Genomic DNA, 72,089 nt, shown 5'->3' with positions numbered 1-72,089 from the left:
CATTGGATCTATGAAAGAGCAACTATCCTCTATAGGAATAGTAGTTCTCTTAGCTAGAGTAGAAATCCCCACTTCTACCTTGGGCACCATCTGCTACGAAAGGGAAAAAGGAATCCCTGGCCTCTCCCATTCCTGATAAATAATTTATAAATAAATAGCCCGGTCTGGCACAGGAAACAACTCCACCAAGGAGGGAACATCGAAGTATCTAATTAATTTACTAGATTTCATCGGGTTGACAACGACAGGAGTATCGGAGTGGTCCAAGGTAGCTAGAACCTCCTTTAATAGTACACTGAGTTGTTCAAGCTTAAACCTGAAGGATACAATTTCAGTATCAGAAGAATGAATTATACCGTCCGAATCTGAGATTTCACCAGCAGAGGCTACCGACGTATCCTCCTCTTCAGATTTATGTGAAAGAGTAACTTGGTTAGCCGGTACTGAATCAGAAACCTTACAATCTGATTCTTTAATTTTCCTCTTGCGTCTTCCCTGAAGCATGGGAATGGCAGCTAACACCTCAGATACCGCAGAGGATACCTGGGTGACAATTTCTGCAGGCAAAAAAACTCCTTCAGGAGATTGAGAGGAACTGCAGGGCACAGCATCGGATGCCGATAAGGCTTGGGGCATTTGTGGAGGAGGCTGCGGCATTGCCTGAGCAGCATCAACCTGAGACAGTGGTGGATCAGCATCAAAAAGTCTGTCTTTAAACATTAATGTTCTCTCTATACAAGATGAACAGAAAGGCAGATATGGTTCAACCTGGGTACTTATACAAAGTTTGCATGCAACAGAAGGTTCCATCATTGACAAAAAAACCTAGGAAATTAAAAAAATATATATATATTTTTAAACTGTACCTTTAAGATAATGGTTCCCACAGGAAAAAAGGATAGTTAATAAACCCTTTCAAAAACGTTATGCTTTTTGCTTATTTCAATGAAATGTACAGACTGAGATAAAATGACAAACCTCCTATACAATGGAGTATTATTAAAAGGAACCTCTACACCTCAGCATTATTACTGAGGTGCCTACCTGCCCCCTCTGCGCTCCAAAGAAACAAGCGGTCACAATCTTAGCTCTCTTGATTGAAGCGCAACTGCCGTAGGAGTTCTAGAAGCTCTAGGGTAGCCAGTCCTACTGTCCTTTATAAGATGCGTCCCTCATATAGAAAAGGCTCTATTTGTAGAACTGAACACTGCCGCAATCAAAGGGAACCACCCGCTTTCCTATCAGAGATGGCCCTGATGGCCATTAGTGTAGCGTATATCGGAACTTACTCCAACTTACCAGAGAGGCAATCTGCCTCCGACCAAGCACACAAGTATGCATGAAATAAAAACTGAGCCTCTTTAACACTCTGTTATCCCATATACAGCACTTGCACCCTGCCATAACATACCTGTTTGTTCAAATACAGGAATTAACCTCTTAGTGCAGTCTCCATTTTAGTGCCATCGTTCTTTTTTTTAAAAAAATTGCCACTTACCTGCACCACAGTCTGTCCGGCAGGAGGACAGTTCACCCAGCATGAGAGGAAGCCACTCCTTACAGAGACCTGTGAAAAAACAAAGAAAGGACAGAGTAAGCCTACTCTGGCTTTCTACATAAGGGCAGCAATCTTTTAAGAAAACACAGTGAGGCCCAACTTACAAGTTCCTAACTGCTTGAAAGCTACCACTGCCCTACTGAAGAGTCTAACTTGCAGTATAGCTTAACCTAATCAAAGAAGAAAAGATCAGAGCAAACCTACTCTGGCTTTCAAAATAATAAACTCTTGATTGAAGCAAATCTATTCAGACACCAAAACTTCACCTCTTCCTTGCACCAAAGGCAAAGAGAATGACTGGGGATTGTGGAAAAAGAGTGATACTTAACAGCCTTGCTGTGGTGCTCTTTGCCTCCTCCTGTTGGCCAGGAGTGGTATTTCCAATGGTAATTGAGGACTCTGTGAACTCACCATATCTTAGGAAAGAAAAGTGTTACTGGCAATCATGTGGGTGTTAAATCACCACTCTGTGTGAGCTTCTGGCAGTCTTGATGGTACAATCAATCCTGTGTACCAGTGTTACTTGCAGCCAAAGAGGAATAATTACTAGCAGACAAATAGATAAAATGACTGCTCAGCAGTGGAAAATATACATGGGAGGGGATCAAAGGTAGAGCTCTTGTGGGAAGCTATTGTGTGACCCACCTATGCCCACTCACCTACAGGTTGTCCAGTAGCTGGCAACCCTAACTGTTATCATCATTAAACACTGTAAAAAAAGGATAAATCAACATGCAGAACCTACAAGTTGTGATGTAAACACTTACAGCTAGATTATGAGTTTGGCGTTAGCCTTAAAAAGCAGCAGGTACAGGTGTACCGCTCACTTTTCTTCCACGACTCGAGCATACCGGCGAAAAATCCCCTTACGTCAATTGCGTATCCTATCTTTTCAATGGGATTTGCCTAACGCCGGTATTACGAGTCTTGGAAGAAGTGAGCGGTAGACCCTCTCCTATAAAGACTCCTACCGCATTTAAAAGTCAGTAGTTAAGAGTTTTATGAGCTAACGCCGGAACATAAAACTCCTAACTAAAGTGCTAAAAAGTACACTAACACCCATAAACTACCTATTAACCCCTAAACCGAGGCCCCCCACATTGCAAACACTATAATAAAATTATTTAACCCCTAAATCTGCCGACCCGACATCGCCGCCACTGTAAAAAATATATTAACCCCTAAATCGCCGTACTCCCGCCTCGCAAACACTAGTTACATTTTATTAACACCTAATCTGCCGTCCCTAACATTGCCGACACCTACCTACATTTATTAACCCCTAATCTGCCACCCCCAACGTCGCCGCTACTATATTAAAGGTATTAACCCCTAAACCTAAGTCTAAACCTAACCCTAACCCCCCTAACTTAAATATAATTTTAAATAAGCTAAATAAAATTACTAAAATTAAATAAATTAATCCTATTTAAAACCAAATACTTACCTATAAAATAAACCTTAAGATAGCTACAATATAACTAATAGTTACATTGTAGCTAGCTTAGGGTTTATATTTATTTTACAGGCAACTTTGTATATATTTTAACTAGGTACAATAGTTATTAAATAGTTATTAACTATTTAATAACTACCTAGATAAAATAAAGACAAATATACCTGTAAAATAAATTCTAACCTAAGTTACAATTACACTTAACACTACACTATCATTAAATAAATTACCTAAACTACCTACAATTAATTACAATTAAATTAAATAAACTAAATTACGAGAAAAAACAAACACTAAATTACAGGGAAAAAAAAGAATTACAAGAATTTTAAACTAATTACACCTAATCTAATCCCCATAATAAAATAAAAAAGCCCACCAAAATAATAAAATTCCCTACCCTATACTAAATTACAAATAGCCCTTAAAAAGGCCTTTTGCGGGGCATTGCCCCAAAGTAATCAGCTCTTTCACCTGTAAAAAAAATACAATACCCCCCCAACATTAAAACCCACCAACCACACACCCAATCGTACTCTAAAACCCACCCAATCCCCCCTTAAAAAACCTAACACTATCCCCCTGAAGATCTCCCTACCTTGAGCCATCTTCACCCAGCCGGGCACAAGTGGACCTCCAGAGGGGCAGAAGTGTTCATCCGATCCGGGCAGAAGAGGTCCTCCAAGCGGCAGAAGTCTTCATCCAGGCGGCATCTTCAATCTTCATCCATTCGGAGCGGAGGGTCCATCTTCAAGCCAGCCGACGCGGAGCCATCCTCTTCAAACGACGTCCTAACACTGAATGAAGGTTCCTTTAAATGACGTCATCCAAGATGGCGTCCCTTGAATTCCGATTGGCTGATAGGATTCTATCAGCCAATCAGAATTAAGGTAGGAAAAATCCTATTGGCTGATCCAATCAGCCAATAGGATTGAAGTTCCGGCTGGGTGATGTGCACGGCTGGTTGAAGACGGCTCAAGGTAGGGAGATCTTCAGGGGGGTAATGTTAGATTTTTTTAATGGGGGATTGGGTGGGTTTTAGAGTAGGGTTGGGTGTGTGGGTGGTGGGTTTTAATGTTGGGGGGGTATTGTATTTTTTTTACAGGTGAAAGAGCTGATTACTTTAGGGCAATGACCCGAAAAAGGCCCTTTTATGGGCTATTGTAATTTAGTATAGGGTAGGGAATTTTATTATTTTGGTGGGCTTTTTTATTTTATTAGGGGGATTAGATTAGGTGTAATTAGTTTAAAATTCTTGTAATTCTTTTTTTTTTTTCTCTGTAAATTAGTGTTTGTTTTTTTGGTAATTTAGTTTATTTAATTTAATTGTAATTAACTGTAGGTAGTTTAGGTAATTTATTTAATGATAGTAGTGTTAGGTGTAATTGTAACTTAGGTAAGGGTTTATTTTACAGGTACTTTTGTACTTATTTTAACTAGGAAGTTTTTAAATAGTTAATAACTATTTAATAACTATTGTACCTAGTTAAAATAAATACAAAGTTGCCTGTAAAATAAATGTAAATCCTAAGATAGCTACAATGTAACTATTAGTTATATTGAGCTAGCTTAGGATTTATTTTACAGGTAAGTATTTAGTTTTAAATAGGAATAATTTATTTAATTGTAGTAAATTTATTTAGATGTATTTGCATTATATTTCAGTTAGGGGGGTGTTAGGGTTAGACTTAGGTTTAGGGGTTAATAAATTTATAATAGTGGCGGCGACATTGGCGGCGGCAGATTAGGGGTTAATAAATTTAATATAGTTGCGGCGACGTTGGGGGGGCAGATTAGGGGTTAATAAATATAATGTAGGTGTCGCGATGTTGGGGGCAGTAGATTAGGGGTTCATTAGTATAATGTAGGTGGCGGCGGTGTCCGGAGCGGCAGATTAGAGGTTAATAATATAATTTAGTTGTCAGCGATAGCGGGGACGGCAAATTAGGGATTAATAAGTGTAAGATTAGGGGTGTTTAGATTCGGGGTTCATGTTAGGGTGTTAGGTGCAGACATAAAATTAATTTCCCCATAGGAAACAATGGGGCTGCGTTAGGAGCTGAACACTGCTTTTTTGCAGGTGTTAGGTTTTTTTCTGCCAGCTCAGCCCCATTGTTTCCTATGGGGAAATTGTGCACGAGCACGTTTACCCATCTTACCGCTGACTTAAGCAACGCTGGTATTGAAGTGAGATGTGGAGCTAAATTCTGCTCTACGATCACCTTTTTGCGGCTTAAAAAAACCTGTAATACCAGCGTTGTCTTAAGGGAGCGGTGGGAAAAAAGGCTCGTTAGCACCGCACCCCTGTTACCACAAAACTCGTAATCTAGGCCTAAAATTGGGAAATGTGTTTGGTGACATTGCTTCCTGATGTCATATAATATGGCAGAGGGTAATGTCAGTGTGTTTTGCCCATGTGTAAAGCAAAACTTTTTGGAATCGTTGAGTGTAATAAGTGGAAAAATGTAGTGAGATTTTATTGAGTCCTTTTAACTGGGGAATTTGATAAATGAAAAATGGCCCTGTAAATGCATCATTTAGGGGCCACTTTTAATAATGCATAAAATGCTTCATTATTAAAAGTATAACACTATCACAATATACATTTTTTATTTATTTTGCTAATTTTCGCTGTAAAATATGTGAAAATGTTTCTTTATCCACTTTCTCCCAGACAAGCTTGGGTTAAAGTACTTTCTGCAAACTTACGGCTAGATTTAGAGTTTTGTCAGTAAAGACCCGCGTAGCTAACGCTGCTTTTTTCCCAACGCACCTTTCCAACAACGCTGGTATTTAGAGTTGTCTGAAGGGCTGCGTTAGGCTCAAAAAAGCGTGCATTGAGCCTAACTTAGCTCCACTTTAACTCTCAATACCAGCGTTGCTTACGGTAGCGGTAAGCTGGGAAAACGTGCTCGTGCACGATATCCCCATAGGTAACAATGGGGCTGAGCTGGCTGAAAAAAAACCTAACACCTGCAAAAAAGCAGCGTTCAGTTCCTAACGCAGCCCCATTGTTTCCTATGGGGAAACACTTTCTAAGTCTGCCCCTAACGCCCTAACATGAACCCCAAGTCTAAACACCCCTAACCTTACACTTATTAACCCCTAATCTGCCACTCCCGACATTGCTTACCCCTGCATATTATTATTAACCCCTAATCTTCCACTCCAGACACCGCCACAACCTACATTATCCCTATGAACCCCTAATCTGCTGCTCCTAACATCGCCAACCCCTATATTATATTTAGTAACCCCTAATCTGCTCCCCCCAACGTCGCCGCAACCTTACCTACACTTGTAACCCCTAATCTGCCGACCAGACATCGCCGCCACTATAATAAATGTATTAACCCCTAAACCGCCACACTCCCGCCTCACAAACACTAGAATAAATTTGATCAACCCCTAATCTGCCCTCCCTAACATCGCCGCCACCTACCTACAATTATTAACCCCTAATCTCCCGCCCGCACCATCGCCGTTACTATAATAAAGATATTAACCCCTAAACATAACTCTAACCCTAACCCTAACACCCCTCTAACATAAATATAATTTATATTAATGGAAATAATATTACTATAATTAACTAAAATAATCCTATTTAAAACTAAATACTTACCTATAAAATAAATCCTAATATAGCTACAATATAATTAATAATTACATTGTAGCTATTTTAGGATTTATATTTATTTTACAGGCAAATTTGTATTTATTTTAACTAGGTACAATAGCTATTAAATAGTTAATATCTATTTAATAGCTACCTAGTTAAAATAAATACAAAATTACCTGTAAAATAAATCCTAACCTAAGTTACAATTAAACCTAACACTACACTATCATTAAATTAATTAAATAAATTACCTACAATTAAATAAACTATTCTATAATACAAGAATAAACAAACACTAAATTACAAAAAATAAAAAAGAATTACAAGCAGTTTAAACTAATTACACCTAATTTGATCAGCCAATCAGATTTTTCCTACCTTAATTCCGAATGGCTGATAGAATCCTATCAGCAAATCGGAATTTGAGGGACGCCATCTTGGATAACGTCATTTAAAGGAACCTTCATTCGGCAAGTAGGGGTCGGTTGAAGAGGATGGATCAGCGTCGGCTGGGAAGAAGATGGCTCCGCTCCGGATGGATGAAGATAGAAGATGCCGCTTGGATGAAGATGTCTGCCGGTCCGGATGTCCTCTTCTGCCAGGATAGGATGAAGACTTCTGCCGGTCTGGATGTCCTCTTCTGCCCCATTGGATGAAGACTTCGGCCCGGCTGGGTGAAGACGACTCAAGGTAGGGAGATCTTCAGGGGGGTAGTGTTAGGTTTATTTAAGGGGGGTTTGGGTGGGTTAGAGTAGGGGTATGTGGGTGGTGGGTTGTGCGGGGTTGTGCAGGGGTTTAGGGGTTAATACATTTATTATAGTGGCGGCGAGGTCCGGTCGGCAGATTAGGGGTTAATAAGTGTAGTTAGGTAGCTGCGACATTTGGGGGGGGCAGATTAGGGGTTAATAAATATAATATAGGGGTCAGCGATGTTAGGGGCAGCAGATTAGGGGTTCATAAGCATAACGTAGGTGGCGGCGATGTCCGGTCGGCAGATTAGGGGTTAAAAAAATGTATTAGAGTGGCGGCGATGTGGGGGGGCCTCGTTTTAGGGGTACATAGGTAGTTTATGGGTGTTAGTGTACTTTATAGCACAGTAGTTAAGAGCTTTATATTCACGCGTCAGCCCATAAATCTCTTAACTACTGACTTTTTTCTGCGGCTGGAGTCTTGTCGGTAGAGGGTCTACCGCTCACTTCTCCCAAGACTCCAAATACCAGCGTTAGGCAGATCCCATTGAAAAGATAGGATACGCAATTGGCGTAAGGGGATCTGCGGTAGCCTGGAATCGCGGTAGGGAAGTGAGCGTTAGACCCTTTCCAGCCTGTCTCTAAATACCAGCGGGCGGCCAAAAGCAGCGTTAGGACCCCTTAACGCTGCTTTTGACGGCTAATGCAGAACTCTAAATCTAGCCTCTCTACTCTCCCTCACCTTTTCTATCTAGTCATTTGCTCTTTTATTGTGGATTATCAGTTTTCCTTAACGATCATGATAGGTAAAGCATTCTTTGCAAAGCTGAAGGCATAATAGGTAGTTGAGGTGTATTATTTTGTATATATAAATACATATTCATATTTAGCTATTGTAGATTAGAAAGGAATATCTGTGAAATACCTGTACAGTATAATAAATATTATTAAATAGCTATGCTTAATCAGTGTATTACTACTCATATTACAAGTTAAAAGTAAATGCTTGAGCGCAATTGCGATTTACTCTAGAATGTTTACTGCGACTTCAGATCTCTGGTTAATTGTTTTGCAAAACTAAAAAGGGACTCAAAACACATTAAAGATACATTAGAAATTGTAGTTACACTCATTATAACACTTTCTAATAAAAATGATTAAAAAAAATATTGCCCACAAAAGTTATAAGAGCTCAAAAAGAAGGCAAGCAAATGGCTTTAACATTGAGATACATACATATACACCTATCAAGATGGATGTGTGTGTATATATATATGTGTGTGTGCGTACATATATATTTATGTATTTATATGTGTATATACATTTACAGACATATATACACATATAAACACATAAATACATATGTATACATACTTGTATATAGACATTGGAGCTCTTTGCAGTTAAGTAGATGAAAACATGAAAAAAATACCATCAGATAGAGGTAGAAATATGTATTTATTCTTTGCTTGTGAACAACTTTGTAATGTAAAATATTTATATTTTCATGTCGGGTTAGCACATATGAGAATATGTGATCAGTTTTGCCCACTTTTTTTTCTATTGACTTCTATGGGGGAATGTGTTTTGCCCTTGTCGAGTTAGCGCGTGAGCAAAAACAGTTTACTTTTAACTCATAATACGATAGCAACCAGACGAGCGCAGAAATCTTACTTCTAGTGCAATTAATGCTTAAGTGGAAGCTTTAAAGGGACACTGAACCCAAATTTATTTCTTACGTGATTCAGATAGAGCATGGCATTTTAAGCAACTTTCTAATTTAGTCCTATTATCAATTTTTCTTCATTCTTTTTGCATCTTTATTTTAAATGCAAGAATGTAAGTTTAGATGCCGGTTTATTTTTGGTGAACAACCTGGGTTGTTCTTGTTGATTAGTGGATACATTCATCCACCAATAAAAAAGTGCTGTCCAGAGTTCTTAACCAAAAAAAGTAAGTTTAGATGCCTTCTTTTTCAAATAAAGATAGCAAGAGAACAAAGAAAAATTGATAATAGGAGTAAATTAGAAAGTTGCTTAAAATTGCATGCTCTATCTGAATCACTAAAAAAAAATTGGGTTCAGTGTCCCTTTAATTAGCTCTCCACTTCTAATCTGGCCTTATGTGTTTAACCTCTGCAAAGGGGGGTAATAAGTGCTGACGATACACAATGAAAATAGATTATTGTAATCACATCAACAATAAAAAGAGCTCATCTGCAGGGCATTAACATGAAGATAATTGTCATGCGATAGACTGTAACCAACCCTACAATTAGCTAGGATCAGTATTCAAAACAGCATGTTCTAATTAAAGAGACAGTAAAGTCAACATTAAATATTCATGATTCAGATACAGCATGCAGTCTTAAACAACTTTTCACTTTACTTCTATTGTAAATGTTGCTTTGCTATCATTAGTTGAACAGCAATGTACTGCTGGGAGAAGCTGCTAATTAGGGTTACCAGCTGTCATCCACACAAATACTGGACAAACTGTAGCTGAACGGGCACAGGCGGTAGGTGGGGTTATACAGTGGCCTCTCCCCAAAGCTCTACCTCAGACCACACCCCTGACCTTAATATATATTTTTTCACAGCTGAGCAGTAATTTAATCCCCCTTTCTTCAAGTAACATGCAAATCAATAATGTTACCTCTACGACTGTCAGCAACACAGCAGTGATTTTACCTACCCTTGACAGAGAGCACTAGTACCCCATTGGCTGCAAATCACACACAGAATGGTGTTTTAATATCCCAATAACTGCCAAAATTGCACACGTGAATTTTTGTTTAACCCTCCTCGGCTGTCAGTAAGTTCAGGCATAGGAGGCCATTACAATATAGCTGACACTCAGGGGACTGTAACAGTTCTGGGCATTTAAGTGTCCAGTTGTATAGATTTTACTTGACAGCCTGATAAAATACTTGTTGAATACTAGAGACCTGGCAACCCTACTGCTGATTGGTGGCTGCACAAATGTGCCTCTTGTCTTTGACTCACCTGATGTGTTCAGCTAGCTCGCAAAAATAGATACAAAGTCAACTAAGAAATATTGATATTAAAACTAAATTGGAAATCTGTTTAAAATTGCATGATCTGTCTGAATCATGAAAGACACAGTTGAGTTTCATGTCCCTTTAACTTACAAACCGAAATATCTAACTTTGTTCCCGAAAGCTTTATGTTTTTTAGATTTTAATCAGAGCAATGCTATTATAGATTTAAACAGAATTAGGTGACATGAAAGGGAAATACAACCCAAAATGTTTCTTTTATGATTCAGAAACTTTCCATTTGACTTATTTAATTTGCTTCATTTTCTTGGTATCCTTAGTTAAAAAGCATACATAGATAGGCATCTATTTATCAAGCCGACAACTTACTTGCATTCAACAGCACCAATATGCTTGCTTAAGATCGCCTAAGATCGCCTAACATCGCTGCCGTGGACCTGAATACGTTCTCCAAAATTATCAAAAAAGCTGTGAAAAAGCCGCGCACCAAGTACGTGCGATGAGCAGTGGACTGTTGTTAACTAACAGTCATTGATCTCGCTGCTCTTCGGCTTTTTCACAGCTTTATTGGTACCCTATCACTAAACACCCACACTATACTATACTGTTTACCCCCTATACCGCCGCTCCCGGAGCCCACCGCAACTAAATAAAGTGTTTAACGCCTAAACCGCCGCACCTACATTATACTTATTAACCCCCTAATCTTCCGCACCCCACACCGCCGCCACCTACATTATATTTATTAACCACTAATCTGCCCCCCCATACACCACCGCCACCTACATTATATTTATTAACCCCTAATCTGCCCCCCTACACCGCCGCCACCTACCTACATTTATTAACCCCTAATCTGCCCCCAACGTTGCCGCCAACCCCTAAACCTAAGTCTAACCCTAACCCTAAAACCCCCTAACTTAAATATAATTTAAATGAATCTAAATAAATATTCCTATCATTAAATAAATTATTCCTTTTTAAAACTAAATGCTTACCTGTAAAATAAACCCTAAGATAGCTACAATATAACTAATAGTTACATTGTAGCTAGCTTAGGGTTTATTTTTATTTTACAGGCAAGTTTGTATTTATTTTAACTAGGTACAACAGTTATTAAATAGTTATTAACTATTTAATAACTTCCTAGTTAAAATAAATACAAATATACCTGTAAAATTAAACCTAACCTAAGTTACAATTACACCTAACACTACACTATAATTTAATTAATTCCCTAAACTAAATACAATTAAATACAATTAAATAAAATTATCTAAAGTACAAAAAACACTAAATTACAGAAAATAATAAACAAATTACAAGATTTTTAAACTAATTACACCTAATCTAACCCCCCTAACAAAATAAAAAAGCCCCCCCCCAAAATAAAAAAAGCCCTACCCTACACTAAATTACAAATAGCCCTTAAAAGGGCCTTTTGCTGGGCATTGCCCCAAAGTAATCAGCTCTTTTACCTGTAAAAAACAATTACAAACCCCTCAACATTAAAACCCACCACCCACACAACCAACCCTACTCTAAAACCCACCCAATCCCTCCTTAAAAAACCTAACACTAACCCCTTGAAGATCACCCTACCATGAGAAGTCTTCAATCCTATTGGCTGATTGCATCAGCCAATAGGATTTTTCCTACCTTAATTACTATTGGCTGATAGAATTCTATCAGCCAATCGGAATTGAAGGGACGCCATCTTGGGTGATGTCACTTAAAGGAACCGTCATTGTTCAAGAAGACGTCGGATGAACAGGATGCTCCGCGTCGGATGTCTTGAAGATGGAGCCGCTCCGCGCCGGATGGATGAAGATAGAAGATGCCGTCTGGATGAAGACTTCTGTACATCTGGAGGACCACTTCTGCCCATTTGGAGGACCACTTCTGCTGACTTCATTGAGAAACTTCAGCCCGGTTGGGTGAAGACTTCTCACATAGGGTGATCTTCAAGGGGTTAGTGTTAGGTTTTTTTAAGGGGGGATTGGGTGGATTTTAGAGTAGGGTTGGTTGTGTGGGTGGTGGGTTTTAATGTTGGGGGGTTTGTAATTGTTTTTTACAGGTAAAAGAGCTGATTACTTTGGGGCAATGCCCCGCAAAAGGCCATTTTAAGGGGTATTTATAATTTAGTGTAGGGTAGGGCTTTTTTATTTTGGGGGGGCTTTTTTATTTTGTTAGGGGGATTAGATTAGGTTTAATTAGTTTAAAAATCTTGTAATTTGTTTATTATTTTCTGTAATTTAGTGTTGTTTATTTTGTACTTTAGATAATTGTATTTAATTGTATTTAATTGTATTTAGTTTAGGGAATTAATTTAATTATAGTGTAGTGTTAGGTGTAATTGTAACTTAGGTTAGGTTTTATTTTACAGGTTTATTTGTATTTATTTTAACTAGGAAGTTATTAAATAGTTAATAACTATTTAATAACTATTGTACCTAGTTAAAATAAATACAAACTTGCCTGTAAAATAAAAATAAACCCTAAGCTAGCTACAATGTAACTATTAATTATACTGTAGCTATCTTAGGGTTTATTTTACGGGTAAGTATTTAGTTTTAAATAGGAATATTTATTTAGATTTATTTAAATTATATTTAAGTTAGGGGTGTTAGGGTTAGGGTTAGACTTAGGTTTAGGGGTTAATAAATTTAATATATTGGCGGCAACGTTGGGGGCAGCAGATTAGGGGTTAATAAATGTAGGTAGGTGGCGGCTGTGTAGGGAGGCAGATTAGGGGTTAATAAGTATAATTTAGGTGGCGGTGGTGTAAGGGGGGCATATTAGGGGTTAATAAGTATAATGTAGGTGGCGGCGGTGTAGGGGGGGCATATTAGGTGTTAATAAGTATAATGTAGGGGGCGGCGGTGTAGGGGGGCAGATTAGGGGTTAATAAGTATAATGTAGGTGGCGGCGGTGGCGGGGGGGCAGAGTAGGGGTGTTTAGACTCGGGGTACATGTTAGGGTGTTAGATGTAAACGTTACCATAGGAATCAATGGGATATCGGGCAGCAGCGAACAGGAGCTTTCGCTGCTTTCAGACTTCCATTGATTCCTATGGTATCCGCCGCCTCCAGGGTGGTGGATTGAAAACCAGGTACGCTGGGCCAGAATAGTGGCGAGCGCACCTGTTAGATATTTGATAACTAGCAAAAGTAGTCAGATTGTCCCGAATTTGCGTTCTGAACATCTATAATGACGTAAGCATCGATCTGTGTCGGACTGAGTCCGGCGGATCGTATGTTACATCACAAAATTCTACTTTTGCCAGTCTGTAGGGTTTGATAACTAAGGGGAATCAGGCTCGCCACAAATACGCGGCTGAATTCCAGCGTATTTGCGGTTGACGGCTTGATAAATAGATGCCATGGGCTCAAGAGCAACATTGCATTACTGGGAGCTAGCTGCTGCTTGGTGGCTGCACATAAATGTCTTTTTTCATTGGTTCTCCAATGTATTCAGCTATCTCTCTGTAGACTGCAATGCTCCTTCAAAAAAGTATATAAAGAGAATGAAGCAAAGTTGATAATAGAAGTAAAATACAAAGTTGTTTAAAATCAAATGCTCTGTTTTAATCTTGAAAAAAGTTTTTTGGGTTTCATGTCCCTTTAATGTTTTTAATACTGACTTTACTTTCCTTTACATTTTTTTGCTTTTGAATGTCCCTTGGGCGGGGAGTCATAGCACAATCTTAAATTACAATTTACTTTATATTTTATTTTTTAAGCTGAGCATATTGTTTAAATGACATAATATTTACTGTTTTGCTTCATTTTGTAGTAACTATGATCTATGTAGCAAAGATATCTCAATGCCGTCTTTTCACACAAAATGCTCACGTATTTCCAATAAAAGCAATTTTGCTCGACTCAGCTGTGATTCTATATTGGGGTCAACATGTTCTTTCTGATAAGCTCTTTTCTGCAGAAATGGCCTGCAGCAAGCTTCATTGCAATGGCAAACTGTAACATGCTATACACACAATACGCTCAGGCATTTTACCTTGGGGCTATACATTTTACACATATAAAATTTCCCTTGCAGAAAACTGCTAATGACCTTTTACTTTGGAAGAAAGAAAAGATTTGCAGAAAAGATTAGATTACATATGCAATAACCAGAGGGGAGAAACAACATTCCTACTAGAGATAATGCGAGATAAGACGGGTTATATTTATCAACCATTTCAATGTTCTATTACAAATCTTGTATGCTCTTTGTGAATTATTTAAATTTGACTTTACCTTTAAAATGTTACTTTGAAATAATATCTTCATATTAGCAAAATTAGCACCTTAAATGAGCTCTTAAAGGGACAATAAATTCAAAATGAAACATTCATGATTCAAATAGAGCATGTCATTTTTAGCAGCTTTCCAATTTACTAATATGATCAAAATTGCTTTGTTCTCCTTTATTGAAAAGCATAACTAGGTAGACTCAGGATTAGTGACACACTGGTGATTGGTGTTTGTACACATACCCTTCTTGTCATTGGCTCAACCACCTAAGTGCCCACCTAGCTCCCACTACCGCACTGCTGCTCCTAGGTTTACTCTTCAGCAAAGAATATCAAGAGAATTAAGCAAATTTGAAAGTTGTTTAAAATTGCATGCTTTATTTGAATAATAAAAGTTTAAATTTGTATTTACTAACACTATATATAATTTATAGATAAGTGCAAATATTATATATAAATGTGTGTATGTGTGCTAATAGCTATGGGGATGGATATCTATAATCTCTATATCAGCTGAAATAAACAATTATATCATATCTATGGTCTCTATACCAGCTAGAATAAAGATGAAAATGAAAATAAAAATGATACAATATCTGCTAAAAATGCAAACATTTATTAGAATACACACAATATTTCTTAAAATGCATATATATGACCGGTCATAAAAAATATGAAGCTTAAATTACGCTAATACAGCTCTAAAAATATTTAAGAGAAAATGTAAATTAAGTAAAAGGCAATACCTATGTATTGCTCAATGAACTCATAGTCTATGCATACTTGAACGGGCAGTATTGACTGGATAAGGCAGTATCCTATTGTTACGTGGTTATCTCCTTATGTCGCTTGACAACTAGAGTTAATTCCTATTAACCAGTCATATGTACCTGTCGTGTATCCCTTGATTTGTATAACGGTAGCTACTCCGTATCTAATAATGTCAATCAGGTGTAAACTTGTCTTTACTAGATATACGGGTTCCAATGTGTATCACAGATGCCTCAGTGCTAGGTAGTCGCCAGTAGTTCTAGCATTTTTGAAAAAGGGAGAACCGAGTACGCCTACCGCACTACAGGGCTGCTACACCTCTCCGTGCCTACCTGCTCTGTAGTACGTTCACTCCCGGAAAGGCACAGGTGTCCATACAGCTCTCGTGTAGTGGGTGACGTCACATGCAACGTTTGTTGTCTCAGGAAGTAGATCCGTCCTGTGCAATGATCTTTAACTCTGCGCAGAGTATGATAAATATGATGTGAAAGTAGTTCCACTTAGAATCCTTTGTAATCCTTGGGTTCCTTAGTGTGATTCAGTCGGAAAAACATCTGTGTGTCTTTAGTAGATAACCATCAACTCGTTTCACCACTTCTCGTGGCTTTATCAAGACCTTTTTTTTTTATCTTCTTTTTTTTCTATATTTTTCTATTTATCCCCTGATCCCTCTTCTTCATCGTCACAGTTTGTCTGTTATCTCCCCTACTGAAATATTTTCCCTTCATACTTTATTTATAATCTTTTTTTCCCACACTCCTCTGCCATTGTCATGAACGGGCAACTATTTTAGCACAGTCACTAAAAATAAAAATGTTGACTGCATTTGTTACTTCTTTATAAAGGCTCAATGTTGAATTTTACCTTTTATTGACTGTGACATTGAAAATTACATTTTGAATAGTGCCTCATATACTTCAATGTATGTCTAGGGACATTTGATTATTGAATTGTTACATAAAATTTTTTAAATATAATAATTCGCTCCATAGAAATATTTAAGTGGCAGAAACAAGGCAACATTTGTTCTGCCATTTGCTATGTCAAAATACAGAACATCGCCCATTTCTAGGGGCCGAATTATAAAGCGGCGGACGGACATGATTCGCTGTGGTGAGTCATGTCCGTCTGACAGCGCTGTCTGCATTTAACATTGCACACGCATTTCTGCCCCCTGCACATTCGCGGCCAAGAGCAGGGGGTGTCAATCATCCCGATCGTATCTGATCGGGATGATTGCTGTTCACCACCTCAGAGGTGGCAGATGAGTTAAGGAGTAGCAGTATAACCGCTGCTTCTTAAGTTTCGGGAGTAGATTGCAGCATCCCCTGCTTGGTAAATCTACCCCTTAGACTTAAAATACTAATGATTCTCTATTTGGCATTGTACAATTGCATAGAAAACCATCTGCTCTATAATCCTCAGCTCCTCTGCATTATATAGTGCCTAGGACATGGGGAGACTAGAGACAAACCGTGCCAATAAAGAGAATGTGGTGGTTAGAACCACAGTGCAAGGCCACTATGGATGTATACCATTTTATTACACCAGTGACATATCTTGCTACAAAACATGTCTGTGTTCAATACCCATATGGCAACAGTCAATCCTATTGCTCTCCAGCTAACAAGTCATGTGTTTATTTAAGTACATCCTAATTATGATTCAATGTCTATTTAAATATCAAAATTGTATCTGGCAGGAAAAATAAAATCATTGAAGCCTCAACTCGAAACTTGCAGAATGCAGAAAGGTTTGTTCCCTCCCCTTGTAAAACCGCATTAGTCTTGCTGCCATTCACTTGTTGACTCATACAATAAGGTCCACTGGCATCACATAAATGTATTTAAAACATTACATAATGATGGCTAGATTACAAGTGAAGTGCAGTCGATAGTATTGTGAACTTTTTTAGTGTGCCCTATACTTTGAATGAAGAACGCAGCGCAGTATTAGTGCACTTATTGTGGTTGTGTTACAAGTGGTCGCTCAGGCACCATCCAATATTCCACTCTACTTTAGGCTTCAAAAGGCGCTACATTTTAAACAATTAGCGTGTGCTAGTTTGCATTACAAAACCCATTAACATGCTATGGAAATAAATGATTTAAGTTAAATTAAGTTAAATTTAGACTTAATACATAAGAAACAAAGGTTTAATCATAAAAAGGTTTTGTGACAGGATTATCAAGATAGGGTATATCACAAGGACAGGATTGGGAAGGGGTCAAAGAAACTTGATTTTTTTCTTGGGTGATAAAAAGTAAAACAAAATGAGTGCAATGTTAATTAATTTTACTGCTTCCATTTTAACAGGCTACTTGTAATTTAGCCCTAAATTAATTAAAAAAGCTTCCTTCAGAAATCAGTCTTCAAAACATATACAAAAAGAAAATATGAAAAAAGATAAAAACCCAACTACACCTCTAAAATGTTTTATAAAGCTCCTGGTTAGACCTGCAGATACCTTTTACTCGACCCAGTGGGACTATTTTACTGTAACACAGCAGACATGAACATATTACAGTGACAAACGTTTGCATAAACTGTTTGCAAGTGGAGTTCCTAGAGGCTGTGTGTTGCAATTGTGTTTTTTCAATGTTGCTAGTGGTTCTCATGTGGAAATCTTACTCAACTATAGATAATGCTAATGGAAGGAACGTCTGCTAACTAAATGCTGGAAAATATAGATGTACTGATACTCAATGAATTTCCAGCATATTCTTGCCTTTACATGAGCATGTGTGAATCTAGACCAGTATATATTGTTGTTAAAGGGACAGTCAACACCAGAATTTTTGTTGTTTAAAAAGATAGATAATCCCTTTATTATCCATTCCCCAGTTTTGCATAACCAACACAGTTATAATAATATATGTTTTACCTCTGTAATTACCTTGTATCTAAGCCTAGGCAAACTGCCCCCTTATTTCAGTTCTTTTGACAGACTTGCATTTTAGCCAATCAGTGCGTGAGCTCAATGTTATCTATATGAAACACATAAACTAACGCCCTCTAGTGGTGAAAAACTATCAAATGCTTTCAGATTAGAGGCGGCCTTCAAGGTTTAAGAAATTAGCATATGAACCTCCTAGGTTTAGCTTTCAACTAAAATTACCAAGAGAACAAAGCAAAATTGGTTATAAAAGTAAATTGGAAAGTTGTTTAAAATTACATGCCCTATTAAAATCATGAAAGTTGTTTTTTACTTGACTGTCCCTTTAAACATCATAGTCAGTAGCTAGTAGTTCATTATGGTTATTATTTATACAAGGATCTTAGAATGATAATAGTGGGGTTGTTCAGGGATTGTTCATATACATATAGTATTGCTACAAAATGGCAGCTTAAAGTGATAATAAATCCAAGCGTATAACAAACACTAGGATTTACCATCAATAAAAATAAAAATTAGTTTATCTCATCGTTTTGTAAAAAATTATGTTAAACTCACCTTATCTGTAAAGAAAGCATATCGCTAACATAGTTCCTCAAGCCACCCACGGCACAGCGCACTTTTCCAATGAGGTGACATTTTCTGCTAGGAAGTCAGTTAACATACATGGATATTAGTCTAGAGGTGGAAACATCACCTAATTAAAGAAAGTGCTTTGTCATGGGTGATGAGTTAGTGATATGCTTTCCTAACAGGGTGAGTTTAACATCGTTTTTTACAAAACGATTATAGAAACTAATGTTTATTTTTAGTGATGGTAAATCCTAGTGTTTGTTATATGCTTGAGTTTACCATCACTTTAACCCCTACAGAAACAGTTCTCGTCTAGCGGACACAAATTTAATTTACCATACATGTTCTCTCATAGCTAGGGTAGTTTTTCAGCTGTAGTTAATTTTACATATAATAATACTGACTATTGATTCCATTGACCAGAGAGGTGAAACTGAACTTTGCTTGCCACACTCTGGATCCACCATTCAAAGAATAGATGCACATAACATTACCCAGCCTTAACACACAAAACCAGCTAAGTGTTAATGCAGAAATGTGGTACTTAGGTATCAACCTAAAACTAGCCAGAATTTATTTTATTTTTTATTTTTTATCTTGAGTCAATCACGTCAACCCCATCTGTGTGGTCACAAATGAATCACCGCAATTCACTATATCTATGAAATACAGAAACATACTAAATGGTATAGATTAAAGTATCCAGGTTACCAAATGACCAGATCTGACTGATCACAGGATTCTCAGTCTGTTTTTCAAGGTGACATTTATTGCCATATAATTAGTGTCACAAGTAACTCTTAACCTCTTGACCACCACAACTGTCAGTGCTGCTTGACTGTTTTCTACACAACAAAAGGTGCAGGTTCATTTAAAGGGGCATAAATGTCCCTAAGCAGGTTATACTGCATTGTAAACCTTAATGATAAGGCTTTTAGCAAAAATACTTTAACATTATGGATCTCTCTTTTTCAGAATCACTGAGAAGCTAAATAATATATTAATTTATTAACCAGTCTATATATTTCCAAAATAAATGATCTATGACAAATCTAAATTGGTTTTATTTATCTTTTTATTGAAGCACACCTGGAAAGTTCCATTCTAAAGGTGATGCACCATACATATTTTAGAAAGTAAAATTAATATTTATAAACCTATACAGTGTATATGTGTTTCACTTTGATTATGTAACAATATAAAAACTAGAATTTACTGCCTATAATTATGAAAAATAAATATTTAGAACGATTTAATGTATTTTTTTATACACTGGTAAATTTAAAAGATCTTTCAAGATGAGTATAACCTACCAAATAGATTTCAGTTTTTGTGTTTTAAAAAAATATATCAGGTTTTATATAAACATCATGCTACATATTAGTTTATGTAAGGCAGGTTGCTTTGGATTTGTTTCTAAGAATATAAAGAATAAAAAATGAGAAGGATATACAGTTAGAAGAGCTGTGTCACAAAATAGTTTTCCTAGAATTCAGATCTTTATTTTTATGGAATGTCAGAGAAAAAAATACAGTAGAAATGTATTTATCCCAAGGCAAAAATAGAGCTTTGAGTAATAATTAAAGTTAGAAAAAAACATATACATAATTATCTGGCTCAAAGGCATTTGCCACTGACCAATGAGACCTTGACTGATGGTTCTGATACGTGGAATTTTCCTTAGGGGTAAAAAAAAAATACAGAAAACAGGATTGCTTTGAGAAAGATCCACCCTTCAAGCAGGGTATAAAAGAAAGTAAGTCAAGGTGAGATACACACCTGACTCCTTGGTCCAGTTGTACTAACCACTTGCCTGTGTCCTCTTGTTATATCGCCAACTCCATTACAATGAGTTACAGCTTTAGCAGCTCCTCCAGGGTTGGCAGTGGTGTCTCCTCCAGGTTGTCTGATGGAATCTACAGGGCTGCCAGTGTTCATGGTGGTGGTTATGGGGGATCCAGCATCTCCATGTCTAGTGCTAAGTTAGTGTCATCTGGACAAGGCTTTAGCTCTGGATATGGAGGTGGAGCATCCTATGGTGCAGGGTCTTTTGGCGGTGGATCATTTGGTGGTGCTGGAGGATCTAGCTTTGGTGCAAACTTCTCCTCCGGTGGTGGAGATGGATTGCTGTCTGGCAATGAAAAATATACTATGCAAAACCTGAATGACCGTCTGGCCAATTACCTGGATAAGGTGCGATTACTGGAAGAAGCCAACAGTGACCTGGAGACAAAGATCCGTGAATGGTATGCAAAACAAGGGTCAGTCGCAGTACGTGAGCAGAGCTACAGTGGCTACTACACTACCATTGATGAACTGCGTGATAAGGTATGATTGACAAGATAGTTAAAATGACATGCTAGCTCCCAATTGTGCATTGATGTTCCTGAGCCTATCTAGCTATGCTTATGAACCAAGAATACCAAGAGAACATAGCAAATTAGGTAATGGAAATAAATTGTAAAGTTTGTAAAGTTATACGCTCTATCTGAATCATCAAGTTTAAGATTGACTTTATTGTCTTATTAAATGTAATTTTTGCTATAAGTATTATTGAATATCTAATTATTCAAATATTATGGCAGATTGTAGAGATATATCAAAATAACATAGAGTGACATGTCCTTTCATGACTGGTGTTTTGCAACCAAATTAGTGTTGCTGTTTGAGAGACTGATGTCCATTGTTCTGGTTTATTATATAATGCCCTTGTTTATAATTTGACTGCAGATTGCTATGGTTCTTTTGTTATAGACTGATATTTGTTTCCTAGAGGGATGCAGTAATATTTATACATAGGTGCTGCCATTACCAAAGATTGATAATCAAATATTTAACAATGGGCATTTATCTAAAAGTTAAATTCAGGGTTCTGCAGTCATAAGATCCAAAATACAAGAGGTGCATGAAAATGTTTGAAAGGAAATAAAGATAGATGCTAGTTTAAACGAGAAACGCTACATATTAGACGTATTCAAACATTCTAGCTCTAATGAAGTATGTAGTTAAAGTCTACAATAAAAGCAAATCTTAAAGAAAGGACATAATATCTATTGTCTATCTATGTATCTATATATCCATCTATCTATCTATCTATCTATCTATCTATCTATCTATCTACAGGGAGTGCAGAATTATTAGGCAAGTTGTATTTTTGAGGATTAATTTTATTATTGAACAACAACCATGTTCTCAATGAACCCAAAAAACTCATTAATATCAAAGCTGAATAGTTTTGGAAGTAGTTTTTAGTTTGTTTTTAGTTATAGCTATTTTAGGGGGATATCTGTGTGTGCAGGTGAATATTACTGTGCATAATTATTAGGCAACTTAACCAAAAACAAATATATACCCATTTCAATTATTTATTTTTACCAGTGAAACCAATATAATATCTCAACATTCACAAATATACATTTCTGACATTCAAAAACAAAACAAAAACAAATAAGTGACCAATATAGCCACCTTTCTTTGCAAGGACACTCAAAAGCCTGCCATCCATGGATTCTGTCAGTGTTTTGATCTGTTCACCATCAACATTGCGTGCAGCAGCAACCACAGCCTCCCAGACACTGTTCAGAGAGGTGTACTGTTTTCCCTCCTTGTAAATCTCACATTTGATGATGGACCACAGGTTCTCAATGGGGTTCAGATCAGGTGAACAAGGAGGCCATGTCATTAGATTTTCTTCTTTTATACCCTTTCTTGCCAGCCACGCTGTGGAGTACTTGGACGCGTGTGATAGAGCATTGTCCTGCATGAAAAATCATGTTTTTCTTGAAGGATGCAGACTTCTTCCTGTACCACTGCTTGAAGAAGGTGTCTTCCAGAAACTGGCAGTAGGACTGGGAGTTGAGCTTGACTCCATCCTCAACCCGAAAAGGCCCCACAAGCTCATCTTTGATGATACCAGCCCAAACCAGTACTCCACCTCCACCTTGCTGGCGTCTGAGTCGGACTGGAGCTCTCTGCCCTTTACCAATCCAGCCACGGGCCCATCCATCTGGCCCATCAAGACTCACTCTCATTTCATCAGTCCATAAAACCTTAGAAAAATCAGTCTTGAGATATTTCTTGGCCCAGTCTTGACGTTTCAGCTTGTGTGTCTTGTTCAGTGGTGGTCGTCTTTCAGCCTTTCTTACCTTGGCCATGTCTCTGAGTATTGCACACCTTGTGCTTTTGGGCACTCCAGTGATGTTGCAGCTCTGAAATATGGCCAAACTGGTGGCAAGTGGCATCTTGGCAGCTGCACGCTTGACTTTTCTCAGTTCATGGGCAGTTATTTTGTGCCTTGGTTTTTCCACACGCTTCTTGCGACCCTGTTGACTATTTTGAATGAAACGCTTGATTGTTCGATGATCACGCTTCAGAAGCTTTGCAATTTTAAGAGTGCTGCATCCCTCTGCAAGATATCTCACTATTTTTGACTTTTCTGAGCCTGTCAAGTCCTTCTTTTGACCCATTTTGCCAAAGGAAAGGAAGTTGCCTAATAATTATGCACACCTGATATAGGGTGTTGATGTCATTAGACCACACCCCTTCTCATTACAGAGATGCACATCACCTAATATGCTTAATTGGTAGTAGGCTTTCGAGCCTATACAGCTTGGAGTAAGACAACATGCATAAAGAGGATGATGTGGTCAAAATACTCATTTGCCTAATAATTCTGCACTCCCTGTATATCTATCAATCTATCTATCTATCTATCTATCTATCTATCTATCTATCTATCTATCTATCTATCTATCTATCATCTATCTATCTATATATCTATCATCTATCTATCTATCTATCTATCATCTATCATTTATCTATCTATTTATCTATCTATCTATCTATCTATCTATCATATATCTATCATCTATCTATCAATCAATAACTCTATCTATCTATCTATCTATCTCTATCTATCTATCTATCTATATCTATCTATCTATCTATCTATCTATCATCTATCTATCTATCTATCTATCTATCATCTATCTATCTATCTATCTATCTATTTTCTATCTATCTATCTATCTATCTATCATCTACTTAACCCTATATCTATCTATCTATCTATCTATCTATCTATCATCTATCTATATATCCCTATATCTATCTATCTATCTATCTATCTATCTATCTATCTATCTATCTATCTATCTATCTATCTATCTATCTATCTAACATATATTTATCATATATCTATCTATCATCACTTTCTTTGTGTGTCTTATCTATTTATTATTGAACACCTTTAAATCAGGGCTTTTATGTAAATATCCGCCCTTAAAGATATAATTGTGTTAAAATGATACCATAATCTCAATTATCTATTGAATAAAGCAGCATACCAATATGTTCACCTGTTTTTAGCATAATGCTAATTTATGTTGTTCTCTATAGATATTTGCTGCAACAATTAACAACTCTAAACTTGTTCTGGAGATTGATAATGCCAGATTAGCAGCTGATGACTTCAGAATCAAGTAAGTATTTCATTGTGTAACTGCTGCTTGGATAGTAACATAACAGTCAATTATTATAGTAACAATACATATTGTAAGCACTAACTCAAAACATATTTGGTTGAGGTTAATTACGGCTGGTAAAATACAAAATGCAAATACTGTGAAATGAATAGAAAAGCTTATTTTCATTAAAGTAAAGGTAAAGAAAATATTTTTGAAACAATGCTATTCAATCTAAATGCTACTGAGTTTGAGAACAATATAATTTTTCTTAAAAAAAAAAAAGCTCAATAGATTTCTTTTTATCCTACGGCCACTTTATCTTCCTTGCACCCCTCCTTGCTTAAACTTTTTGTAGTTTAGTGACAAATAGACGAGTCCCGCCCATGCTATACCTTGCATACAATGCGCAAACCAGGCTACTGACAAAGAGGAAGAAGAACTGTGCATGTTCAGTTCATCTGCAGCCCCAAATTAATGGGTTCCCCAGCTGCAACTGGAAGTGCACCTTCATTATCACTTGTGGCCATTGTAATGTCAACAAAGAAGCAGGGTCAATACAATGTTATACATTTTATCAAAATTAGAATACTTCTAAGTAAAATTAAAAACAAATAAAAGCACCTCTTAGTAATATGATTTAACTATAATCAACATCTACATTGCAAACACTTTTTGTTTACTATTACCCTAATGACTGGATGGTTAAAACAATAAATTACTTCTACATATTGTGATTGTAAAGTATGTATGGTAATGTTAACTCATCTGTTATGGTAACTCATTTGTTACCTACTACAGGTACGAGAATGAACTATCCCTGCGCCAGAGTGTTGATAATGATATCAATGGTCTCCGACGTGTGCTTGATGAATTGACCATGAGCAGGTCAGATCTGGAGCTTCAAATTGAAGGCCTTAAGGAAGAACTGGTTTACCTCAAGAAGAACCATGAGGAGGTAGGATACATACATTTACCACCTGGAGATGACAACTTATATACACTTTAATAGTTAATAATCAAAATTAGTTGGTACGCCACTAACATAAATACTCTCTATTTCCACATCAAACAAATATATCTGCTTACGAAAAACAGTTATATCATCCAGTCCAGTTTCTGATTGTTCTTCATGGATAGAAAGGTGTACAGCATTCAAAATATTATTATTATTATTATTAATATAATTATTATTATTATTATTATTATTAACATCAGTAACTTTTAGAGACCCAACAGATTCTGAAGTGCTAGATAAAGGCAAAGGGGATTGCATTTTAATATTTTATAACTTGACAGACTATGAAAGTGGAAATGTGAGAGCAAATGCATTGGCCTGTTTTGACTAAAATAGCCCTGGTTAAAGCACTAATTTAGGGCTAGATTACAAGTGGAGAGCTAATTTAAGCGATAAATAACCAGCCATTACAAGTGGCTGATTATTGATACGGTGAGCTCGCGGTAGCAATTAGCGTTTCGAAAAGTAACCAGTGATCAGATCTCATGGCATGAGAATGAGGTTTCCATTGAGGGCTTATGGAAGCGTGCTCTCATGAGCACAAAGTTTCGGTGCAATGCAAACGCGAGGTTGTGTGCATATTGCACTTAACTGTAATACCAGCACACATTTGTCTGTGCTGAAATTACTAAGTGGAGCGGAAATATTGCTCTTGCGAAAGCGATATTTTGCGCTCCATTTGTAATCTGGCCCTAATGTTTACTATCAATGTTAAAAACATATCATATAAATATATTATTAAACTCTAGCACATACATGTCATATTTATTATCATTTTAGACATGTTTTGCATACTCAATTGACATTTAGTTCTTGATCCCAATATTTAAAAAAGAAAAAAAAAGGGTATCTAATGATTTTTCAACAAAATTCACGATTTAAGTCTATGGGGATTTTTGTAGATAATACATTGTCCTGCTTTTGCTATAGCTTTGTAAAGCTTTTATAGTACAGCTATAGGTTGATTGATGTGTTCTGACATTTGCAGGAAGTCGGTGAGAAGCAACAGCATGCAACTGGCACTGTGAACGTGGAATTAGATGCTACCCCAGGAGTTGATTTAACCAGAATTTTGAATGAACTCCGAGAGCAGTATGAACACATTGCAGAGAAAAACAGAAGGGAAGCTGAGGCCTGGTATCTTGGTCAGGTAGGAAAGTTAATTCCATATTACCTCAAACCTCTGCAGTACGATCATGTTACAAGGGGGCTCAAACTGAACACAAACACAACTTGGTGTACAAAGAAAGCAAAAAAAGGGAAGTTACAACTTCAAGAAGGGCAAACGACTGCAGATTGGAAGACTAAAAACGTCTAAAGAGAAAAGTTTCTATAAACAGTAATCAATATGGAGAAAATGTTTAAGAATATATGATTTTGAAAGGGGGGCTATAGGTCATTTAGGTAATACGTAGATTGTGCTTTTAGGAGATTGAAGATAATTTGTAAGATATTCTGGATCCCTCACTTCAGGAAACTAAGAAATCAGATCCAGTGCTTTTGGATCTATGATGGAGTAAATTAATTAGATTGGCTTTTAAAATAGCTATTATATTATCCATCCACGTGTCAGTTATCACCATTTAGCATTTTTCACTGCTGTAAGTAACATTTGAGTAATTAAACTTATATTTTTTTTTTAATGAGAGTTTAAATTTATATATATAAGTTAAAATATATTATAGAAGGGTTGGTTTCGTCCAAGTCCTTTGGTGGATAAAGGGAATCTGTAAAGTTGCTTCCTGCATATTAAAATCTGTATTAAATCAAGAATAAAAAAAATACCCCAGGTTCATATTGACTTGCATTATTATTAAAATAATTTATTTATATGGTGTCACAACATTCTGTATCACTTTAATAAGAGGAGTGGCATCTGCAGTAGATGCATTGATATTATTCTATCACGGTATAATAATGAAAAAAATAATGGGTATTGTATCTAACAGGTTATCTCTCAATATTTCAGGTTGAATCTTTGCAAAATGAAGTTGTTGCCAGCACACAAGAAGTACAAACCACTAAGTCCGAGATTACGGATCAGAGACGTAACTACCAGGGCTTGGAAATTGAGCTGCAGTCCTTGTTAAGTGCTGTAAGTGCATAGTGTTCCTAGAAAACACATCACATGGTATTTATTTATTTGTTTGTTTATTTTTTGCATTGTTTTGAGCAGAGACATAATATGTTTTTCCCCAACCCCCTGCTATGTTTGGCTTATAATAATAATTCATGTGATTAGGGATAGTAGCATTCACAATACTATACTCTCTGCATTCAAATTGGATATGTAACATAAATAGCATTATAAAAAGACCTTTAATGTTTTGCTAAAAATAATGAAAAATCTGTGTCAAAATTATTCTACAACTACTCTCATTGACACACTTTTTAAAGTGGATAGTGTTAGATAGTAGATATCACTGAAAGACATGTCGAAATAGAGATAGTTATGTACTGAAAATCCCCCACATATAAATTAGACTTCTTCAACATTGAGTGGACCTGCAATATTTTCTCTCTTCAGTAGTAAGTTTTATTGTGATTTTAAGTATTTTTAGTAGATGGTGACATTAATTTAACTGTAGCTTTGCCCATGGAGTAAAAACCGCATGAATTTCCCCTCAATGCCATTTACAATACTAACTATTACATTGAAATGAACTAAAATCTTATTTCTACTGCTGTGTATTTTAGAAAGCTGGTCTGGAAGCCAACTTAGCAAGCGCAGAGGGACGCTATTCAGCACAGCTATACCAGATGCAATCTATCATCGGTGGCATTGAGGGTCAGCTGTCAGAGCTCCGCTCAGACCAAGAACGCCAGAATCAGGAGTACAGAGCCCTGCTAGACATCAAGAGTAGACTGGAACAGGAGATCGGCACATACCATCAACTCATAGATGCAGACAGCAGCAAGTGAGTAAAACCTTCAAACTTGTATTATATATATTCAGACTATGTTGTGTTATTTTACATATATCTGTAGATACAATCACTTGGTTTCCTTCTGTTTAAGCTAATATATGCATTATATATTTTATATACCTTTTAATATGATATATATATATATATATATAAACTTTTAAGATAGATAGGATCTTCTTATTGTGCCAATATGCCAATAGCAATAACTCTGTCCAATCCCTTCATTTTGTACTTCCATTATACACACTGGTACTATGTGATTAAGAAGTAGATTTCATTTCTCTGGAAACCAGCAATGGTCTTAAAAATATTAGATTCTTAAAGAAAAATGTTTGTTATAAATGACACACCATAAATATCAGATTATAATTTGAATCTTGTTCTGATAAAAAGAGAAACCCATAGGGTGTCTAGATACTATTCAAATAAAATAAACAGAGCGAGTGTGAGGAAAAGGTGGATAGGTAACGGTGAGTGAGATAAATAAACGAGAGGGGAGAGAGATAAAAAGAAACATGACTGAGAAAGAAAAAAACTAAGAAGTAACTAAAGGTAATTTACTATCAAAGTGTTTAGTACTTGGTTGCATGCATAGCACCATTTTATGAAACATTAGTAGTGATTATTATTAGAACTTCATTATTTTTGTGCTGATTTGCAATGTATTAAATTTGTAATATGTATGTTTTCCCACAGAATCGGTATCGGAGGTGGAAGTGCAACATCAGGTAAGAAATATTTTATGGTAAATAAAGATTATCACATTGAGATACTGAAAATGCTGATAGATATTTGGAATAATATTGTTATAATTGTGTCTTTTAGCAACCTCCACTACAACCAAAGTACAAGCCATCATAAAGGAGGAAATTGGCGGAAAGGTTATTTCTTCAACATCTTACAAGAAGTATTAAGGTTCCACTGCCAACCAAAGAACAGTTCTCTATCTTCTGGCTAACAAACAGTAGATACTAATGAATTAAAGGGCACACGTGTATGTTATCAATCAAGCAGAAAAACCTCTTAAAGAACACAACAAAAGCACACAGAAGATAATTCATTAAACCTTCAATCAGATACTAATGCAGCATAATTGTTTTTTAATAGAGATTTCTACTGTATATGGCTATATCAGAATGTGAAACTTTATTAAATACATTCAAACTGATTTATACTAGCGTTAGTCTAGATTCAAAGAACGTGTTCACTATGATAAAACTCTTCTATGGCCCAGTTGGCTCTTCATAGAGAATGTGATGGTTGTCAATTATTCAATAAACTCTTTTTTATGGGTTGTGCAAGAAAGAATCTTGTTTTGTTTATGTTCTGTCAATTTGGATAAATATTAGGCTGCAGCTTTACTAATATCTCCTTTCTAATGTTGGCTTTCCTGAGCTACACAGAGGTTAATTTCTTTAATTAAAAACAAGCAGTCGATGATGATGCCAAGATAAAACATCATATTTGGGTTATTTTTATTTTGCTCAACAGCAACAACAAAAAACAGCCTTATCCACTATTGTGAGCATGCCCAGATGTTTTTTTTTTTAATACTAGATAGATAAAACATGAATAGCAGACAGTTCTCACGACAACCACAACATATCTTGTAGTAAATTAAAGTTTTGCAAGATTTTTCAGTATAGTATTCATGGCAACCATCCATAGATGCATAAAAAAACAGTAATTTGGAGATAAATAGAATAAGATAACACAGAGCAAAATGCCGATATTTGGTTATGAGATACTTAGTGAAAAGCAAATTATGCAAAAACAAATAAAAAGGTCATCCATAGTGTTACAGATAATAGAAGTAGTAGCTAAGATGATATTAAATTAGCATCTGAGTAAATAAGTTTTTTCAAGCTATAAGATGATGTAATCTCAAATACGCATACTAAAACTATATGTGTTGGTATGGTCCAGCTACTGTAGGTATGTAGTAATATTACTAGCATACCGTTAGATAACTGTTCAATTTAAAGTGTCAGTTTCATATAGTTTACATATCCATGTCTTAATTAAATTAAGCAACAGCAAGTTTCAAGAAATATTTACAGATTCATAAAAGAGTGGGCATATCATACTCCAAAAAGTAGCTGTGAAATAGAATCAATTTGTATAGTAGTATCCATCTATTCAAACATTATTAATACTGGGTAAACAGATTTTAGCAAGAGCCTGTTACTTTAAAGGAACATATTATTAATATTATCATTATTATTATTTATAATAATGTATCAAAAGTAAACACTTTGAAAAAAAATAAGAGGACATTGCAAAATTATTAGTTTTTTGGTTTTATTATTTTCTGGTATGTGTTTGAATAGAATGGACATTTTTATTTTTATTCTATAAATTACTGACATTTACGCAAAATTCAAAATAAAAAATATTGTCATTTAGACCTTATTTTTTATAATATATTATATAAACCACTGCTGTGGTCATCACTATCTTCTTGCAATAGGACCAGCTGGATGGCAAAAACATTGCTAGTAGTGCCTCAAAAGTAATTGGGGGAAAAAAAACAACTATTGGCCATGCCAAAAGAGTTGAAAAGAAAAGCTTTGAGTAAGGAAAAGAAAGGTTCAATTCAGGCTTTTACTGGCAGAGGGATACAGTGAGCATCAGGTTGTTTCCATCCTTAAAATGTCAAAGACATCTGATCAGTTGGAGCATATGTAATACGACTCCTAGATGGCAAGATGTGGAGAGAACTTTGATACCGGTGGGTCTGCAACTTACAGACTTACCCTGGATACCCCCATATTACAGAAAATAATTTGACATAGATCAACCAGTTATGATAGGCACCCTAACATTTCGGAACTCATTAATATTCGGCTAGATTACGAGTCTTGCGTTATGAGTAAAAAAGCAGCGTTAAGCCTCATAACGCTGCTTTTTTACTACCGCTGGTATTACGAGTCTTGCAGATTTAGGGGCACCGCACATTTTTTTGGCCTTACCACAAATCAACTTACACAAATTGTGTATAGTCTTTTTTCTATGGGACTTCCATAGCGCCGGTATTACGAGCTTGTCCTGGGAGGCCAAAAAGTGAGCGGTACACCCTATCCCGTCAAGATTCTAAACTCAGTAGTTATGAGTTTTACACTACAGCTGTAGCATAAAACTCATAACTAAAGTGCTAAAAAGTACACTAACACCCATAAACTACCTATTAACCCCTAAACCGAGGCCCTCCCACATCGCAAACACTAAAATAAAATTATTAACCCCTAATCTGCCACTCCGGACATCGCCGCCACTAGAATAAACATATTAACCCCTAAACTGCCACACTCCCGCCTCGCAAACATTAGTTAAATATTATTAACCCCTAATCTGCTGTTCCTAACATCGCCGCCACCTATCTACATTTATAAACCCCTAATCTGCCGCCCCCAACGTTGCCACCACTATACTATATTTATTAACCCCGTAAACCTAAGTCTAACCCTAACCCTAACACCCCCTAACTTAAATATAATTTAAATAAATCTAAATAAAATTGCTATCATTACCTAAATAATTCCTATTTAAAACTAAATACTTACCTGTAAAATGAACCCTAAGCTAGCTACAATATAACTAATAGTTACATTGTATCTAGCTTAGGGTTTATTTTTATTTCACAGGCAAGTTTGTATTTATTTTAACTAGGTAGAATAGTTACTGATTGGAACAGCCAATAGAATGCAAGCTCAATCCTATTGGCTGATTGGATCAGTCAATAGGATTTTTTCAATCTTAATTCCGATTGACTGATAGAATTCTATCAGCCAATCGGAATCTAAGGGACGCCATCTTGGATGATGTGATTTAGAGGAACCTTCATTCATCCTTAGTTGTCGGAAAGAAGAGGATGCTCCGCATCGGATGTCTTGAAGATGGAGCCGCTCCGCGCCGGATGGATGAAGATAGAAGATGCCTTCTGGGTGAATACTTCTGCCCGTCTGGAGGACCACTTCTCCCGGCTTGGATGAAGACTTCTCCCAGCTTCGTTGAGGACTTCTTGCTGCTTTGTTGAGGACTTCTCCCGGCTTCAATGAGGATGGATGTCGGATCTTCAAAACTGTAAGTGGATCTTCAGGGGTTAGTGTTAGGTTTTTTTTAAGGGTTTATTGGGTGGGTTTTATTTTTAGGTTAGGGCTTTGGGCCGCAATAGAGCTAAATGCCCTTTTAAGGGCAATCCCATCCAAATGCCCCTTTCAGGGCAATGGGGAGCTTAGGTTTTTTTAGTTAGGGTTTTATTTTGGGGGTTGGTTGTGTGGGTGGTGGGTTTTACTGTTGGGGGGGTTGTTTGTATTTTTTTTTCAGGTAAAAGAGCTGATTTATTTGGGGCAATGACCCGCAAAAGGCCCCTTTAAGGGCTATTGGTAGTTTAGTTTAGGCTAGGTTTTTTTTTATTTTGGGGGGGCTTTTTTATTTTGATAGGGCTATTAGAGTAGGTGTAATTAGTTAAAATATCTTGTAATTTGTTTTTTATTTTCTGTAATTTAGTGGGGTTTTTTGTAATTTAGATAATTGTATTTAATTTATTTAATTTGTATTTATTTTAGCTAGGTAGTTAGTAAATAGTTAATAACTATTTAGTAACTATTCTACCTAGTTAAAATGAATACAAACTTGCCTCTGAAATAAAAATAAACCCCAAGCTAGATACAATGTAACTATTAGTTATATTGTAGCTATCTTAGGGTTTATTTTACAGGTAAGTATTTAGTTTTAAATAGGAATTATTTTATTATTATTATCAGGTATTTATAGAGCGCCAACAGATTCCGCAGCGCTGTAAACATAGTCGGTGTACAGGATAGCTTTTGTAGGGGTCAAGTGGGTAGAGTGCCCTGCCGAGAGTTTCACTGTTGTAGTCTGCTCTTATGAAGCGATCTGTAAACAGCTGGGCCCATAGGCTTACATTCTAAGGGGTTCAAGGGGAAAGCAATGGAGTTAGGAAAGGTTAGTGTTGGTTGTATGCATCCCTGAATAGTAGAGTTTTTAGGGAGTGCTTGAAGCTGTTAAAATTAGGGGACAGTCTTATGGAGCGAGGCAGGGAATTCCACAAGATGGGGGCCAGTCTGGAGAAGTCCTGTAAACGGGAATGTGAGGAAGTAACAAGAGAGGAGGAGAGGAGGAGATCCTGAGCTGATCGAAGGGGACGAGAGGGAGAGTATCTAGAGACAAGTTCTGAGACGTAAGGGGGAGCAGTACAGATGAGAGCTTTATATGTCAGAGTGAGGATGTTGTGTTTAATCCTAGAGGCAAGAGGAAGCCAGTGAAGGGATTGGCAGAGAGGTGCAGCAGATGAAGAGCGACGAGTAAGGAAGATAAGCCTAGCAGAGGCATTCATAATGGATTGTAAAGGAGCTATGCGGCAGCTAGGTAGACCAGAGAGGCCGGAGTTGCAGTAGTCGAGGCGGGAAAGGATGAGAGAGTGGATTAAAATCTTGGTTGTATCTTGTGTAAGGAAATGTCTAATTTTAGCGATGTTTTTAAGGTGGAAGCGGCAGGCATTAGCCAAGGACTGAATGTGAGGAGTGAAGAAAAGATCTGAGTCAAGTGTGACCCCAAGACATGGAATTATCAACAGTTATAGAAATTTTAGGGGTGGAGACATTGGAAGAAGGGGGAAAAATAAGGAGTTCAGTTTTGGAGAGATTTAGCTTACGGTAGTGAGAGGACATCCAAGATGAGATGTGAGAAAGACAGTTAGTGACACGGGTTAGTAAGGAAGGAGGTAGGTCTGGTGCAGAGAGGTAGATTTGGGTGTCATCGGCATACAAATGGTATTGAAACCCATGGGACTTTATTAAGGAACCTAGTGATGACGTGTAGATTGAAAAGATAAGGGGACCAAGGACAGAGCCTTGAGGTACCCCAACAGAAAGTGGTAACGGGGCAGAGGATGCTCCGGAGAAAGTAAGAAAAAAACAGAAAAAAACAGATAAAAACCCAACCACAGCTCTAAAATGTTTTGTAAAGCTCCTGGTTAGACCTGCAGATACCTTTTACTCGACCCAGTGGGACTATTTTACTGTAACAAAGCAGACATGAACATATTACAGTGACAAACGTTTGCATAAACAGTTTGCAAGTGGAGTTGCTAGAGGTTCCTAGAGGTACCTAGAGCTTGTGTGTTACAATTGTGTTTTTTCAATGTTGCTAGTGGTTCTCATGTGGAAAACATCTTAATCAACTATAGATAATGCTAATGGCAGGAACGTCCGCTAACTAAATGCTGGAAAATATAGATGTACTGATATTCAATGAATTTCCAGCATATTCTTGCCTTTATATGAGCATGTGTGAATCTAGACCAGTATATATTGTTGTTAAAGGGACAGTCAACACCAGAATTTGTGTTGTTAAAAATGGTAGATAATCCTTTTATTACCCATTCCCCAGTTTTGCATAACCAACACAGTTATAATAATATATGTTTTACCTCTGTAATCACCTTGTATCTAAGCCACTGCAAACTGCCCCCTTATTTCAGTTCTTTTGACAGACTTGCATTTTAGCCAATTAGTACTCACTCCTAGGAGCTTCATGTGCGTGAACTCAATAGTATCTATATGAAAAACATGAACTAACGTCCTCTAGTGGTTAAAAACTATCAAAATACTTTCAGATTAGAGGCGGCCTTCAAGGTCTATTAAATTAGCTTATGAACCTCCTAGGTTTAGCTTTCAACTAAGATTACCAAGAGAACAAAGCAAAATTGGTTATAAAAGTAAATTGGAAAGTTGTTTAAAATTACATGCCCTATTTAAATCATGAAAGTTTTTTTTTACTTGACTGTCCCTTTAATCATCATAGTCAGTAGCTAGTAGTTCATTATGGTCATTATTAATACGACAATGATCTCAGAATGATAATAGTGGGGTTGTTCAGGGATTGTTCATATAGTATTGCTACAAAATGGCAGCTTAAAGTGATAGTAAATTCAAGCATATAACAAACGCTAGAATTTACCATCACTAAAAATAAACATTAGTTTAGCTCATTGTAAAAAACAATGTTAAACTCACCCTATCTGTAAAGAAAGCATATCGCTAACATAGTTCCTCAAACCACCCACGGCACAGCGCACTTTTCCAATGAGGTGACATTTTCTGCTAGGATGTCAGTTAACATGAACGGATATTAGTCTAGAGGTGGAAACATCACCTAATTAAAGAAAGTGCTGTGTCATGGGTGATGAGTTAGCGATATGCTTTCCTAACAGGGTGAGTTTAACATTGTTTTTTACAAAACGATTATAGAAACTAATGTTTATTTTTAGTGATGGTAAATCCTAGTGTTTGTTATACGCTTGGGTTTACCATCACTTTAACACCTACAGAAACAGTTCTCGTCTAGCGGACACAAATTTAATTTACCATACATGTTCTCTCATAGCTACGGTAGTTTTTCAGCTGTAGTTAATTTTACAAATAATAATACTGACTATTGATTCTATTGACCAGAGAGGTGAAACTGAACTTTGCTTGCCACACTCTGGATCCACCATTCAAAGAATAGATGCACATAACATTACCCAGCCTTAACACACAAAACCAGCTAAGTGTTAATGCAGAAATGTGGTACTTAGGTATCAACCTAAAACTAGCCAGAATGTAGAATCACTACAATTCACTATATCTATGAAATACAGAAACATACTAAATGGTATAGATTAAAGTATCCAGGTTACCAAATGACCAGATCTGACTGATCACAGGATTATCAGTCTGTTTTTCAAGGTGACATTTATTGCCATATAATTAGTGTCACAAGTAACTCTTAACCTCTTGACCACCACAACTGTCAGTGCTGCTTGACTGTTTTCTACACAACAAAAGGTGCAGGTTCATTTAAAGGGGCATAAATGTCCCTAAGCAGGTTATACTGCATTGTAAACCTTAATGATAAGGCTTTTAGCAAAAATACTTTAACATTATGGATCTCTCTTTTTCAGAATCACTGAGAAGCTAAATAATATATTAATTTATTAACCAGTCTATATATTTCCAAAATACATGAACTATGACAAATCTAAATTGGTTTTATTTATCTTTTTATTGAAGCACACCTGGAAAGTTCCATTCTAAAGGTGATGCACCATACATATTTTAGAAAGTAAAATTAATATTTATAAACCTATACAGTGTATGATATGCCTATAATTATGAAAAATAAACATTTAGAACGATTTAAGGTATTTTTTTATACACTGGTAAATGTAAAAGATCTTTCAGGATGAGTACAACCTACCAAATAGATTTCTGTCTTTGTGTTTTAAAAAAATATATCAGGTTTTATATAAAAATCATGCTACATATTAGTTTATGTACGGCAGGTTGCTTTGGATTTCTTTGATAAGAATATAAAGAATAAAAAATGAGAAGAATATACAGTTAGAAGAGCTGTGTCACAAAATAGTTTTCCTAGAATTCAGATCTTTATTTTTATGGAATGTCAGAGAAAAAAATACAGTAGAAATGTATTTATCCCAAGGCAAAAATAGAGCTTTGAGTAATAATTAAAGTAAGAAAAAAAACATATACATAATTATCTGGCTCAAAGGCATCTGCCACTGACCAATGAGACCTTGACTGATGGTTCTGATACGTGGAATTTTCCTTAGGGGTGAAAAAAATACAGAAAAGAGGATAGTTTTGAGAAAGATCCAGCCTTCAAGCAGGGTATAAAAGAAAGTAAGTCAGAGATACACACCTGACTCCTTTGTCCAGTTGTACTAGCCACTTACCTGTGTCCTTTTGTTATATCGCCAACTCCGTTACAATGAGTTACAGCTTTAGCAGCTCCTCCAGGGTTGGCAGTGGTGTCTCCTCCAGGTTGTCTGATGGAATCTACAGGGCTGCCAGTGTTCATGGTGGTGGTTATGGAGGATCCAGCATCTCCATGTCCAGTGCTAAGTTAGTGTCATCTGGACAAGGCTTTAGCTCTGGATATGGAGGTGGAGCATCCTATGGTGCAGGGTCTTTTGGCGGTGGATCATTTGGTGGTGCTGGAGGATCTAGCTTTGGTGCAAACTTCTCCTCCGGTGGTGGAGATGGATTGCTGTCTGGCAATGAAAAATATACTATGCAAAACCTGAATGACCGTCTGGCCAATTACCTGGATAAGGTGCGATTACTGGAAGAAGCCAACAGTGACCTGGAGACAAAGATCCGTGAATGGTATGCAAAACAAGGGTCAGTCGCAGTACGTGAGCAGAGCTACAGTGGCTACTACACTACCATTGATGAACTGCGTGATAAGGTATGATTGACAAGATAGTTAAAATGACATGCTAGCTCCCAATTGCGCATTGATGTTTCTGAGCCTATCTAGCTATGCTTATCAACCAAGAATACCAAGAGAACATAGCGAATTAGGTAATGGAAATAAATTGGAAAGTTTTTAAAGTTATACGCTCTATCTGAATCATCAAGTTTAAGATTGACTTTATAGTCTTTTTAAATTAATTTTTTTTCTATAAGTATTATTGAAGTTCTAATTATTCAAATATTATGGCAGATTGTAGAGATGTATCAAAATAACATAGAGTGACATGTCCTTTCATGACTGGTGTTTTGCAACCAAAATAGTGTTGCTGTTTTAGACACTGATGTCCATTGTCCATTATACAATGCCCTTGTTTATAATTTTGACTAGAGATTGTTATGGTTCTTTTGTTATAGACTCATATTTGTTTCCTAGAGGGATGCAGTAATATTTATACATAGGTGCTGCCATTACCAAAGATTGATAATCAAATATTTAACAATGGGCATTTATCTAAAAGTTAAATTCAGGGTTCTGCAGTCATAAGATCCAAAATACAAGAGGTGCATGAAAATGTATGAAAGGAAATAAAGATAGATGCTAGTTTAAATGAGGAATGCTACATATTAGACGTATTCAAACATTCTAGCTCTAATGAAGTATGTAGTTATAGTCTACAATAAAAGTAAGTCTTAAAGAAAGGACATAATATCTATCGTCTATCTATGTATCTATATATCCATTTATCTATCTATCTATCTATCTATCTATCTATCTATCTATTATCTATCTATCTATCTATCTATCATCTATCTATCTATCTATCATATATCTATCTATCAATCAATAACTCTATCTATCTATCTATCTATCTATCTATCTATCATCTATCTATTATCTATCTATCTATCATCTATCTATCTATCTATCTATCTATCATCTATCTATCATCTATCTATCTATCATCTATCTATCTATTTACCTATCATCAATCTATCTATCTATCTATCTATCATCTACCTAACCCTATATCTATCTATCTTTCTATCTATATATCTATCTATCATATATCTATAAATCTCTATATCTATCTATCTATCTATCTATCTATCTAACATATATTTATCATATATCTATCTATCATCACTTTCATTGTGTGTCTTATCTATTTATTATTGAACACCTTTAAATCAGGGCTTTTATGTAAATATCCGTCCTTAAAGATATAATTGTGTTAAAATGATACCATGATCTCAATTATCTATTGAATAAAGCAGCATACCAATATGTTCACCTGTTTTTAGCTTAATGCTAATTTATGCTGTTCTCTATAGATATTTGCTGCAACAATTAACAACTCTAAACTTGTTCTGGAGATTGATAATGCCAGATTAGCAGCTGATGACTTTAGAATCAAGTAAGTATTTTATTGTGTAACTGCTGCTTGGATAGTAACATAACAGTCAATTATTATAGTAACAATACATATTGTAAGCACTAACTGAAAACATATTTGGTTGAGGTTAATTACGGCTGGTACAATACAAAATGCAAATACTGTGAAATGAATAGAAAAGCTTATTTTCATTAAAGTAAAGGTAAAGAAAATATTTTTGAAACAATGCTATTCAATCTAAATGCTACTGAGTTTGAGAACAATATAATTTTTCTTAAAAAAAAAAAGCTCAATAGATTTCTTTTTATCCTACGGCCACTTTATCTTCCTTGCACCCCTCCTTGCTTAAACTTTTTGTAGTTTAGTGACAGAGCAGTCCCGCCTATGCTATACCTTGCATACAATGCGCAAACCAGGCTACTGACAAAGAGGAAGAACTGTGCATGTGCAGTTCATCTGCAGCCCCAAATTAATGGGACAGTTCACCCAAAAACTTTCTCCCCTTTAAATTATTCCCAATTATCCTTTTTACCTGCTAGAGTGTATTAAATTGGTTGCAAGTAGCTCCTTTACTCATATTTCAGCATTTGAAATAGCTGATTTAGCTTGTGGTTTCCCAACCTATACTGAAAGTTTTGATACTGGCGTATACGCTATTGACAAGCCTAAGTAAACACAGCCAGCAGAAGAGATTAAACCCTCAGTGGGGGGCATGAAAGTTAAGTAATAAAATGATAATTTGCCATTGTTCTCTCTGTGTATTGAGCTTTGGTGTTCCAGACAAATATAAGATAAGGAAGCAAGTCTGTGTACATAAAAGTGATAACATAATGAGATCTGATATTACATGAAGCTCAACCCATTGTAATAGGCTGTGGTTTCAAAGCACAAAACTTGCTACTTCAGATACACAAATAAACCCGAAAATGCAATTTCTCAAATATTTTATACTCTGCAGTTGGTATAACAAGTCATTTAAAATACATTTATGGAAAAACAATTTTACAGTGTACTGTCCCTTTAATGGGTTCCCCAGCTGCAACTGGAAATTCACCTTCCTTACCCCTTGTGGGCCATGTGGTGCAGCTTTACATTGGCTGTGGCCATTGTAATGTCAACAAAGATGCAGGGCAAGCAGCAGAGCCAATAAAATGTTATACATTTTATAAAAATTAGAATACTTCTAAGCAAAATTTTAAAAAATAAAAACACCTCTTAGTAATATGATTTAATCAACATCTACATTGCAAACCCTTTTTGTTTACTATTACCTTAAAGGGACACTGAACCCAAATTTTTTCTTTTGTAATTCAGATAGAGCATGCGATTTTAAGCAACTTTCTAATTTGCTCCTATTATCAATTTTTCTTCGTTCTCTTGCTATCATTATTTGAAAAAGAAGGCATCTAAGCTTTTTTTTTGTTTCAGTACTCTGGATAGAACTTTTTTATTGGTGGATGAATTTATCCACCAATCAGCAAGGACAACTCAGGTTGTTCACCAAAAATGGGCCGACATCTAAACTTACATTCTTGCATTTCAAATAAAGATACCAAGAGAATGAAGAAAATTTGATAATAGGAGTAAATTAGAAAGTTGCTTAAAATTTCATGCTCACTCTGAATGACGAAAGAAAATTTTTAGGTACAGTATCCCTTTAATGACTGGATGGTTAAAACAATAAATTACATCTACATATTGTGATAGTAAAGTAAGTATGGTAATGTTAACGCACTTGTTATGGTAACTCATTTGTTACCTACTACAGGTACGAGAATGAACTATCCCTGCGCCAGAGTGTTGATAATGATATCAATGGTCTCCGACGTGTGCTTGATGAATTGACCATGAGCAGGTCAGATCTGGAGCTTCAAATTGAAGGCCTTAAGGAAGAACTGGTTTACCTCAAGAAGAACCATGAGGAGGTAGGATACATACATTTACCACCTGGAGATGACAACTTATATACACTTTAATAGTTAATAATCAAAATTAGTTGGTACGCCACTAACATAAATACTCTCTATTTCCACATCAAACAAATATATCTGCTTACGAAAAACAGTTATATCATGCAGTCCAGTTTCTGATTGTTCTTCATGGATAGGAACGCGTACAGCATTCAAAATATTATTATTATTATTATTATTAATATTATTATTATTATTATTATTATTATTAACATCAGTAACTTTTAGAGACTTAACAGATTCTGAAGTGCTAGATAAAGACAAAGGGGATTGCATTTTAATATTTTATAACTTGACAGACTATGAAAATGGAAATGTGAGAGCAAATGCATTGGCCTGTTTTGACTAAAATAGCCCTGGTTAAAGCACTAATTTAGGGCTAGATTTACGCGATAAATAACCAGCCATTACAAGTGGCTGATTATTGATACGGGGAGCTCGCGGTAGCAATTAGCGCTCCGAAAATTAACCAGAGATCAGAGCTCATGACATGAGAATGAGGTTTCCATTGAGGGCTTATGGAAGCGCACTCTCATGAGCACAAAGCTTCGGTGCAATGCAAACGCGAGGTCGTGCGCACATTGCACTTAACTAAAATACCAGCACACATTTGTGTGTGCTGAAATTACTAAATGGAGGGCAAATATCGCCCTTGCGCAAGCGATATTTTGCGCTCCATTTGTAATCTGGCCCTAATGTTTACTATCAATGTTAAAAACATATCATATAAATATATTATTAAACTCTAGCACATAAATGTCATAAGAGTTAAAATACTGGTCTTTGTAAAGATCATTTTTGACATGTGTTGCATACTCATGATAATTCAATATGACATTTAGTTCTTGATCCAAATATTTAAAAAAAGAAAAAAAAGGTATCTAATGATTTTTGTAGATAATACATTGTCCTGCTTTTGCTATAGCTTTGTAAAGCTTTTATAGTACAGCTATAGGTTGATTGATGTGTTCTGACATTTGCAGGAAGTGGGTGAGAAGCAACAGCATGCAACTGGCACTGTGAACGTGGAATTAGATGCTACCCCAGGAGTTGATTTAACCAGAATTTTGAATGAACTCCGAGAGCAGTATGAACACATTGCAGAGAAAAACAGAAGGGAAGCTGAGGCCTGGTATCTTGGTCAGGTAGGAAAGTTAATTCCATATTACTCCAAATCTCTGCAGTACGATCATGTTACAAGGGGGCTCAAACTGAACACAAACACAACTTGGTGTACAAAGAAAGCAAAAAAAGGGAAGTTACAACTTCAAGAAGGGCAAACGACTGCAGTTTGGAAGACTAAAAACGTCTAAAGATAAAAGTTTCTATAAACAGTAATCAATATGGAGAAAATGTTTAAGAATATATGATTTTGCAAGGGGGGCTATAGGTCATTTAGGTAATACGTGAATTGTGCTTTTAGGAGATTGAAGATAATTTGTAAGATATTCTGGATCCCTCACTTCAGGAAGCTAAGAAATCAGATCCAGTGCTTTTGGATCTATGATGTAATGAATTAATTAGATTGGCTTTTAAAATAGCTATTATAATATCCATCCACGTGTCAGTTATCACCATTGAGCATTTTTCACTGCTGTAAGTAACATTTGAGTAATTAAACTTATATTTTTTTTTAATGAGAGTTTAAATTTATATATATAAGTTAAAATATATTATAGAAGGGTTGGTTTCGTCCAAGTCCTTTGGTGGATAAAGGGAATCTGTAAAGTTGCTTCCTGCATATTAAAATCTTTATTAAATCAAGAATAAAAAAAATGCCCCAGGTTCATATTGATTTGCATTATTATTAAAATTATTTATTTATATGGTGTCACAACATTCTGTATTACTTTAATAAGAGGAGTGGCATCTGCAGTAGATGCATTGACATTATTCTATCACAGTACAGTATAATAATAAAAAAAAAAAATGGGTATTGTATCTAACAGGTTATCTCTCAATATTTCAGGTTGAATCTTTGCAAAATGAAGTTGTTGCCAGCACACAAGAAGTACAAACCACTAAGTCTGAGATTACGGATCAGAGACGTAACTACCAGGGCTTGGAAATTGAGCTGCAGTCCTTGTTAAGTGCTGTAAGTGCATAGTATTCCTAGAAAACCCATCTCATGGTATTTATTTCTTTGTTTGTTTATTTATTTTTTTTTTTTTTTCATTTTTAAGTAAGCTTTATTAAATGAACACATATAAGGTTACATCTCTTACATTCAAAATGATAAATAACACCATAGTGATCAAGATATTCTTATCTGATAAACATAAACAAGCTCTTATAAAAGACTGATAAAGAATTATAATATTACATTTGGTATGTTCATTGTTATACATTCTATTTTTTCAAAATGCCAATAATAAACACAAATCCCTGTGGCCAACAGCACCGGACCCAAAAGTCGGATGACCATAATTCAGAGAAACTGCTATTATGATGCAAGATGTAGGTAGGTCCAGTAGTGCCAGCCCAATGCAGTCTTTGAAGATTGCAGTGTAAGAAGAAGGTAATAGAAAGAGTAGGAACAGGAGAGAAAGAAAAAAACAGAAAGAAAAAAGGAAGGGAATATAAGGGTGAGGTAGCCTAGAAGTAAGGAGGGAGGGAATAAAGATGGGTTGAGTGGGGGAAGGTAAGAGAGGAAGAAAAAAAAAAAAAAAAGGGGGGGGGGGGAGGGGAAGATAAATCCAAATGGTCATAATAATTTTAATCCAAGTAAACTAGATGCTTCATAGGTTTCACCACAGCTGCCCACCCAAACTCCAAGTTTTACCTTGGTATTCATAAACCCCTACCCTCCCAAATCAGAGTCATATATTCATGAGTTTCAAGTCTCCCAGTCTTTAGGTAATGGAACCTCTCCAGGCTCAAAAGATCCCAGACCCTGGCCCTCCACTCCTCTAAGTTTGGTGTGTGTATAGATTTCCAATGCCTTGGTATGAGTCCTTTTGCACAATTCAACATCAGGAGAAATAAGTGGCGTTTCGCATCCATGACAATTTTAGGTAGCTCATGGAAAATGAGATACTTAGGGTCCGGGGGCAGGACGATTTCCAGTATCCTGCTACACTCTCGAAATACCTCACTCCAAAAGGGTTGTATATGGGGACATTGCCACCAGATATGTAGCATGGATCCTTGCTCACCGCAGCCCCTCAAGCACTCCCCGCCTGTGTGCGGGTATATTTTTTTTTAACCTCTGTGGGGTGAGGTACCAGCGACTCAGAAACTTAAAATGCATCTCCTGGATTTTCATTAACAACGACACGTGCTTCGCTTTGCGAAATATGGATAACCATGCTTTTGAGTCGGGTTCAAGGCCTAATTCTTGTTGCCATGCTACTATATAAGAGGGAAGCACATCAGCACCCCCTTCCACCAGCAGCTTATACAGAATTGAAATGAGATGACGTGGCAGATTTGGCAAATTACAAAGCACTTCGAATGGTGTTTTCTGTCTTTTCAGTGAATCTCTGTCGCGCAGGGTGCTGTAGTAATGATGGAACTGCATTACCCTGAACCATGAGGAGAATAAATCACAATCCCATTCAGCCAGTTCCATTTGTGGCTTGATTCTACCCTTTGACAGGATGCCCGAGACTGCGGTCTCAGCTAGAGTATAACAAGTTCCCAGAGAATAGGTTTTGTTAGCTATCCCGTTGTCCGGGTTTTCTCGAACGGGCATCACAGGTGAGATAGAAGTAGAGATATACGGTCTCACCTTGATCAATCTATCCCATCTACCCAATACATCCTCAATCAGGGGATACTGGGAGAGCCAAGTAGGGCGCCGCGCAGGGCTGATCCACGCGAGAGATCCCGCATTACCCCTACGGAGAATCTCCCTATCCAGGCTTTGTTGGGCGATCCATGGCACCATTCGACCAGTCATTGTAGTTGAATAGCCTTAAGGTATTCGCTCAGTCGGGGGACACCTGCCCCTCCTCGGTCTCTGGGCAAGTACATCGTTTTTTGGTTGATCCGTGGTCTCAGATCATTCCAGATGTAGGATTCAAGTGCTGACTGAATTTGATGTATTAAGTGGTCTGCTGATGACAAGGGGATAGCCTGCATAATATATAGTACTCTGGGCAGGATATTCATTTTAGCCACTTGAATTCTACCCATCCAAGAGATGGTCTCATTTTTCCATGCCGCAAAGTCCCGTGAAGCTTCATCCCTTATGTGCTTATAATTTACAGACACCATTTCCCCAACTGATGATGCTAGAGTAATACCTAAGTAGTTAAGATGCTTTATAGCAACCTTCAGGGGACAGCCTTCACTGTATGATTCAAATACCTCTCCAGGCATTGAGATATTCAAGATTTCTGATTTGGAAAGGTTAAGTGAGAAATTCGACATCCGCCCAAATATCTCAAATTCGGTTAGCGATTCCCGCAAGGATCCACCATTGTCTGCAAGGGTCAACAGCACATCGTCGGCGTACATTGCCAACCTGTGCTCAATTCCCCCTGTTTTAAATCCTAGTATCTCAGGGTTCCCACGTATCTTACATGCTAGAACCTCCATGACCAGAGCAAAGAGCAGGGGTGAGAGGGGACACCCCTGTCTCGTTCCATTTGAGATCTGGAAAGTTTCAGAGAACAGTCCATTCACACGGACCTTGGCGTTTGGGTTGGAGTATAGCGAGAGTACGTAATTTATGAAATGTGCTCCAAAACCCATCTTTTCCAGAGTGACTCGCATAAAGGTCCAATTGACTCGGTCGAAGGCCTTTTCCGCATCCGTCGACACAAGTACCAACGGAGCGGAAGTAGCCTGCGCATATGAGATCAACTGGATCACCCTGAGAGTGTTATCCCGTGCCTCTCTTGCTGGGATAAATCCTGTTTGGTCTGTGGAGACCAATTGTGGCAAAAATATTTTGAGGCGATTTGCAATAACTTTGGCCAATATCTTGACGTCAGAGTTAAGCAGTGATATCGGTCTATAACTGCCAGGCAGATTTTCCAGTTTATCCGGTTTAGGGATAACCGAGATGAATGCTTCCAACATCGAATTCGAAAGGACAGGAGCCTCCGAAAGCCGGTTGAACACCCTGAGCATATGAGGTATTAAGATGCCTGCAAATTTTTTATAGTAGCGCGTACCAAACCCATCCGGGCCCAGGCTTTTGCCAGCCGGAAGGCATTTGATAGCTGCTAGAATCTCTTCCGCAGTAAAGGGAGCATCCAGTTGGCCCGCCTGTTCAGCAGTTAACGATGGTACTCCTGCTTTTTCAACATAGTCAGATACCTCTTGTTCAAAAATCAGTCTGTTGCGGGAGCCCTCCTGCGAGTTTTCTGCTGGGTGTATGTTATAGAGAGTTTTATAGAAATTGCCAAAGGCATTCGCTATGGCTTGACCATCTCTATGTGTCATCCCATGCTTATCTGTTATTTCATAGATGTATGAGCGTAATCTTTTCCGAGCTAGTGCTCGGGCCAGTAACTTTCCTGATTTATTACTATGTTCAAAAAACGTTTGACGCATGATGAGGGCTTTTTTGTGTTGTTCTTCTTGTAAATGGCGTAGCAAAGCCGCCCTGGCTAAGGCCAGCTCTGTTTGTAGAGCCTGATCAGCAGGATGTTCTTTATGCGCCAGTTCTTTTTGTGAAACTTGCGCTAACAATGCGCTGTAGATTTCTCTTTTGGACCTGCGCAATGCTGCGCTGTGCCTGATCAAACAACCTCTGATCACACTCTTGTGAGCTTCCCACACAGTGGATCCGGCCATAGCCTCGTCCGCGTTTAGGAGGAAATATTCCTCAATGTTTTTTTGTAGCTTTAATATTAAGAGTTTATCGTCAAGGAGATATTCATCGAGCCTCCACACGTGAGGAGTTACTGGGGTGTTTGGCCAGTTAATAGTGCATTTAACAGGGGCATGATCCGACCAAGTGATCGTATTGATATTGCATCCTGTCGTAACCGCAAGACCCACAGAATCCGTAAAAAGGTAGTCGATTCTGGTGTACTTCCTATGGGGGTGCGAATAGAAAGTGACATTTTTGTCTGTTGGGTGGAAGGTACGCCAGACATCGTGCAAGATCAAGTTTCTAAGAGACCTAATTAGATGTTTAGCTACTTTATGTGGGGTGCTGGAGAGGCCGTCCGAGGTGTCTAAGCTCGGGTTTAGGGAAATATTAAAATCCCCTCCCAGGAAGAGGATACCTTTCTGTGATTCCAAGATCAGCTGTGAGATTTTCTTAAAAAAAACATCTTGTGCCTTGTGCGGGAAGTAAAGGTTGGCCAGGGTCATGGGTCTACCATATAATTTGCCTATCAGAATTATATATCTCCCATTGGGATCCTTTATAGTTTGCTCCAATTGGAATGGGACACCGTGGCGAAACAAAATGCCAACTCCATTTTTTTTGAAGGGCCCAGATGCAAAACAGGCCTGTGGATAATATCTGCTGAACCATTTGGGTTCCCTGTGTTTGGAATAGTGTGTTTCTTGAATGAAAATGATGTCACCACCTATCCTATGTAAATCTCTCGTGACAATCGAACGTTTCTCTGGGCTATTAAAACCCTTAACATTAACAGTGAGAAGATCCAAGTTGTGGATTCTTTTTAGTGATCGTGGGTGCGCCATTGATGAGGTGAGAGAAGGGGGAGAGGGGAAAAAAAAAAAAAAAAGGGGGGGGGGAGGGTTAGAGGGGAGGAGGAGACCAGAAGAAGGAGGAAAGAGAGGGACAGGGGAGGGAAAGTCAAGGAAGAAGAGGGGGAGAGTTTAGCAGGAACGGGGTGGATGCGTACCGGGAGAAGAGCAGGGGAGAAGGGCGATTTTAAAGTTGCTGTACAGTGGGATAAGAACTATAGGAGAAGAGAGTAAGGGAAAAAGAAGAGAAAGAATCCAGAGAGAATCAGGCAACAAAAGGCCGGATCCCCACCTGTATTACAAAGGAATTTAAGAGTGAAGAGTGAAAAGAAAGGGGGTAAAAATCTACTTATTCAAAAAGTACACCAATAGGAGGTAGTAACCCCAAAACTCTTGCATAGATATATTAACAGATATTCAAACTTTTTAGGTAAAGTAACTCAATACATATCAATAACCATCGTCAGAACTAAAATATAAACTAGAAACGGACACCCCTGATACCCGCCTAAATAGACCCCTGCCTGAGTCCCATGCTCTCTAGAGAGTACCTATTTAAAGCCCCCTCAGTTTGTTTAGTCTAAAGCCAGCGCAGACTCTGCTCCACCCAACCCCCAGAACCTCTTTTTGCTTTTTATTATAATAATTTTTTTTTTTTTAATTTTTTTTAATAGTTATTTTCTTTTATTTATTTATTCTTTAATTGTAATGATATATGTATTCCATTAGGCCTAGGAAGAGCAAGAAAAGATATGCTAATACCTACTACCAGTCTTATTTGCAAATGAAACATGTTCCTGTATGTAAGAAATTGAATAAACATGCAACAGTATAAAAATAGCAGCCATGGACATTTAGACAAGCAACATAGAGCAAGTGAGAGGCACACTCCCATATGATAGTACAGCTTCTATTGCCTGCCAGTGTCTCTCAGTGTCCAAGCAGCCTGACCTAGGCGTCAGAAATGCATATTACTAATTCCACAAATAAACAGCTGAAAAAGAAAGTTATAAATACAACATGTGTCTCTAATTGAAACAAATACTCATGAACTTATCTGTTTCAGAGGGTGGTGGGCCTTCAGATCCAGGCAGGGTGTTTCATAGGAGTTCCGGCTCAGTTAGGGTGTCAAGTATAACACAATAATGCAAATTGACAAGGCCTCCAATAGCCTAGTCAAGGCCTCGGTCTGCCACTCCACGGTTAGCATCAGGGCCTGGTTGTGCAGGAACCACAGGCACATTTGGTGGTCTGATCTGTAAACCAAATGTTTGATTTAGAGCGTGAAGATCCTCCGGTGACTTGTAAATTGCTGTTGAGCCGTTCTTATATGCAATGATGCAGGTGGGGAATCCTCACCTGTATTGGATTTGTTGTTCTTTGAGGCTGGAGGTAATGTAACGCAGGTCTCTTTGCTTCTGTAGGGTTGTAGGGCATAAATCTGTAAAAATCTGGATGTCAGTGCCTTCATATGTAAGGGGGTGCTTATTTCTAGCCAGCTGAAGAATTTCTTCTTTATCCTTATAGGAGAGAAGTCTGATGATAATATCCCTTGGGGGGGCCCTAGCCGGCGGTCTGGGTCTGAGAGCCCTATGTACTCTTTCAACCTGTATCTCCGCCGCGTCTGGAGCGTTTTTAAGAAATTTAAAGAAGTCCTGTATGTATTGACCTATCTCGGGAGGATTCACTGTTTCAGGGACGCCGTGCAACCTCAGGTTGTTGCACCTGCTTATGTTTTCCAGGTCTTCAATTCTATCAGTCAGAGACTGTACTGTAGCATCCTGGGATTGCATACAGCTGGCCTGGTGCTGAAGGTCTGAACGTATTGTTTCCTGCATTTCCTCAATCTGGGAGACTCTATGATCTACTGCCACTATGTCTTTCTTCAAATCCCCAAACATAATTTTGACATCTGTCATAGCTTCATGTATATCTTTTTTAGATGACAGATGCTTAATGTCATCTCTAGTAAGATAACAAGGCTGCGGGGGATCTAGGTTAGATGTCTGCACAGCAGCAGTTTGTTTACCACAATCTGGCAGTTCTCTATTGGTGCCCGGGGCGTTTTCAGTAGGAATTAGAAAGCTTTCCATATTGGAAGATTGAGACCCCTTTACCGGTTTGGATATGCGTCTGTTTGCCATATTTATACACTGAATATCCAGATAGAGCAAGTGGATTTCTCCCAATTCTAGGGGTGAGATAGATGTCGGCAAATAGTTATATCTCTGTAAGGGGAGCCAGCTCAGGTCAGACAAGCCTGTGTGATTCAGCAGTGCTGCTTCAAATGAAATCTGTACAGGGTTCTCCCTCAAACCTATCAAGCTTATTCAACAATAGTGTCCAGAATGTTTGTGTATACAACAATAAACCTAAGCAAATCAATGCCCCTCCAATGATGTGTTTATTAAAATCAGAGGGCTTGCAACTTTGGGCTTATTTCTATTTTCTCAGTTCCGGCTCTTTATCCCAGCAGGGCTTTTATCAGTCTCTATAGCACCGGACTGCTCCGCTACAGGAGCCTAACCCACAGCGTGTGTCTCACGGTCTCCCCCTCAACAGCTTTGAAGGTACCTGATTGTGTCCAGTCCCCGCAGTGATCAAGCAGGTAGGGAGCCTGCTACTATTTAATGTCCTTCTCTCCAGTGCGGCGATCCGCTACTGCGTGCTTGTCAGCGCTGCCAGGTCACAAGCTCCCCGACTTCCAACCAATCTTGACCCTGCTGTTGGAGGCTAATAATTGTTGTCCAGAGGCGTTGTATGTTGATCCTCACTTTGCGCGGCCAAGGTTTTCACCGCTACAGCTGGTTCCCAGCACGCTCAGGCCTCACTGCGCAGCTAGTTAAACTGGAGTCTCCGTTACTGCTCAGCTCCCAAAAGCAGTTATCATAAGTGCCCGGTCCGTTTTAAGTTGTGAATTTGAGCTTTCAATTAATTCTGACTTGCTAAGAGTTACTTATAAGCTGTGTCAAGAGTCTTGGGGCTTCAGAGATAAATCAATATGGGGCCATCTACAAGCGTGGCCAAGCTCCGCCCCCTGTTTGTTTATTTTTTACATTGTTTTGAGCAGAGACATAATATGTTTTTTCCCCAACCCCCTACTATGTTTGGCTTATAATAAGAATTCATGTGATTAGGGATAGTAGCATTCACATCACTACACTCTCTGCATTCAAACTGTATATGTAACATAAATAGCATTATAAAAAGACCTTTAAGGTTTTGCTAAAAATAATAAAAAATCTGTGTCAAAATTATTCTACAACTACTCTCATTGACACACTTTTTAAAGTGGATTGTGTTAGATAGTAGATATCACTGAAAGACATGTCGAAATAGAGATAGTTATGTACTGAACCCCCCCCCCCACATATAAATTAGAATTCTTCAAAATTAAGTGGACCAGCAATATTTTCTCTCTTCAGTAGTAAGTTTTATTGTGATTTTAAGTATTCTCAGTAGATGATGACATTAATTAATCAAACTGTAGCTTTAAATTTGCCCATGGAGTAAAAACAGCATGAATTTCCCCTCAATGCCTTTAACAATACTAACTATTACATTGAAATTAACTAAAATCTTATTTCTACTGCTGTGTATTATAGAAAGCTGGTCTGGAAGCCAACTTAGCAAGCGCAGAGGGACGCTATTCAGCACAGCTATACCAGATGCAATCTATCATCGGTGGCATTGAGGGTCAGCTGTCAGAGCTACGCTCAGACCAAGAACGCCAGAATCAGGAGTACAGAGCCCTGCTAGACATCAAGAGTAGGCTGGAACAGGAGATTGCCACATACCATCAACTCATAGATGCAGACAGCAGCAAGTGAGTAAAACCTTCAAACTTTTATTATATATATTCAGACTATGTTGTGTTATTTTACATATATCTGTAGATACAATCACTTGGTTTCCTTCTGTTTAAGCTAATATATGCATTATATATTTTATATACCTTTTAATATGATATATATATAAACTTTTATGTTAAGTGTATGAGTTGACATACAACAGAAGATAGATAGGATCTTCTTATTGTGCCAATATGGCAATAGCAATAACTCTGTCCAATCCCTTAATTTTGTACTTCCATTATACACACTGGTACGATGTGATTAAGAAGTAGATTTAATTTCTCTGGAAACCAGCAATGGTCTTAAAAATATAAGATTCTTAAAGAAAAATGGTTGTTATAAATGACACACCAAAAATATCAGATTACAATTTTAATTTTGTTCTGATAAAAAGAGAAACCCATAGGGTGTCTAGATACTATTCAAATAAAATAAACAGAGCGAAAGTGAGGAAAAGTTGGATAGGTAACGGTGAGTGAGATTAATAAACGAGAGGGGGAGAGATAAAAAGAAACATGACTGAGAAAGTAAAAAACAAGGAAGTAACTAAAGGTAATCTACTATCAAACGGCTAGATTAAGAGTCTTGCGTTAGGGTTAAAAAGCAGCGTTGAGAGGTCCCAATGCTGCTTTATAATGCCCGCTGGTATTACGAGTCTGGCAGGTACAGGTGTACCGCTCACTTTTTCTCCGCGACTCGAGCATACCGCAAATCCCCTTACGTCAATTGCGTATCCTATCTTTTTAATGGGATTTGCCTAACGCCGGTATTACAAGTCTTGGAGAAAGTGAGCGTTAGACCCTCTCCTGTCAAGACTCCTACCACATTTAAAAGTCAGTAGTTAAGAGTTTTATGGGCTAACGCCATAATATAAAACTCTTAACTAAAGTGCTAAAAAGTACACTAACACCCATAAACTACCTATTAACCCCTAAACCGAGCCCCCCCCACATCGCAAACAGATAACTAAAGTTTTTAACCCCTAATCTGCCCACCGGACATAGCCGCCACTTCAAAAAATATATTAACCCCTAAACCGCCGCACACCCGCATCGCAAACACTAGTTAAATTAAATTAACCCCTAATCTGCTGTGTCTAACATCACTGACACCTACCTACATTTATTAACCCCTAATCTGCCGCCCACAACGTCGCTGCCACTATATTAAATATATTAACCCCTAAACCTAAGTCTAACCCTAACCCTAACACCCCCCCTAACTTAAATATAATTTCACTAAAACAAAATAAAATTACTACAATTAAATAAATTATTCCTATTTAAAACGAAATACTTACCTATAAAATAAACCCTAAAATAGCTACAATATAACTAATATTTACATTCTAGCTAGATTAGGGTTTATTTTTATTTTGCAGGCAACTTTGTATTTATTTTAACTAGGTACAATAGTTATTAAATAGTTATTAACTATTTAATAACTTCTTAGTTAAAATAAAAACAAATTTACCTGTAAAATAAAACCAAACCTAAATTACAATTACACCTAACACTACACTATAATTAAAATAAGTTCCTAAATTAACTACAATTAACATACAATTAAATTAAATAAAGTGTGAAAACCCCCCCACTAAATTACAGAAAATAATAAAATAATTACAAGATTTTTAAACTAATTACACCTAATCTAATCCCCCTAATAAAATAAAAAAGCCCCCAAAATAATACAAATCCCTACCCTATACTAAATTACAAATAGCCCTTAAAAGGGCTTTTTGCGGGACATTGCCCCAAAGTAATCAGCTCTTTTACCTGTAAAAAAAAATACAATACCCCCCCACATTAAAACCCACACACCCAACCCTACACTAAAATCAACCCAATCCCCCCTTAATAAAACCTAACACTAACCCCTTGGAGATCACTTCTATCAGCCAATCGGAATTAAGGTAGGAAAAATCCTATTGGCTGATCCAATCAGCCAATAGGATTGAACTCACATTCTATTGGCTGATTGGAACAGCCAATAGAATGCAAGCTCAATCCTATTGGCTGATTGGATCAGCCACTTCAAACAGAACTTCAATCCTATTGGCTGATTGGATCTGCCAATAGGATTTTTCCTACCTTAATTCTGATTGGCTGATAGAATCCTATCAGACAATCGGAATTCAAGGGATGCATCTTAGATGACGTAATTTAAAGGAACCGTCATTCATTGTGTAGTCATTGGTCTGGATGGATGCTCCGCATTGGCTGGCTTCAAGATGGACACGCTCCAGATGGATGAAGATAGAAGATGACGCCTGGATGAAGACTTCTGCCCCTCTGGAAGACCACTTGTGCCTGCCTGGGTGAAGACCTCTCATGGTAGGGTGATCTTCAAGGGGTTAGTGTTAGGTTTTATTAAGGGGGGATTGGGTGGGTTTTAGAGTAGGGTTGGGTGTGTGGGTGGTGGGTTTTAATGTTGTGGGGGTATTGTATTTTTTTTTAAGGTAAAAGAGCTGATTACTTTGGGGCAATGCCCCGCAAAAAGCCCTTTTAAGGGCTATTTGTAATTTAGTATAGGGTAGGGATTTTTTTTATTTTGGGGGGCTTTTTTATTTTATTAGGGGCATTAGATTGGGTGTAATTAGTTTAAAATTCTTGTAATTTTATTTTTTTCTGTAATTTAGTGTTTTTTTTCATACTTTAGTTTATTTAATTTAATTGTAATTAATTGTAGTTAATTTAGTTAATTTATTAAATGATAGTTTAGTGTAAGGTGTAATTGTAACTTAGGTTAGGTTTTATTTTACAGGTATATTTGTATTTATTTTAACTAGGAAGTTATTAAATAGTTAATAACTATTTAATAACTATTGTACCTAGTTAAAATAAATGCAAAGTTGCCTGTAAAATAAAAATAAATCCTAAGATAGCTACAATGTAACTATTAGTTATATTGTAGCTAGCTTACAGTTTATTTTATAGGTAAGTACACTACACTAAAACCCACCTACACTAAAACCCACCCAATCCCCCCTTAATAAAACCTAACACTAACCCCTTGAAGATCACCCTACCTTGAGAGGTCTTCACCCAGCCGGGCACAAGTGGTCCTCCAGTGGGGCAGAAGTCTTCATCCGATCTGGGCAGAAGAGGACCTCCAGATGGGCAGAGGTCTTCATCCAGGTGGCATCTTCTATCTTCATCCATCCGGAGCCGAGCGGGTCCATCTTCAAGCCAGCCGACGCGGAGCATCCTCTTCTTCCGACGACTCCCAACGAATGAAGGTTTCTTTAAATGACGTCATCCAAGATGGCGTCCCTTGAATTCCGATTGTCTGATAGGATTCTATCAGCCAATCGGAATTAAGGTAGGAAAATCCTATTGGCTGATCCAATCTGCCAATACAATTGAGCTTGCATTCTATTGGCTGATTGGAACAGCCAATAGAATGCAAGCTCAATCCTATTGGTTGATTGAATCAGCCAATAGGATTGAACTTCAATTCTATTGGCTGATTGGATCAGCCAATAGGATTTTTCCTACCTTAATTCCGATTGGCTGATAGAATCCTATCAGCCAATCGGAATACAAGGAATGTCATCATGGATGACGTCACTTAAAGGAACTTTCATTCATCGGGAATCATCGGAAGAAGAGGATGCTCCACTTTGGCTGGCTTGAAGATGGACCCGCTCCACTCCGGATGGATGAAGATAGAAGATGCCACCTGGATGAAGACTTCTGCCCATCTGGAGGTCCTCTTCTGCCCGGATCGGATGAAGACTTCTGCCCCTCTGGAGGACCACTTGTGCCCAGCTGGGTGAAGATGTCTCAAGGTAGGGTGATCTTCAATGGGTTAGTGTTAAGTTTTATTAAGGGGGATTGGGTGGATTTAAGAGTAGGGTTGGTGGTGGGTTTTAATGTTGGGGGGGTATTGTATTTTTTTTTACAGGTAAAAGAGCTGATTACTTTGGGGAAATGCCCCGCAAAAAGCCCTTTTAAGGGCTATTTGTAATTTTGTATAGGGTAGGGATTTGTATTATTTTGGGGGCTTTTTTATTTTATTAGGGGGATTAGATTAGATGTAATTAGTTTAAAATTCTTGTAATTATTTTTTCTGTAATTTAGTGGGGTTTTTTCGTACTTTAGTTTATTTAATTTAATTGTAATTAATTGTAGTTGGTTTAGGTAATTATTTTAATTATAGTGTAGTGTTAGGTGTAATTGTAATTTAGGTTAGGTTTTATTTTACAGGTAAATTTGATTTTATTATAACTAGGAAGTTATTAAATAGTTAATAACTATTTAATAACTATTGTACCTAGTTAAAATAAATACAAAGTTGCCTGTAAAATAAAAATAAACACTGAGATAGCTACAATGTAACTATTAGTTATATTGTAGCTAGCTTAGGGTTTATTTTATAGGTAAGTATTTAGTTTTAAATAGGAATTATTTATTTAATTTTAGTTATTTTATTTAAATTATATTTAATTTAGGGGGTGTTAGGGTTAGAGTTAGACTTAGGTTTAGGGGTTAATAACTTTATTATAGTGGCAGCGACGTCGGCGGCAGCAGATTAGGGGTTAATACATTTAATATAGTTGCGGCGACGTTGGGGGGGCAGATTAGGGGTTAATAACTATAATGTAGGTGGTGGCGATGTTGGGGGCAGCAGATTAGGGGTTCATAAGTATAATGTAGGTGGCGGTGGTGTCCGGAGCGGCAGATTAGGGGTTAATAATATAATGCAGGTGTCTGCGATGTTGGGGATGGCAGATTAGGGGTTAATAAGTGTAAGATTAGGGTGTTTAGACTCGGGGTTTATGTTAGGGTGTTAGGTGTAGACATAAATTTTCTTTCCCCATAGGAATCAATAGGGCTGGGTTAGGAGCTGAAAGCTGCTTTTTTGCAGGTGTTAGGTTTTTTTTCAGCCGATTCTGCCCCATTGTTTCTTATGGGGAAATTGTGCACGAGCACGTTTAGCCAGCTCACCGCTACTGTAAGCAGTGCTGGTATTGAGGTGAGATGTGGAGCTAAATTTTGCTCTTCACTCACTTTTTAGAGGCTAACGCCGGGTTGAAAAAAAACTTTAATACCAGCGTTGTTTGTAGGTGAGAGGTGAGCTGAAACTGAGCATTGCCCCGCACGGCTTTACCAACAAAACTCGTAATCTAGGTGAAAGTGTTTAGTACTTGGTTGCATGCATAGCACCATTTTATGAAACATTAGTAGTGATTATTATTAGAACTTCATTATTTTTGTGCTGATTTGCAATGTATTAAATTTGTAATATGTATGTTTTCCCACAGAATCGGTATCGGAGGTGGAAGTGCAACATCAGGTAAGAAATATTTTATGGTAAATAAAGATTATCACATTGAGATACTGAAAATGCTGATAGATATTTGGAATAATATTGTTATAATTGTGTCTTTTAGCAACCTCCACTACAACCAAAGTACAAGCCATCATAAAGGAGGAAATTGGCGGAAAGGTGATTTCTTCAACATCTTACAAGAAGTATTAAGGTTCCACTGCCAACCAAAGAACAGTTCTCTATCTTCTGGCTAACAAACAGTAGATACTAATGAATTAAAGGGCACACGTGTATGTTATCAATCAAGCAGAAAAACCTCTTAAAGAACACAACAAAAGCACACAGAAGATAATTCATTAAACCTTCAATCAGATACTAATGCAGCATAATTGTTTTTTAATAGAGATTTCTACTGTATATGGCTATATCAGAATGTGAAACTTTATTAAATACATTCAAACTGATTTATACTATCGTTAGTCTAGATTCAAAGAACGTGTTCACTATGATAAAACTCTTCTATGGCCCAGTTGGCTCTTCATAGAGAATGTGATGATTGTCAATTATTCAATAAACTCTTTTTTATGGGTTGTGCAAGAAAGAATCTTGTTTTGTTTATGTTCTGTCAATTTGGATAAATATTAGGCTGCAGCTTTACTAATATCTCCTTTCTAATGTTGGATTTCTTGAGCTACACAGAGGTTAATTTCTTTAATTAAAAACAAGCAGTCGATGATGATGCCAAGATAAAACATCATATTTGGGTTATTTTGATTTAGCTCAACAGCAACAAAAAAACAGCCTTATCCACTATTGTGAGCATGCCCTGATGTTTTTTTTTTAATACTAGATAGATAACATTTTTTTTACCAACACCAGAAATTATGTTAATCTGGAGATTTTATCAATTTTGGAAGTTATGAGGAACATGTATATCTAATGGTTTTATAGTATGCTTATTTATTTACAATAAACAGTAATAATGTGAGGTCATCATAAAATGGAAAACTACTAAACAACATCAAGATTTTAGATAGCTCAGTATAAAGATTACATTGCTGCCATTTTAAATATTTCATAGTTAAAACCACATTTAATGCGCATAGTATAATTATTATTTTTCAATAGTAATATATTAATCTCATACAGAGATCAACAAAACGTACAAAATGACTTACAGTCACCAGGCCTTAGGGCAACGTTTATGGCAGCACCCTTTCCGTATCATTCCAATCACCATAACGCTTTTATAGTTATATTGTGTCACCATAAAAGTTACATAATAATGAATCAGAAATCATATTGTATGGTGACATGAATAGCAGACAGTTCTCACGACAACCACAACATATCTTGTAGTAAATTAAAGTTTTGCAAGATTTTTAAGTATAGTATTCATGGCAACCATCCATAGATGCATAAAAAAACAGTAATTTGGAGATAAATAAAATAAGATGTCGATATTTGGTTATGAGATACTTAGTGAAAAGCAAATTATGCAAAAACAAACAAAAAGTTCATCCATAGTGTTACAGATAATAGAAGTAGTAGCTAAGATGATATTAAATTAGCATCTGAGTAAATATTTTTTTTTCAAGCTATAAGATGATGTAATCTCAAATACGCATACTAAAACTATATGTGTTGATACGGTCCAGCAAGGTATGTAGTAATATTACTAGGATACCATTAGATAACTGTTCAATTTAAAGTGTCAATTTCATATAATTTACAAATACATTTCTTAATAAAACAAAGCAACAGCCAAAGTTTCAAGAAATATTTACAGATTCATAAAAGAGTGGGCATATCATACTCCAAAAAGTAGCTGTGAAATAGAATCAATCGGCTAGATTACGAGTCTTGCGTTAGCCTTAAAAGCAGCGTTGAGAGGTCCCAACGCTGCTTTTTAACGCCCGCTGGTATTACGAGTCTTGCAGGTACAGGTGTACCGCTCACTTTTCTTCTGCGACTCGAGCTTACCGCAAATCCCTTACGTAAATTGCATATCCTATCTTTTAAATGGGACTTGCCTAACGCCGGTATTACAAGTCTTGGAAGAAGTGAATGGTAGACCCTCTCCTGTCAAGACTCCTACCGCATTTAAAAGTCAGTAGTTAAGTTAAAAAGTACACTAACACCCATAAACTACCTATTAACCCCTAAACCGAGCCCCCCCCATATTGGAAACACTTAAATAAAGTTTTTAACCCCTAATCTGCCGACCAGACATCACCGCCACTTTAATAAATATATTAACCCCTAAACCGCCGCACTTCAGCCTTGCAAACACTAGTTAAATTTTATTAACCCCTAATCTGCCGTCCCTAACATCGTCGCCACCTACCTACATTTATTAACCCCTAATCTGCCGCCGCTAACATCGCCACTACTATATTAAATTTATTAACCCCTAAACCTAAGTCTAACCCTAAGTCTAAACCTTACTAACTTAAAAATAATTTAAATAAAACAAAATAAAATTACTATCATTAACTAAATTATTCCTATTTAAAACTAAATACTTACCTATAAAATAAACCGTAAGCTAGCTACAATATAACTAATAGTTACATTGTAGCTATCTTAGGATTTATTTTTATTTTACAGGCAACTTTGTATTTATTTTAACTAGGTACAATAGTTATTAAATAGTTATTAACTATTTAATAACTTCCTAGGTAAAATAAATACAAATATACCTGTAAAATAAAACCTAACCTAAGTTACAATTACACCTAACACTACACTTTCATTTAATAAATTAACTAAATTAACTACAATTAATTACAATTAAATTAAATAAACTAAAGTACGAAACCCCCCACTAAATTACAGAAAAAAATAAAATAATTACAAGAATTACACCTAATCTAATCCCCCTAATAAAATAAAAAAGCCCCCCAAAATGAAAAAAATCCCTACCCTATACTAAATTACAAATAGCCCTTAAAAGGGCTTTTTGCGGGGCATTGCCCCAAAGTAATCAGCTCTTTTACCTTTAAAAAAAAATACAATACCCCCACAACATTAAAACCCACCACCCACACACCCAACCCTACTCTAAAACCCACCCAATCCCCCTTAATAAAACCTAACACTAACCCCTTGAAGATCACCCTACCGTGAGACGTCTTCACCCAGCTGGGCACAAGTGGTCCTCCAGAGGGGCAGAAGTCTTCATCTGATCCAGGCAGAAGAGGACCTCCAGACAGGCAGAAGTCTTCATCCAGGATTGAAGTTCTGATTGAAGTGGCTGATCCAATCAGGATTCTATTGGCTGTTCCAATCAGCCAATAGATTGCAAGCTCAATCCTATTGGCTGATTGGATCAGCCAATAGGATTTTTCCTACCTTAATTCCGATTGGCTGATAGAATCGTATCAGACAATCGGAATTCAAGGGACGCCATCTTGGATGACGTAATTTAAAGGAACCATCATTCATTGTGTTGTCATCGGTCTGGATGGATGCTCCGTGTCGGCTGGCTTCAAGATGGACCCGCTCCGCTCCGGATGGATGAAGATAGAAGATGCCGCCTGGATGAAGATTTCTGCCTGTTTGGAGGTCCTCTTCTGCCTGGATCGGATGAAGACTTGTGCCACTCTGGAGGACCACTTGTGCCCGGCTGGGTGAAGACGTCTCACGGTAGGTTGATCTTCAAGGGGTTAGTGTTAAGTTTTATTAATGAGGGATTGGGTGGGTTTTAGAGTAGGGTTGGTTGTGTGGGTGGTGGGTTTTAATGTTGTGGGGGTATTGTATTTTTTTTTACAGGTGAAAGAGCTGCCCCATTGATTCCTATGGGGAAATCGTGCACAAGCACGTTTTGTCAACTCACCGCTACCGTAAGCAACACTGGTATTGAGGTGAGATGTGGAGCTAAATTTTGCTCTATGCTCACTTTTTTGTGGCTAACGCCGGGTTTAAAAAAAAAACTGTAATACCAGCGTTGTCTTAAGTGAGCGATGAAAAAAAATGCTCGTTAGCAACCACCACTGTTACCGCAAAACTCGTAATCTTTGTGAATTTGTATAGCAGTATTCATCTATTCAATCATTATTAATACTGGGTAAACATATTTTAGCAAGAGCCTGTTATTTTAAAGGTACATATCATTATTATCATTATTATTATTATTATTTATAATAATGTATCAAAAGTAAACACTTTGAAAAAATTAAGAGGCCACTGCAAAATTATCAGTTTTTTTTTGTTTTATTAAGTTCTGGTATATGGACATTTTTATTTTTATTCTATAAGTTACTGTTAACATTTACACAAAATTCCAAATAAAAAATATTGTCATTTAGACCTTATTTTTTATAATATATTATATAAACCACTGCTGTGGTCATCACTATCTTCTTGCAATAGGACCAGCTGGATGGCAAAAACATTGCTAGTAGTGCCTCAAAAGTAATTGGGGGAAAAAAAAACAACTATTGGCCATGCCAAAAGAGTTGAAAAGAAAAGCTTTGAGTAAGGAAAAGAAAGGTTCAATTCAGGCTTTTACTGGCAGAGGGATACAGTGAGCATCAGGTTGTTTCCATCCTTAAAATGTCAAAGACATCTGATCAGTTGGAGCATATGTAATACGACTCCTAGATGGCAAGATGTGGAGAGAACTTTGATACCGGTGGGTCTGCAACTTACAGACTTACCCTGGATACCCCCATATTACAGAAAATAATTGGACATAGATCGACCAGTTATGATAGGCACCCTAACATTTTGAAACTCCATAAGAAACAGTAGTGAAGTAGCCCCTCATCCCTCACCCATCCTTAATATAATTAGTTCCCTAGACTGCCTTCCAGACATGTAGATAGGGTTAAACATGAAGATGATACATACCAAAGATCTCTATGAAAATAATAAATGGATACATTTCCCTCACCTATGCTAAAAATTCCAAATCACAGCATATCTTTACTTTTGAGACCTCTAGAGTAAGTAGTCTTTTGGGATCCTGGGGTTTCCAAAGAGCTGATTTGAGAGCACAGATTAATAGGGAACAGAGATGGCTCAGAGGACGCTAATTTAGAAGAACCTTATCGTTTCACTAATTTCTACTCCTCTAGGCCTCTTTTTTGACACAAAATAAGCCACAAAATAATAATGCATGTGAAAGGGACCTAGATTTCACAGTGAACATTAATGACTGGAACAGAGAAATCCTATTAACTAAAAAGACCTTACATTGCGCCACCATGTGGGAAGGAACTAAACTATAAAATACTAGTAAGATGGCACCTAGTGCCAACTACTTTGCATAAGATATACAGAGACTCCTCTCCCCTATGTTAAAGAGATTGCGGCCACACAGGAACAATAGTACACATATGGTGGAGCTGTCCTAAAATCAAACCCTTGTGGTGCGAAGTCCATAGACTATTGAGAAATATGCAGATAGAAGTTCCTGCTAGACACAAGGTCAGCCCCCTGCACCTAGGACTCTCTAAATTAGCCCCTTACCCCAAGCATCTTAAAGTCTACTTTCTCATGGCAACAAAATTAGCTATCACAAGAGAGTGGTGAAAGACTGCGCCCCTGTCCATGTCTCATTTCATAACTATAATGAACTGTATTAAAAGCATGGAACCATCTCTTGACAAAGTAGACCTGTATAATGATATATGGACACCTTGGTTGGAGTACTTCCCAGACTAAATCTATCTGAAGAGGATAAAAAGGCCAATAAGCAAAAACATTGATGACCCAGGTTTACCCTTTCCCCCCCCCCCCCCCCTTTTCCCCTTTTTTTTGCCTTCTAACATTCTCTCTAGAAAAGCAGAAATTCTATAGATGCTACTTTGATTCTATAATTAATAACTTTCAACGCATACAAATGTAACTCAACACCCGTAAGATGACATTGTGACCTACAAAAAGAATTGCAAGTAACAGCTGGGATGGAGTGCACGATGAGGACAGGGAGCAAAAGACCCTTTATCAATAAGAAACATAGAAGAGCTAGGCTGAGGTTTGCAAAAGATCATACGTATTGGACTGTGGAGTACTGGAGTAAGATCATCTTCTCTGATGAGTCCAATTTTCAGCTTTACACAACACCTGGTTGTCTAATGGTTAGATGGAGACCTGAAGAGGCCAACAAGCCACAGTGTCTCATACCCACTGTGAAATTTGGTGGATAATTGATGACTATCTGGGAGGGAATTCAGCAAGGCTGGAATCGGGCAGATTTATCTTTGTGAAGGACGCATAAATCAAGCCACGTACCAGAAAACTTGCTTCCTTCTGCTCTGACAATGTTCCCCAACTCTGAGGATTGTTTTTTCCAGCACGACAATGCTCCATCCAACAGCATTGTGAAAGACTGGTGCGGAGTATGCCAAGACGCATAAAAGCTGTAATTGAAAATCAGGGATTTTCCACCAAATATTGATTTCTGAACTCTTGCTAAATTAAAATATTTGTAATGTGTTATTTAAATATGAATATGAACTTGTTTTCTTTGCATTATTCGAGGTCTGAAAATGCTGCATCTTTATGTGATTTTGACCTGTTGTCATTTTATGCAAATAAATGCTCTAAACGACAATATTTTTATTTGGAATTTGGAGAAATATTGAGCAAGATTGTGCGGTATAGCCGTTGCGTTAATACCGCTAAAAATGTGGCTGTTACACAATTTCCATAGCACCGCCATTACAAGTCACCATAAAATGTTCTTTTGTTGTGTGGTATGGTGTGGTAAGCCTTATACCGCACACAAACAAAGTTCCGACTTGCATAGAGATCAATGGAGAAAAAATGTTAGAAAAAAAGCTGCGATTGCAAAATCACATTTTCGCATTCCCCATTGGAGTCTATGGAGAAAAAAAAGTTTATAAAAACACCATAACATAATCCCCTAGCAAAATATGCTCACAATTTATAAACAAAATCTTTTGTGACACCTCTGGGGCTCCGTACAGTGCTACCCCTCAAAATAAAAAACTAACTAAAAAAAAACTAATCTATCCATTGCCCGAAAAGGTTTTTTTATTTTATTTTCCTTAAATTATCCCTTACTGTCCCTTACTATAAATACTCCTCCCAATAACTTAACCCTAAAGACCCCTGTCAGGGCCGCCACTAGAAAGTTTGGGGCCCCTGACTTAACCATTGATCAGCCCACCCCCTTGACATGTGCAATTTTTGACCAAGTGACTAAAACGAATATGCACTTTATTCTTAAGTGTAGTCAAACTTGGAAATGTTGTAAAGTAGGTAGTAACACACAAACACAGAAACACACAGACACACTCATACACTGAAACACACACACTCACACATAAGGATTCACATATAGACACTCTAGCAGACACGCAAAGAAACACACAAACACACTCAGACACAGACACCCAAACAGACACTCAGCGCTTGTTTACATTGACCAGACAAGTAATGAGGTAGACTACAGTTTTGTCAAAAAAGGAGATTTACAAAACAAAATATGGAGTTCTGATTATCTTTTTGTCAAGGAAGATGCCAACTAAATGATGACAACAGCATGCAGTGGCTGAAAGGAAGGGCCCTGAACTGCCTAAACAATAATTTAAAGGTTAAATGGTGGATTGGTGACTTCCAGAAAGGTCTCATTAGTCTCAAAGTCTGTAGAAAGATGTGAATAATCAGTAGTAAGGTCAAAATGTCCTAAAAAGGAACAGACAATGGACACACACACACACAAACTCAAACACAAACTTGCACATACACCCAAGGAAACACAGACAGAGACAGCCTCAGAAACCACACAGACATACACACACACACCCACAGAAAACACACAAAAACATACACACACAGAGAGACAACCATATAAAACACAGAAAGACATACATACACACCCTCACTGAAATATCCACAGAAAACACACAAAGACATACACACACTCTTACAGAGACACCCACAGAAAATACACAGACATACACACACCCTCACAGAGACACCCACAGAAAACACACACCCTCACAGAGACATCTACAGAAAACACAGACAAACATATATACACACACCCTCACAGAGACATCCACAGAAAACACAGAGACATACATACACACACCCTCAAAGAGACACCCATAGAAAAAGCACAAAGACATAAGCATACACCCTCACAGACATCCACAGAAAATGCACAAAGACATACACACCCACCCTCACAGTGAGACCCACAGAAAGAAAATACATACACACTCATAGAGACACAAGCAAAAGCACAAAGACATAAACACAGACACCCACAGAAACACTCACAGGAAGTAACATGTCTGCACATTGCTTTACATTGCTAATACATTACTCCTTGTAATAACATTTCCCATGCTCAATTAGCACTCTGCTGTAGTTCCCACTGATGGCTGCCAAAATTAAAAAAATATATATACATATATATATATTTTTAGTTGTTCTTGCCTAATGGGGCCCCCCTGGTCCATTGGGCCCCTGACAGGAGTCACCCCTGTCACCCCCTGATGGCAGCCCTGACCCCTGTTAACTTTAACTGCCTCTAAATTAACCCCATTAATATTGCTGTGGAGCTCTGGGATAATAGTTAATGTGTTAATGTAAATTTATTATAATACCTATTAGGTAAATAAAGTGGGTATCACTTCCCTGTGTATGATTATGGATAACCAGTCTTTTGTAAGATATGCAACTATTAGGCAAATACAACAGTACAAAACGCAGCATACTCTGTTCTATGCACTGTGTTGGAACCCACACAATATATGCCGCATACTCTGTTCTATGTACCATGTTGTATGTATTTGCCTTGGTTTTTCATATACAACAAAAGACTGGTTATCCGTATGATATGAGTAAGAAATAGATGTAATGCAGCATTGTGTGTCAGGACGAGTCGGACAGTGATTCAGGAGTCTGGAATCGGATTGGTGGAGCATCCGTAATAGGAGAATCTGCGCCTCGTCCCTCATGCATCACGTGCCCATCAAGTGAACTGATTAATTGGTTCATGAACTGGTTCAGTTAAACGAACCGTCCGAAATTAACTGATTCCTCAAGATGAATCAGACTTCCCATCTCTACTGACACACTGAACTGAACTGAAAGTACTAGTAGCTGGTGGGTGGGAGCTCCTCCTCCTGTAGATAGGTCATCAAAACATGACTAGCTAGGGAAGGAACAGGCTGATCTGTAAGGGGAGAATTTATGCTTAAAGGGACAGTGTACTCCAATGTTCATATAACTGCATGTAATAGACACTACTATAAAGAAGGATATGCACAGATACTGATCTAAAAATCCAGTATAAAACCTTTTAAAAACTTAGAAGCTCCAAATTTAACACTGTTGAGGAAATCAGCTGGAACACCCAGTATAAGGGGTTGGGTGCAGATACTCTCCCCCCCCCTCCCTTCACTGCATATGAAAAGACAGATTAGGCAAACAGGAGCCAGCAGTGGTCTGTAAACGCTGACACTTGGGTAGGAGTCTGAAACCAGCACAATGTTATTAAAAAGTAAGCAAAACTATACATTGTTACAAAAAACTCCCAGGTGTACTGTATAAATGGATCATCTGCAAAACATTTATGCAAAGAAAAATCTAGTGTGTAATGTCCCTTTATGGTTGAATAGCATGATTATAATTATTTATAAATCGTGCGCACGATCTAGTTAAATTGTGCATACGATTTAGCTAAATCATAGTTTAAGCATAGTTTTTTTTTTAACAGGTAAGTTTTTATTTATTTGAAGGTAGATAGTATATTGTAACTTTAATTTAAAGTTAGAGGGTGTTAGGTTTAGGGGTTTATAGGTTTATTTAGGTAGTCGCGATATGGGGGCGGCGGTTTAGGGGTTAATAGGTTTATTTTAGTAGTCACAATGTGGTAGGATGGCGGATTAGGGGTTAATACTTTATTTTAGTGGTTACGATGTGGGTGGACGGCGGATTAGGGGTTAATAGGTTTATCTAGGTAGTCGCAATGTTGGGGGACAGTAGTTAAGGGGTTAATACGTTTATTTTAGTAGTCACGATGTGGGGGAATGGCGGATTAGGGGTTAAAACTTTATTTTAGTAGTTACAATGTGGGGGGGATGGAGGATTATGGGTTTATTGGTTGTTTATGGGTGCTAGTGAACTTTGTAACATATTTTTGATGTGTTTTATGAAACTTTTCTGTTTTGCAAAACACATAACTACAGGCAGTGGAGGCTCCTCTATAGGAGCACGATCGCACGTGAACACCCAAAGAGAGAGGGGGAAGAGGGGGAAAAAAATAACATTTTTGGCTGAATAAATATAAATTTTCCAATAGCTTTCTATTGGAAAAATTATATTTATTCAGCTAACTTATTCAGCTAAAAAGGGTTCCAGGCTAATTTAGAAAAAAAAAATGCTGTTGTTACTGTTCTATCTATCGCATCGCACGATCGATAGATAGAAGTATAGGCTACAAGATCTTAGCACTTATTTTTAAGTGACTGCAGCGCCGCCTCCCTACCCAGCCCTATAGCTTCTTAATCGCACAGTTCTGACTGTGCTCCTAGTGCATTGAGACAGTGTGATGACAGTGTGCGGAAGGAGGAGCCTGGCCAGCATGAGCAGTGCACACAAGCCTTTTGAAAAGGCAAAGAGCAGCAGCAGAAAATAATGGTGGCAGTCTGGGAGAGAGCTTTCACAGTAAGTACTGTATAACACTGTTATACGTATTACTATTACTATATTGATTTTAACGATCACACACAGGAGATCATGGCTCAAAATGGTGAAGGGGGAGAGAGGAGGAGCAGAGCTGAACCTGTTTTCAGCAAAATTTTTACATCAAAGCCCTCATCTCGCCATGTGCTTGAGTCTCTTCAAGATTAATCTTGCTGCCCGGTTCAGCTGTACTCTGCACTCCCCCTTCATAGCTTACTTTGTCTTGAGCAAGTTGTGAAGGGGGAGGTTAGAGTAGAGCTGAACCGGAGCGCAAGCAAGATTAATGGTGCAGAGTGTGAAGAGAACGGGTAAGAGGCAGCCTGAGGGACGCAATACAGGTCAGATAGCAAGGAAGCAGGGTGAAAGGTGACCACTATAAATGACTTTTATTTATTGTTAAATGAGTCCTGTTCCAACTAGGTCCTGTAGCAGGTTGTATATATATTTGGCAGTATGGGTGGGGGCAATACCCAATAGCATCAATATGATAATGATGGGCAAATAACAACATTATTTTTAATATACACTAATGGCTGCTTAGTTGTTTTTTTCGTGGCCGGACTTTTGGCCGACGGACACTTGGCCGACGGACACTTGGCCGACGGACACTTGGCCGACGGACACTTGGTCGACGGACATTTGGCCGACGGACATTTGGCCGAAACACAAGTGGCTGTCACATAACAGTCCGGCCACGAGATAGATAGATTTGATAGATAGATAGATAGATAGATACATAGATTAGATAGATAGATCAATAGATGCAATAGATACATTTGATAGATACGATAGATAGATAGATAGATTTGATAGATAAATAGATAGATTTGATAGATAGATAGTTTCCCAGACAGAGAATTACAAAATGTGCGGCCTGGGACCCATGGTAAGGTTCCCAGAGGCAGTTGCGGCGCCCGAGGCTCTGATTAGAACAGAGCACTCTGGAACGTATCTGCCCTCGGCCGAAATCGGAACATTCTTTAGCTTTCTGTCTGTCAGCCAAATGTCTGTCGGCCAAATGTCCGTCTGCCAAATGTCCTTCTGCCAAATGTCTTTCTGCATTTTGTCAGAGCACCGTTTTTTTACTGTGTGAGTTATCTCAGGCTGCATATCCTCCTGACAGGCAGCTCTCTGCAGGCAAAACATTCAAGGGGTGGGGGGGTGGGGGTTAGAGCACTTTCTGGCTGCCTTGTTTAACTATTTATGATCAGGAACAAAATTGTTTCAATTTAAGTACATTTAATTTGAGCAGAACTGCAGAAGCAAAACCATTTCCCTATGGAAGCACTATCTGACTCATGTTTGGCAATGAGTTTCATGTTTGGCAATATGTTTCATAATGGGATTATAAAAAGTGTTTCAGGATATACCTTTTTATAATTTTTGCAGCTTTTATTTAAATTGGCTCTATGCACTCTGCTTCACAAAGGGAAGCAGGCATAATGCATTGTGACACAAGGCATGTGTGAATGAATTGAGAGCATAAATCTGTAGATTTATAAGGTACATGTAATTGTATGAAATGGGTAGTAAATAATACATATTTCTCCCTCCCTTATTACAATATATATATATATATATATATATATATATATATATATATATATATATATATATATATATAAAAAGCAATTCATGGGCGGAGCCATCTGAGGGAGGGGTGGGGCTTTATTTCATGGTGTGTGGTCTAGTGTGCCCCCCCAACTTCAAACTTCACCAGCCGCCACTGACTACAGGTCTTTGAGTGCGGAATGTATCATTACAGTATAGGCTATAAGGATCGCGGTACAGCCATACCACGCAAATTGTAATATCAAGTAGCTGACCATTCCGCACGCAAAGGCCATTTTTTAAGCCATAAAGCCATAGCGCACAACTTGTAATCTTGGGCAATGTTAGTAGTTAAAGGGACATGAAACCCAAACATTTTCTTTCATGATTCAGATAGAGAATACAATTTTAAACAATTTTCCAATTTACTTCTATTATTTAAATTGCTTCCTTCTCTTGTTATCTTTTGCTGAAATGTTTTTCTAGGCAAACTCAGGAGCAGCAAAGAACCTAAGTTCTAGCTGCTGATTGGTGGCTGAATATATATACAGATTGTCATTGGCTCACCCATGTGTTCAGTTAGAAACCAGTAGTGCATTGCTGTTACTTCAACAAATAATACCAAGAGTATGAAACAAATTAGATAATAGAAGAAAATTAGAAAGTTGTTTAAAACTTTATTCTCTATCTGAATCATGAAAGAAAAATGTTTGGGTGTCATGCCCCTTTAATAGAATAAAACAAAAATGTTAATTTTATTCAAACAGATACCTATAAATAGTACAATTAGAGAAATTGATCATTTTGCAGTGGCCTCTTATGTCTATATATATATAAGTTGTATCCTAGGGTTTTCTTATCTAATCACTTCTGCTGGGGACAATTGGGGACATACCATATATAAAAAAGCATCACTAGAGTGCATAAGCAATGGTTGTATGGAATATTACAATGTTTAAATGATGTGAAACCCTGTGAGACAGTTAATTTATAAGCTCATTTATTGCTGCTACCAAGTGTCCCTAGCATCTAGGATAACAAAATAGCAGCCCCTATTACATTATAGAAAGGACATTTTAGAGTTAAATTACAGGAAAATGGGACAAAATTGTCATGAGATGCAGGACATATGCAGGACATATGCAGGACACAGCAATGATGGTACAACTCTATTTTATTACAGAACACAGGAACATACATCTGGTCAGGTTGATTTCACTAACTAACTGCGACACAGACTACCGGACCTAAGCCCCGCCCCCAACTAGTGACATCACATCCTGCTCTCATCACATCTTCCCCTTTTTCAAAGGTGAAGCATACATTTGAATATAACAAATAACAAGGTATACGAACATAGTATACAACAACAATTTTTTTGAACAACATGTAAACAAATAGGTTCAGGAAATAAAAACACATCAATTACATCCTGACTTGGACATCGGGGTAGACTACCCTAGTCCACAGTGACCATGGGATTATTCTGCCCATACTTCCAGTCACTGTTCTAGCTAAAGTAAGTCCCTATATCGGGCCAGAAGTCTCACCACTCTTCCGCTTGATGTAACTTTGCATGAACTGTCCTCTGATACAGAAGATGGTGAACAAGAGTCCGCTGGAGGCAAAGATATATCCCCGTTGTGGTCTTGCTGAGGGGAAGGCACCTCTCTTAGAACAGGAGATCCCACCGGCGGAGGTACTGAGGCATCCAGTTCCAGACTCTCAGGTACAGGCTGAAGATGTCTTCGGTTACGGCGTGTAACTGTCCCTCCCTCAGTAGGAACTGTATAAGAACTTGGTTCTAGCAGGCGTCTTCCATTTCTTCTCATCATCCAGTTTAATTCTGACACTTTGGCCCGCTTTCAGGAAGAAAGAAATGATAACCCTTTTTGGCCTTTTCATCCTTCCTAAGGACTTCGTCCCGAGGAACAGGGCCAGACGGCTTGAAGACACCCACTGAGGGTGAAGCGGTGCGAATCTGGCGTCCTAGCATCAGCTGTGCCGGGCTAAACCCGGTAGCTTGAATGGGCGTCGCCCTGTATGACAAGAGGGCTAGGTACGGCTCAGATTGCTTTAGAATGAATTTTGTTGTTTGAACTGCCCTTTCAGCCATTCCGTTGGCCTGCGGATAATGTGGACTTGATGTGGAATGTACAAAGTCATATTCCCTGCTGAAAGCACTGAACTCTGTAGAAGCGAACTGCATACCATTATCACTCACCAGCTCCATTGGAATGCCCCACCGGGCGAACAAGCTCTTCAGGCGAATGATAACGGCCTGACTTGTAATATCATTCATGGGTGCAATTTCCAAATACCTGGAATAGTAGTCGATCACAACAAGGAACTTTTCCCCATGCAGTTCACACAAATCAGCAGCTATTTTCTGCCACGGCCCCACAGGTAGCGGAGTAGAAATCAAGGGCTCCCTTCTCTGAGTAGGCCGGCATTCCCGGCAAAAGGCACATTTAGACACGTGATTTGCAATGTCGGAGCTGATCCTAGGCCACCACACAGCTGTAGCTGCCCTCTCTCTGCACTTTGTAATGCCTAAGTGGCCATCATGAATCCTGTTTAGCATCTCCTTCCTCATGCTGACAGGAATTACAATATGGTCTTGGAACAGCACCAACCCCTCCAGCTCTGTGAGCTGCGACCTCTCTGGCTGGTAAGTACTTAAAGACATCCAGGCTGCCCGGCTCTCGGGCCAGCCTTCTTTTATGTACTTTATAACCTCTTGCAGATCTGTGTCCAAATATGTCTCTTTCTTTATTTCCTCCAGTTTCCTTGAAGAAATGGACTTAGAGGCCAGAACTGAATCAACATACACTTTCACATCAGATTCCGTGGAGGATTCTTCAGCAGCAGCCAGCGGGAGCCTGGATAGTGTATCCACAACAACCAGTTGTTTCCCCGGCACATGCACTGCCTGAACATTGAACCTGAGCAGTCTCATTAAAAGTCTCTGGCATTTCAAGGGTGTTTTGTCAATGTCATAAGAGTTGATTAGAGGGACTAGCGGTTTGTGGTCAGTTTCCAGACTAAATTTCTCCAAACCCACTAGATAACGCTGAAAGCGCTCACAGGCCCAAACTGCAGCCAGGCACTCTTTCTCAATTTGAGTGTATTTTGACTCCGCAGCCGTCAGTGTGCGGGAACAGTAGGCGATGGGCTGTAGTTTGTTTTCATTTAACTGCAGGAGTGCAGCCCCCAACCCATAA

General features: G+C 37.6%; 2 protein-coding genes across 2 annotated transcripts; both read left to right on the top strand.

Annotated features, from left to right (window-relative positions):
• Window positions 1–20,609: 20,609 nt before the first annotated feature.
• LOC128645604 (keratin, type I cytoskeletal 15-like) lies at window positions 20,610–29,554 on the top strand. The gene is made up of 8 exons (XM_053698703.1): window positions 20,610–21,167; window positions 24,237–24,319; window positions 25,103–25,259; window positions 26,308–26,469; window positions 27,289–27,414; window positions 28,017–28,237; window positions 28,943–28,974; window positions 29,072–29,554. The coding sequence occupies exons 1-8, from the start codon at window positions 20,688–20,690 to the stop codon at window positions 29,158–29,160; spliced, it is 1,350 nt and encodes a 449-aa protein (XP_053554678.1). The 5' UTR covers window positions 20,610–20,687; the 3' UTR covers window positions 29,161–29,554.
• Window positions 29,555–36,978: 7,424 nt separating this feature from the next.
• On the top strand, window positions 36,979–57,247 carry LOC128645597 (keratin, type I cytoskeletal 15-like). Its single transcript, XM_053698691.1, has 8 exons — window positions 36,979–37,522; window positions 38,863–38,945; window positions 40,693–40,849; window positions 41,878–42,039; window positions 42,864–42,989; window positions 51,118–51,338; window positions 56,636–56,667; window positions 56,765–57,247. The coding sequence occupies exons 1-8, from the start codon at window positions 37,043–37,045 to the stop codon at window positions 56,851–56,853; spliced, it is 1,350 nt and encodes a 449-aa protein (XP_053554666.1). The 5' UTR covers window positions 36,979–37,042; the 3' UTR covers window positions 56,854–57,247.
• The last annotated feature ends 14,842 nt before the right edge of the window (window positions 57,248–72,089 follow it).

This window comes from Bombina bombina, chromosome 1, assembly GCF_027579735.1.
Source record: "Bombina bombina isolate aBomBom1 chromosome 1, aBomBom1.pri, whole genome shotgun sequence".
Taxonomy (NCBI): Eukaryota; Metazoa; Chordata; class Amphibia; order Anura; family Bombinatoridae; genus Bombina; species Bombina bombina.
The sequence above is the reverse complement of the archived record's forward strand: the minus strand, read 5'-3'. Positions and strand labels throughout refer to the sequence as shown.

What these genes read in the sequence shown, in the direction of transcription:
- LOC128645604 (XM_053698703.1), top strand. Translation starts at nt 20,688, where the DNA reads ATGAGTTACAGCTTTAGCAGCTCCTCCAGGGTTGGCAGTGGTGTCTCC. An exon ending in TTGATGAACTGCGTGATAAG is followed by an intron (nt 21,168 to 24,236) that starts GTATGATTGACA and finishes TGTTCTCTATAG; the next exon opens with ATATTTGCTGCAACAATTAA. An exon ending in ATAGATGCAGACAGCAGCAA is followed by an intron (nt 28,238 to 28,942) that starts GTGAGTAAAACC and finishes GTTTTCCCACAG; the next exon opens with AATCGGTATCGGAGGTGGAA.
- LOC128645597 (XM_053698691.1), top strand. Translation starts at nt 37,043, where the DNA reads ATGAGTTACAGCTTTAGCAGCTCCTCCAGGGTTGGCAGTGGTGTCTCC. An exon ending in TTGATGAACTGCGTGATAAG is followed by an intron (nt 37,523 to 38,862) that starts GTATGATTGACA and finishes TGTTCTCTATAG; the next exon opens with ATATTTGCTGCAACAATTAA. An exon ending in TGCAGTCCTTGTTAAGTGCT is followed by an intron (nt 42,990 to 51,117) that starts GTAAGTGCATAG and finishes TGTGTATTATAG; the next exon opens with AAAGCTGGTCTGGAAGCCAA.